We start from the raw sequence: 72,089 nt of genomic DNA, 5'->3' as shown, positions 1-72,089 counted from the left end.
TTTTTGTTTAGCTCTGCATCCCATTTTTAATAGGGTTATTTGATTGTCTGGAGTCTAACTTCTTGAATTCTTTGTATATATTGGATATTAGCCCTCTACCAGATGTAGGATTAGTAAAGATCTTTTCCCAATCTGTTGGTTGCTGTTTTGTCCTAATGACAGTATCCTTTGCCTTCTAGAAGCTTTGCAATTTTATGAGGTTCCTCTTCTCAACTTTTGATCTTAGAGCATAAGCCATTAATGTTCTGTTCAGGAAAATTTTTGCCAGTGCCCATGTGTTCAAGGCTCTTCCCTACTTTTTCTTCTCTTAGTTTGAGTGTATCTGGTTTTGATGAGTATATTGTGAACACAATTTTTCTCCATAGTTCAGACTTATCTTCACCAATTGAGATAACAACAAAATATTATCCCGCTGGTCTAGATTTCTGTGTGGTTACTTTTCTGTTGCTATAGTAAAACACCTGAAGCAAAGGTAATTTAAGTAAAAGAGAGTTCATTTTACCTTATGGTTCCAGATGGAAGAGAGGTTGTACCAGTCTGCAATCCCACCAACAGTGGAGGAGTCTTCCTCTTTCTCCACATCCTCACCAGCATCTGCTGTCACCTGAATTTTTGACCCTAGTCATTCTGACTGGTGTGAGGGGGTATCTAAGGGTTGTTTTGATTTGCATGTCCCTGATGACTAAGGATGTTGAAGACATGACAACAAAAGGCAGGTATGGGACAAGAGCAACAGCTGAGACCTCAAATTGTCATCTGCATGGACAATCAGAAGAGGCATGAAGCATTAAATTCTCATGGTCCACTCCCAGTGACAATCTTTTGCCAGAAAGCTTGCACCTTTCCATGACCTCTCCAAATACAGCCACCAACTGGGAAAAATACATTCAAAAGCCTGAGTCTGTGGGACATGTTTCTCATTCAAAACATCACGACATGGCACCATGGTTTTAGCTAACCTTTCCTGCGTGTCAGTTTCAACAAAAATGACATAGTAGCAACTCAAAGTGTTTTCCTGTCAGTAAATGAAATAAATACACGGGCCAAAAAATGCAGCTCAGTCACTCCTGACATTCACTTAGCTCACAGTATGTGTTTGAGTTTACTAGTTATCGCCTGAAATCGTCCCAATGAGTCCTCTCCTAGAGTCCACTTCTGCCTCCCAACTGTGTTCCCTTCCCTGAGCCATATGACGCAGCCACTGATGTTTCTGCTTTAAGCCTTCAGGCTTTCTCTAGAGCCAGTGAAGGCAGAGCAGTGTTGCATAGCCCAGAAATATGTACAAGACATTGTCTATAGTGACTTTGAACAAACAGGATACATAAGTAAAGGAATATGATACTCAGTCTCTGCCTTTTGCCTGTTAGAAAAACCCGAAACACCTCTCAGCAGCCCTCTGTAATACAGAACCAGTGGTGACAATGGGTTAATTTGCCTTCTAGCATTTCCCTCTCCTCTTCTTTTCAACTCTTTTTCATTCCTGTCTCTCCTTTCACCTTCCTATCGCTGCCTGCCTTCCATTCTGTCTGTTTTGTTTCCTTCTCTGTCTTCTCCCTCTATTTTTTTCCACATCTGCCCCTCCCTCCCCATCCTCTGCCCCTCACCCTCTTTTCTTTATTCTTTATTTCCTAATATCAGTCTTTTGAAGAACGGAAATCAAAATTTGGGCTTAAGCCTAACAAAAGCATGTAGCCTGTGCCTGCCACTATGGTAAGTATTTTACATTATTAATTCATGTAATTGTTATAGCAAAATGGATATAACCAGCTAATATTTTGAATCTGATTTTACATAAAAGAAACCTAAAGCTTACATTATTTATCTAATGTCTCACACCTACTAAGTGATAGATCTAGAATTCATATCCAGTATGTCCATGTAAACACTAAACTAAAGCATTACACTTGTAGTAAGTGTTCAGTATATATGAAGATGTTTCTGGTGGCTTCTTGTATTTCTTATTCATTGGTTAAGGATGTCATACAAATAAACAATGTTTTAATCAAATCCCTCCCCACTCTTTTGGCTTTTCCTATGCTTCTCTTACTACTTCTTCCTTCCAGCATTCATATTCTTCTCCAAACTACTGACCCCAATTAGTCCCTTCAGTAAGTGCATGGGTATAATACACTACACCACTGGCCACTTGGAAAATCTATCAGGAACCACATCTCTAAAGAAAACTGCCTCTCCCTCCTTTAGTGGCTACCAACTACCAACAACTTTAGACGTGTTTGGTTCATTGTTTATTTTAATTGAAATTTCTACAAATAAGACATTGACAGTGAAGACTAAGATTGGAGTTTTAAAACAGGTTCCCAGGCGATTTCTATGGATACTAAATGTACAGAGACCAACCACCATGAGTTGTTAATACTTAGAAAGTACAGTTGAATCATACATGACATCAGATTTGTCTCACTGCATCTAAACAAAAGTTCGTGTGTGTGTGTGTGTGTGTGTGTGTGTGTGTGTGTGTGTGTGTGTGTGTGTATAACTTTAATAAGGAATTTTTCCATTGGAGCTAGAAATTTGTTTCAGCAGTTAAGTGTACCTATTGCTCTTGAAGACTACCAGGTTCAGCCCTCAACACGTATATCACACAGCTACCAGCCTCCTGTATTTACAGTTCCATAGGGATCAAAGGTCCTCTTCTAGCCTCTGCAGTCACCTACATGGACGTGGTAAACACACAGAGACTCAGGTACACACACATATAAAACACATAAATAAATCTTAGAGAAGAATATTTATTTATTAGGCCAAAATCTACACTTTATCACAAGAAAAATGGAAATACAATATAGTAAAGCAGCTAAGCCATGCAGTAATTTTATGGGGCAAAGCAAATGATCATTAGTAACAGAGAATAATGTCAAATCGACATTTGATTGTACATCAACTTGAAATCACCATGACCAACCAGGGAGAGAGGAGGAGGAAGGAATGCTAACCAGCAGACATGTTGGAGTAAATGATACTGTAAAGAGTAATCTGGAAAGTTCTCCAACGTAAAGCCACTATTTCATCCCCTATTACTCTGCAATAAATATCGATTCACTGTAACCTCCTCTAAACCAGTCAATATCCAAACCACTAGTTACTGGAATTACTGGAAACCCAGTCTAGAGTAGAGAGATAAAATTCTATTATTCAGATGTAACTTCCTTTTAAATTTAGTAATGAGAAGTTCAATTTCTCTTGGTTGAGGTTTGGAAATGGAGAAAGTTTAAACCTAACTCTGTCCTGCTGTAATTTTAGCTAATGAATCTTATTTATTTCAGAAAATATTCTTATCAAGTCTAGAAAATAGTCTAAATCCTATGTTGAAGAATAGTAAAATTAGATAATAAATAAGCAATGGATAATATTACAATGTATGGTACAACTTTAACTTGCCTTCACTTCCTTGATTAAAAATGAAAAGGCATGTTTTCCTTTTCCTGCTGTCCCTTCAGAACAATTGTCAGTTAACGTTTTTTAAAGAATGTTCTTTGTTGGTTGCTAGGATGACATCTTTATTGGTTCCCGTCTACCTCTCAAGATGTTCTATGCCCCTTTCAAGCTTCTTGTCCCACCCTACACCTCCAGGTCCAGTAATGCTATTCATTGAGAATGATCTATAATTAGCATTTATGCCTCAAATCACCAGATTCGGTAATAAATTCCAATGTCTACTGATATCTTCTTTACAGTGTTTCGATGGCTGCTCAATCTCATCTGTCCCAAACCACAGAACTTACCTATTAAGACTGATCTTCTACTTGTCCCACTTCAAGTGTATGCCACCTACTTACCAATCTATCTAGCTCTATCAACGAAAAAAGGGCAGGGGCAGGCATTCTCCATTTCTCTACCTTTCAGTCCAGATTTATCAAAATCTCTTGGAACTGTATTGTTTTCAGAGTAACACACATTTCCCCTTTGAACAATGTCTCTTAACAGATTCACTTCCCCATACTGTACCCAAACATAATGCTCAAAAGACAAATTTGGTCATTTTCTTATCCCCACACCACTTCTCTCAAAGCAAAACCCTTCTTTAATACAACGTCATATCATTGCACAAATATCTCTCTGGATCCATTCATGGACTTTTAATATGGGTCATATGTTCACACAAAGTAACATTGCTTCATGAATTGTGCAAGTGTATGTTTTTGTTGGGTAGACATTGATTTATATTTTATTTGTATTTGTAAGTATAAGATGCACTTAATGTGCTCCAGTTCATATTATCTACAGTACTTCCAAATAGAAGGATACCATCTAATTGACTTTTTAATTTTATTTAATTTTTTTACACTCCAGATTTTATTTCCCTCCTAGTCCACTCTCTAACTCTTCCCCATCCAATACCTCCTCCTCCCCTACATGAGGATGTCCCCATCAGAGCCCCTGACCCCAACAGACCTCTCCACTCCCTCGGGTCTCCAGTCTCTTGAGGGTTAGGTGCATCTTCTTGACTGAACCCAGCCCCGGGAGTCCTCTGTTGTATATGTGTTGAGGGCCTCATCTCAGCTGGTGGATGCTTCCTGGTTGGTGGTCCAGTGTCTGAGAGATCTCAGGGGTCCAGGTTAGTTGAGACTGCTGATCCTCCTACAGGGTTGCGCTCCTCCTCAGCTTCTTCCAGCTTTTCCCTAATTCAACCACAAGGGTCAGCAGCTTCTGTCCATTGGTTGGGTGTAAATATCTACATCTAACTCTCTCAGCTGCTTGTTGGGCCTTTCGGAAGGCAGTCATGATAGGTCCCTTTTTTATGAGCACTCCATAGCCTCAGTAATGATGTCAGGCCTTGAGGCCTCCCTTTGAGCTGGATCCCACTTTGGACCTGTCGCTGGAACTCCTGTTCCTAAGGCTCCTCCCCATTATTTAGGATAATGGGATATTGTTTTGTATGAGAGTGATATGTATGTGAAGGCAGAGATTCGCTCTGACATTGCATATAATTGAATTCACAGCACAGTACCTGGTATACTTCATGCCTAATAAATCTTTGGACAGCACTGACTAAGAATCACATTGATGACAGGTCACTGATCACCTTAAATCTCAAAAAATGCAGAACAGCATATATGCTTGTTTGTCTTTGACCCGGGTATGCTGAAAACCTCTGCTAGGTATCATCAGAAAATAACAATGTCCGTATGACAGATTTTCCCAGATGCCCTCTCAACAAAAGACACATTAATCAGTTAGCTATTTGAAATGGTTTTGTCTAAAACCCATTAAAATGCAGGTATCCCTTTGTTTCCAACATTCAGAAGGCAGAGAGAGGAAGATCTTTATAAAATGTTCTTCCTAGAAAATTCCTGGACAGCTAAGGTTAGAGTGAGACCTTCTTTTTAAAAGCTGCAAAACATTACATACTTACAAAACAGCAGAAAATGTATAGAAAAATACAACTTCACCCCTCGTGGGATTGGTACTCTATAATTTTATGAACCTGTACGTCTGTTTCCTCTCCTGAAGGAGAATCCCCATCCCATCACTGCTCTCTTTCTCTCCTTAAGACATAACCATTGTTCAGATGTGATCAAGATACTTTTGTTTTACAATATCTTTCCTCTAGCCCATGCAATTTTCTTAGTTACTTAATTAATCTGTTAGCCACTGCTCATCTATAATATGGTTTAACCTTGGGTAAATGAGTAAATTATGTTTTTGTCAGACCCAAACACACCCGCAACACACATACACAGAGAGAAAGGGAGGAGTCAAAGAGAGACAGACGTTTTCCTTTGTGCCTACCGCTAAATTTAGAGTCAGTGTAATCAATTATACAACACATTTATACAACTAAAATTTCCAGATGCTGAGAAGACACGAACTTCCATAATCTACAGGATGCAGCTAACTACGATAGCTATCCGCGGTGCTGGTATATTGAAATTTCAGTGTAAGGCCAGGAAGCAGTCGACGTGATGCTTGCCAATTCAACCTTCCCTGCATAGTAATTAATGAGACTTTCCAGGCTGTTTTATTGCTAGGGTCTCACAGAGGGAGAAATGTGTGCTGGCTTCTCTATAAAGCATACGGCCCAAAGCCTCTCAGTCTCTGCTGCCTGGTTAGAAAAAAAGAATGGTTTGAGGCCAATAGGTTTGTATTTTCTTTCAAAATCACTCAGTGAGTAAATAGATTCTGGGACCTTATCTTCACAGGCAAACAGTGCTCTATTGAGGGCTGTGCTTGCTGTGAACGGGCGTTACCTCTAATACCTGAACTCGGTGGTGCTTTTGGCCCTAGTCACTATGCCTATGTTGAGTCGTGATTAATCTTTACTTGGTGGAACTTTAAACAGTTAGAAATGTGCCCTATATGTGTGTTTTAATTATGGTAATCACTGTGCCCTGACATTCAGTCAAAGAAGGCATTCTCCGTTCCCAGGAAGCACAAATGGTGTCAGACCAGCACGCCCTTACTTGGCTACTTTCTTAATAGTACATTTGCCTCTGTCACAGTCTCCGGTGTCCTGTGCCCATGTGGTCTGACTAATCTACTGGTCCTACAATTATTCTGTCACTGTGACGGCTGAGGGTGATCTACGAAAGGCATGATAGGTCCCCCCCCCTTTTTCACATTGAGAGTTCTGTCTGGCAAAGTCTACAGAGTAGTGGCAGATATTCTAATTTTTATATACCCGGTGCCAAATCTGAAAAGGAAAATTGCAGGCGAGTCAGGAGCAAAAGGGACAAGCTGTAGAAGCAATGTGAGTAGCGGCCACTGTTTGTTATACCGACATGGCTGAAAACAGGGAAGGAAGACAGTTATAATGTGTAGATGTGAGGTTTAAAGAAGAATGCACATCCAGTGTGTCCAAACAAATGCCATTTGGAAAAAACAGGTCAATACTTTGTGTTATGTTGATAAAGAAATGAATTTTTTCCTTTTAAAAGTGTAAAAGGTACCCTTGGGAATGAGATAGTCTGAACCACCAACCTAAGAACATACATAGGCTGAACCTAGACCTTCTTACACATGTGTAGCAGATGTGAGGCTTGGTCTTCATGTGGGTATTAAGTAACTGGAGTGAGGGCTCTCCCAAAAGCAGTTGCCTGGGCATGGGATATGTTCTTCAAGCTGGGCTGTCTTGCCTGGCTTCAGTGGAAGAGGAGGTGCCTAGTCGCCCACATATGCCAGGGTGGGGAAATACCCAGGGGAGTCCCCACTCAGTCAGAGGAGACTGGGAGGAGAGTGGCTAGGGAAGGGTTGTGGGAGGGGATGAATGGAGCAGGGCAGCGAGTGGGATGTAAAGTGAATAAGCAGAAACATTAAGTCAAATTTAAAAAATGAAAACTATCCTGTCAACGAACATTTAATCTTCAGTTTTTAAGAATGAATTTTGGCAACACATTAAACCTCCCTTATGATATAAACCCTAAAAAAAATGTAAAGGGTATTCAACAGAATTATTATAACCAAGATGTCTGTAATTCCTCACGCAACTAGCAAGCTCATTTTTTCTATGGGGAAAAAGTCAGGAATATGTTTCAATGCAAGGTAACAATATACCGTAAAGGTGCCTTCTAGAAACACGCTAACGTAATTCTGGTAATATGGTGATTCTCTACTTATGCAACTGTACTAGAGCTTTGATATTGTTGCTGCTGAGATTGTACAGGAGCCAAACTAATCCCAGGAAAGTGCCCTGTGTGCAAACGAACCGTGGAAAATGCACAGGGCAACAATCCCACTCACCTTACTCTACAGTATCTGACGCGATTTGTTTTCTTCTCATCAGCTTTTTACATATGAGATTGCATCACCTACCTGAGGATGAATGTTCCACTAAATCAAACTTTAGGACACTTTCCATTACACATCTGAACACGTAAGCATTTGTAAAACTGAAAACTCATTTTATTCTTCCAGTGGCTGCAGTTTATTTTTTAAGTTGCTATTAAATGTGGTGTCCCCTGGATTACGAATTTTTATGAGGAAATGATCGGTTACCTCCATTCTCCTATCTAGTGTGGCCATGGCATCAGTTAGAACATTCAAGGCCACTCAGAATAGTCTTCATGAGATAAGAATGCATGTTTGAAATCACAGTCAACAACTAAGGCTGGCACGACACTAAAATGTGATTAATACAAAATTAAAGCTAAATTACTTTTTCTTTTTATCATCTAGGTTTCATTGCAATAAGCCAGAAAAGTGAGTTTCGTTTCGTTTCAGTGAACTGTTCATTTCCAGAAATAATAATAGATTCCGAACTCTTTCTTGAAAATGTTTGGTCTATTTTCTTCATAAATTATGTTAAGTAAAACATTTTTGCTTAGAAAAAAAATATGAAGAAACTATAAAATAAGACTATTTTAATCTGGCATGGCGATAGAGGCCTTTCACCCGGTTCTCAGGGACTCAGAGGCAGAAGGGAAGGATCTTCAGTTACAGGCGAACCGCAGTACTAAGCTTTGACTCTCTCTGTCTCCCTCTTTCCCTCCCTCCCTTCATCCCTCCCTCTTCCTCTCTTCTCTCTTTGTGTTGTGTTTGTATACTTTAATTCAGTAATTAGCAATTGAGGGTTTTTTTTCAAAAAGGATGAATGAATGACAAATATAACTAACCTTCATGAGAAGGTAGTCATACTAGTACATTTTTCTTCTGAAGCATAATTCATATACCTAAATATCTACACGGATACACCCATTCAAATTTGTCTAATATTAAGCAGGCATAGAAAACATAACAGAATCCTAGATCAAGCAGACCCCTGTAAACCTTGAACAGACACAGTTCTAGGACATACTCAAATACCTTGAGATTAGAAAAATCCCTGTTTATTGGAAGAAAATTTCTCTTATAAGTAGTTACGGAACATAGCTTTCTGTTATGTATCTTTCGGGTGCCAGTGAAAAGGAGATTTGGTGCAAGAGTGTTCAATGCACATCCTATTGTCAAGTGTTACACTGACCCACTAAGTAAAATTGAACACTAAAATAGAGAGGACTGAGGAAAGGCTCTGCCTTCCTGTGTCTTCCAATTCTCTCTTGGCTGGTCAGACACAGGAACTTTGTCACAATGTTCATTTCCCATATCTGTTTCTTCATTGTTTTGGCATTTCAAGTACTTTTATTTTTTGTTTGTTACCTCCAAGGAATTATTAAAGTAATAGTCACTCTTTTGTTTTTTTATTAACTTGAGTATTTCTTATATACCTTTCGAGTGTTATTCCCTTTCCCGGTTTCCGGGCAAACATCCCCCTCCCCCCTCCCCTTCCTTATGGGTGTTCCCCTCCCAACCCTCCCCCCATTGCCACCCTCCCCCCCATAGTCTAGTTAACTGGGGGTTCAGTCTTAGCAGGACCCAGGGCTTCCCCTTCCACTGGTGCTCTTACTAGGATATTCATTGCTACCTATGGGGTCAGAGTCCAGGGTCAGTCCATGTATAGTCTTTAGGTAGTGGCTTAGTCCCTGGAAGCTCTGGTTGCTTGACATTGTTGTACATATGGGGTCTCGAGCCCCTTCAAGCTCTTCCAGTTCTTTCTCTGATTCCTTCAACGGGGGACCTATTCTCAGTTCAGTGGTTTGCTGCTGGCATTCGCCTCTGTATTTGCTGTATTCTGGCTGTGTCTCTCAGGAGCGATCTACATCCAGCTCCTGTCGGTCTGCACTTCTTTGCTTCATCCATCTTGTCTAATTGGGTGGCTGTATATGTATGGGCCACATGTGGGGCAGGCTCTGAATGGGTGTTCCTTCAGTCTCTGTTTTAATCTTTGCCTCTCCCTTCCCTGCCAAGGGTATTCTTTTTCCTCATTTAAAGAAGGAGTGAAGCATTCACATTTTGATCCTCCGTCTTGAGTTTCGTTTATTCTAGGGATCTGGGGTAATTCAAGCATTTGGGCTAATAGCCACTTATCAATGAGTGCATACCATGTATGTCTTTCTGTGATTGGGTTAGCTCACTCAGGATGATATTTTCCAGTTCCAACCATTTGCCTACGAATTTCATAAACTCGTTGTTTTTGATAGCTGAGTAATATTCCGTTGTGTAGATGTACCACATTTTCTGTATCCATTCCTCTGTTGAAGGGCATCTGGGTTCTTTCCAGTTTCTGGCTATTATAAATAAGGCTGCAATGAACATAGTGGAAGACGTGTCTCTTTTATATGTTGAGGCATCTTTTGGGTATATGCCCAAGAGAGGTATAGCTGGATCCTCAGGCAGTTCAATGTCCAATTTTCTGAGGAACCTCCAGACTGATTTCCAGAATGGTTGTACCAGTCTGCAATCCCACCAACAATGGAGGAGTGTTCCTCTTTCTCCACATCCTCGCCAGCATCTGCTGTCACCTGAGTTTTTGATCTTAGCCATTCTCACTGGTGTGAGGTGAAATCTCAGGGTTGTTTTGATTTGCATTTCCCTTATGACTAAAGATGTTGAACATTTCTTTAGGTGTTTCTCAGCCATTCGGCATTCCTCAGCTGTGAATTCTTTGTTTAGCTCTGAACCCCATTTTTAATAGGGTTATTTGTTTCCCTGCGGTCTAACTTCTTGAGTTCTTTGTATATTTTGGATATAAGGCCTCTATCTGTTGTAGGATTGGTAAAGATCTTTTCCCAATCTGTTGGTTGCCGTTTTGTCCTAACCACAGTGTCCTTTGCCTTACAGAAGCTTTGCAGTTTTATGAGATCCCATTTGTCGATTCTTGATCTTAGGGCATAAGCCATTGGTGTTTTGATCAGGAAATTTTTTCCAGTGCCCATGTGTTCCAGATGCTTCCCTAGTTTTCCTTCTATTAGTTTGAGTGTGTCTGGTTTGATGTGGAGGTCCTTGATCCACTTGGACTTAAGCTTTGTACAGGGTGATAAGCATGGATCGATCTGCATTCTTCTACATGTTGACCTCCAGTTGAACCAGCACCATTTGCTGAAAATGCTATCTTTTTTCCATTGGATGGTTATGGCTCCTTTGTCAAAAATCAAGTGACCATAGGTGTGTGGGTTCATTTCTGGGTCTTCAATTCTATTCCATTGGTCTGTCTCTGTACCAATACCATGCAGTTTTTATCACTATTGCTCTGTAATACTGCTTGAGTCCAGGGATAGTGATTCCCCCTGAAGTCCTTTTATTGTTGAGGATAGCTTTAGCTATCCTGGGCTTTTTGTTATTCCAGATGAATTTGCAAATTGTTCTGTCTAACTCTTTGAAGAATTGGATTGGTATTTTGATGGGGATTGCATTGAATCTGTAGATTGCTTTTGGTAAAATGGCCATTTTTACTACATTAATCCTGCCAATCCATCTTCTGAGGTCTTCTTCAATTTCTTTCCTCAGTGTCTTGAAGTTCTTATTGTACAGATCTTTACTTGCTTGGTTAAAGTCACACCGAGGTACTTTATATTATTTGGGTCTATTATGAACGGTGTCGTTTCCCTAATTTCTTTCTCGGCTTGTTTCTCTTTTGTATAGAGGAAGGCAACTGATTTATTTGAGTTAATTTTATACCCAGCTACTTTGCTGAAGTTGTTTATCAGCTTTAGTAGTTCTCTGGTGGAACTTTTGGGATCACTTAAATATACTATCATATCATCTGCAAATAGTGATATTTTGACCTCTTCTTTTCCGATCTGTATCCCCTTGATCTCCTTTTGTTGTCTGATTGCTCTGGCTGGAACTTCAAGAACTATATTGAATAAGTAGGGAGAGAGTGGGCAGCCTTGTCTAGTCCTGATTTTAGTGGGATTGCTTCAAGTTTCTCTCCATTTAGTTTAATGTTAGCAACTGGTTTGCTGTATATGGCTTTTACTATGTTTAGGTATGGGCCTTGAATTCCTATTCTTTCCAGGACTTTTATCATGAAGGGGTGTTGAATTTTGTCAAATGCTTTCTCAGCATCTAATGAAATGATCATGTGGTTCTGTTCTTTCAGTTTGTTGATATAATGGATCACGCTGATGGTTTTCCATATATTAAACCATCCCTGCATGCCTGGGATGAAGCCTACTTGATCATGGTGGATGATTGTTTTGATGTGCTCTTGAATTCGGTTTCCCAGAATTTTGTTGACTATTTTTGCGTCGATATTCATAAGGGAAATTGGTCTGAAGTTCTCTTTCTTTGTTGTGTCTTTGTGTGGTTTAGGTATAAGAGTAATTGTGGCTTCGTAGAAGGAATTCGGTAGTGCTCCATCTGTTTCAATTTTGTGGAATAGTTTGGATAATATTGGTATGAGGTCTTCTATGAAGGTCTGATAGAATTCTGCACTAAACCCGTCTGGACCTGGGCTCTTTTTGGTTGGGAGACCTTTAATGACTGCTTCTATTTCCTTAGGAGGTATGGGGTTGTTTAACTGGTTTATCTGTTCCTGATTTAACTTTGATACCTGGTATCTGTCTAGGAAATTGTCCATTTCCTGAAGATTTTCAAGTTTTGTTGAATATAGGTTTTTATAGTAAGATCTGATGATTTTTTGAATTTCCTCTGAATCTGTAGTTATGTCTCCCTTTTCATTTCTGATTTTGTTAATTTGGACGCACTCTCTGTGTCCTCTCGTTAGTCTGGCTAAGGGTTTATCTATCTTGTTGATTTTCTCAAAGAACCAACTTTAGGTTCTGTTGATTCTTTCTATGGTCCTTTTTGTTTCTCCTTGGTTGATTTCAGCTCTGAGTTTGATTATTTCCTGCCTTCTACTTCTCCTGGGTGTATTTGCTTCTTTTTGTTCTAGAGCTTTTAGGTGTGCTGTCAAGCTGCTGACATATGCTCTTTCCTGTTTCTTTCTGCAGGCACTCAGCGCTATGAGTTTTCCTCTTAGCACAGCTTTCATTGTGTCCCATAAGTTTGGGTATGTTGTACCTTCATTTTCATTAAATTCTAAAAAGTTTTTAATTTCTTTCTTTATTTCTTCCTTGACCAGGTTATCATTGAGTAGAGCATTGTTCAATTTCCACGTATATGTGGGCATTCTTCCCTTATTGTTATTGAAGACCAGTTTTAGGCCGTGGTGTTCTGATAGCACGCATGGGATTATTTCTATCTTTCTGTACCTGTTGAGGCCCGTTTTTTGACCAATTATATGGTCAATTTTGGAGAAAGTACCATGAGGAGCTGAGAAGAAGGTATATCCTTTTGCTTTAGGATAGAATGTTCTTAAATATCCGTTAAGTCCATTTGGCTCATGACTTCTCTTAGTCTGTCGACATCACTGTTTAATTTCTGTTTCCATGATCTGTCCATTGATGAGAGTGGGGTGTTGAAATCTCCCACTATTATTGTGTGAGGTGCAATGTGTGTTTTGAGCTTTAGTAAGGTTTCTTTTACATATGTAGGTGCCCTTGTATTTGGGGCATAGATATTTAGGATTGAGAGTTCATCTTGGTGGATTTTTCCTTTGATGAATATGAAGTGTCCTTCCTTATCTTTTTTGATGACTTTTGGTTGAAAATTGATTTTATTTGATATTAGAATGGCTACTCCAGCTTGCTTCTTCTGACCATTTGCTTGGAAAGTTGTTTTCCAGCCTTTCACTCTGAGGTAGTGTCTGTCTTTGTCTCTGAGGTGTGTTTCCTACAGGCAGCAGAATGCAGGGTCCTCGTTGCGTATCCAGTGTGTTAATCTATTTCTTTTTATTGGGGAGTTGAGGCCATTGATGTTGAGAGATATTAAGGAATAGTGATTATTGCTTCCCGTTATATTCATATTTGGATGTGAGGTTATGTTTGTGTGCTTTCACTCTCTTTGTTTTGTTGCAAAGATGATTAGTTTCTTGCTTCTTTTAGGGTATAGCTTGCCTCCTTCTGTTGGGCTTTACCATTTATTATCCTTTGTAGTGCTGGATTTGTAGAAAGATATTATGTAAATTTGGTTTTGTCATGGAATATCTTGGTTTCTCCATCTATGTTAATTGAGAGTTTTGCAGGATACGGTAACCTGGGCTGGCATTTGTGTTCTCTTAGGGTCTGTATGACATCAGTCCAGGATCTTCTGGCCTTCATAGTTTCTGGCAAGAAGTCTGGTGTGATTCTGATAGGTCTGCCTTTATATGTTACTTGACCATTTTCCTTTACTGCTTTTAATATTCTTTCTTTATTTTGTGCGTTTGGTGTTTTGACAATTATGTGACGGGAGGTGTTTCTTTTCTGGTCCAATCTATTTGGAGTTCTGTAGGCTTCTTGTATGTCTATGGGTATCTCTTTTTTTAGGTTAGGGAAGTTTTCTTCTATGATTTTGTTGAAGATATTTGAGCTGGGAGTCTTCACTCTCTTCTATACCTATTATCCTTAGGTTTGATCTTCTCATTGAGTCCTGGATTTCCTGTATGTTTTGGACCAGTAGCTTTTTCCACTTTACATTATCTTTGACAGTTGAGTCAATTATTTCTATGGAATCTTCTGCTCCTGAGATTCTCTCTTCCATCTCTTGTATTCTGTTGGTGAAGCTTGTATCTACAGCTCCTTGTCTCTTCTTTTGGTTTTCTTTATCCAGGGTTGTTTCCGTGTGTTCTTTCTTGATTGCTTCTATTTCCATTTTTTATTCCTTCAACTGTTTGATTGTGTTTTCCTGGAATTCTTTCAGGGATTTTTGCGATTCTTTCAGGGATTTTTGCGATTCCTCTCTGTAGGCTTCTACTTGTTTATTAATGTTTTCCTGTGTTTCCCTAAGGGAGTTCTTCACGTCTTTCTTGAAGTCCTCCAGCATCATGATCAAATATGACTTTGAAACTAGATCTTGCTTTTCTGGTGTGTTTGGATATTCCATGTTTATTTTGGTGGGAGAATTGGGCTCCAATGATGCCATGTAGTCTTGGTTTCTGTTGCTTGTGTTCCTGTGCTTGCCTCTCGCCATCAGATTATCTCTAGTGTTACTTTGTTCTGCTATTTCTGACAGTGGCTAGACTGTCCTATAAGCCTGTGTGTCAGGAGTGCTGTAGACCTGTTTTCCTCGCTTTCAGTCAGTTATGGGGACAGAGTGTTCTGCTTTCGGGCGTGTAGTTTTTCCTCTCTACAGGTCTTCAGCTGTTCCTGTGGGCCTGTGTCTTGAGTTCACCAGGCAGCTTTCTTGCAGCAGAAAAGTTGGTCTTACCTGTGGTCCCGAGGCTCAAGTTCGCTCGCGGGGTGCTGCCCACGGGCTCTTTGCGGCGGCAGCAACCAGGAAGACCTGTGCCGCCCTTCCGGGAGCTTATGCAGCCTCAGGAGTGCCCACCTGACCAGGCGGTGAGGTCTCTTTCCCACGGGGTCTGGGAGCAGAGAGCTGCTGCGGGCCGGGATCCGCGTGTGTGGGACTTCCGGTAAACACAGGACGTGCCTGGTCCTAAATGAACTCTGCCTCTGTGTGTCCCGATCTCACCAGGCAGCTCTCTTGCAGCAGAAAAGTTGGTCTTACCTGTGGTCCCGAGCCTCAAGTTTGCTCGTGGGGTGCTGCCCACGGGCTCTCTGCGCTGGCAGCAACCAGGAAGACCTGTGCCGCCCCTTCCGGGAGCTTCAGTGCACCAGGGTTCCAGATGGCCTTTGGTGTTTTCCTCTGGCGTCCGAGATGTATGTACAGAGTGCAGTCTCTTCTGGTTTCCCAGGCTTGTCTGCCTCTCTGAAGGTTTAGCTCTCCCTCCCACGGGATTTGGGTGCAGAGAACTGTTTATCTGGTCTGTTTCCTTCAGGTTCTGGCGGTGTCTCAGGCAGGGGTCCTGCCGCTCCTGGGCCCTCCCCCACGGGAGCCCAGAGGCCTTATACAGTTTCCTCTTGGGCCAGGGATATGGGCAGGGGTGGGCAGTGTTGGTGGTCTCTTCCGCTCTGCAGCCTCAGGAGTGCCCACCTGACCAGGCGGTCGGGTCAATAGTCACTCTTTAGACCAATAAAAAAGTCAGTCAGCTACCTTATTCAACTCCTCACCTAACAATGTCATTATTATTCTCCATCATGTATCTGTCAAGAATCTTGCCGATCAACATTTCCCCTTTCATCTAGGAAACACAATACTATAAATAAGAGATTCTATTCATGACTCACATAACCCTGTGTGCCATTTTTCTTTTGAGAGGCATGTATGCATTCGTGGTGTGGGGACCGGCTATCTGACTTAAGGGCACCGACTCTAAATCTGACCTAGATGGCAAAAGGACCTTCCAGAAATTTGAAATTTACCAAGTCGCTGCAGCAAATGAAACCTGAGTATTTGGGGCAAAGCATACCAAAGCACTTTTATGTTTTAAAAAATTATGAGCAGAAGGATGTCGGTTCTGAAATAATATTTATTTCAAGATAATAGAATTCTATGATAAGTGCAAGTGATAATTTTAAAGACTGGATTCGAACAACATTAATATTAGTTAAAAACTATTTGAGTACCATGGAAAGATGGGGATTCAGACATTCACATTTAAGAAGCCCAAACAGCAAGCCACACCCCCTCAAGCTATGTAATCTGGACAATTCCCTTGGTTGATAATTCTTTTCTTCTTTCATTTACTTCTCACACAATGCATATGTATCGGTGTGGCTGACTTATAGCTTTTCAGGCTCGTACATCAGCTTTCTATAATTACGTTGTAATATAAATGGCTGAAAAGACTTTGCATGAGTCAATTGGTGACCTTGATTTATTTTTCCAGGTCATAGAGAACCGTCTTTGAACCTCATCAAAAATTCCAACTTAAGAGCAGGTGTCAGCTCTTTAATGTCCCTTTGCTTGTCACAGGAAGCTCTATCAGAATACAGTTCGATAGAAATGAAACAAATGTAATCAAAATTTTCTTTTTATATCTTTGTATTACTTTATGACTAATCAGAAAAAGTGACTTGCATAATGAAAGTAGGCGAGGAAAGAGAGCAACATGCTAGAGAAAAAATTCATATCATTTCCTTTTCTGTTGGAAGATGACTAAAAGGTTCACTTCTTTGTGGATTTTGAACAGAGCAGCAACAGCCTTCCTTTTCTGTTTTACCTTTCTGAGGAGAGCACAGAACAGTACTTAAAACTGCATGTGTTCAAGAACGATACAACCCCTCTTAGTGCAGAGCAAACCTTTCAAATGCTATTATATTTAAAGCCATAGAGTATGTCCAAGAACTGTCAGTTTAGAGGAATCCTACACTAGCCACCCGTTCTGTAAAAGCATGTGATCAAATTTAAGCCCAGGTTGTAGTGTCAACATTTCTAAGTCAAAGCTGATTTGGAGTTGATGAAAACAAGCCAATGCTTGCTTATCAATCTGAGATAAATAAATGTTCCAGTTGGGCACACACGTTTTAAATAAGAACTTGATAGAGACCCCAGCTTGCTGAACAAATTCAGCCAAGCATTTTTAAATTGGTGTTATCTGGGGCACTTCTCTGTGATGAGCTTAGCAAGACAAAGACCTGGCATGGGGGTTGCAATAGTGAGGGGACCAGGAACCAGTGAACCCAAAACTGTAACAGCCAAATCCATTCAGGCTAGGTAATTGTATTTGCCCATTCAGAAGGGACTTCCACAGCTCTGGACACACACGCCTTTGGTACCCCAAAGGACCCAAATCATAGAATTGGAATGACCTCTTTTTACTAGGTGACTGTGAGGTTATGATTCCCCTTTGCAGTGGTTGGGAGAGAAGAACAATGGGTAAATCCCTCCTAGCTTCTTTGTACCTCACGTTCATGCTGGTGTCTTTGTTTGGAGGCAGAGCATATCACCATGGGTAACATGGAGGATTTTAAAGGAAAGTGACACTAATTTAAGATGTTGACTTGGCCAAAAGAGATTCAAAAGTCAAACATAACCAGAAGCTCGCTGGTAAAAATGACTGTAACCATCTCTCCTGAGATAGAGAAGGAGGAAACCTTAACAGGGCCAATGTTGGGGAGTCAAATTTAGTACTTACTCCGAGATTAAGGTGAGCGATTTCCAACTAGCCGTAGTTGCTTAAGGAACATTAATAAAGAGCCTGCAGGTGGGTAAATTATTTATCAGCACTCTAGAACTCTTAACACCAAAGAATTATTTGGTCTTTACATTCTTATAAAATGTATATACACAACAAAAGAAAATTTTAAAACATAGAACAAACCATGGAAAATTTTCAATTCAGCAAGAAAAATAAATATAGCGTGAATACTTTCTACTAGCTAAAAAAAAACATGTTTATAATTTTAAATGTTCATAGAGCTAAGAAAACATTGACTAAAATAAAATCTGAGCATATGTTAAAACCAATTAATAAAGAAGAAAGAAACGATTCTTCGAAAAAGACTAATATCTGAGAATGTCCAAGGGTTTATGCAATTGGAAAATCCCCATCTACCAAATAGCCTGGGTACTGAATCCAACGAAAATTGCAAACAAATAGGAAAAAAATACTTCTGTGTACTTCCTCTTACATACCACATATTTACTTCAGAAAAAAGTTCACTACATTTCTCAAATGAAAACAAAAAAAAATCACTTTAAGGAAATGGCAAAATATATTGGCATTACTAGTAATATGCCAAAATATCAGTACTGTAAAAAACAGAAATTCCTTCAGATATTAGGTACCACAGTGAATGACGTTTGTCAGTTAGTCAAAATCATATATTGAAATTAATCATGTAAAATATTATATTACAGTATTATATAGTGTATTGTTACATATTACAATACATACAAATATTGTAATACTTGTAATATTATGGTAAGTATGTTCAAATTAAATTTGTAATATTCTGAATATTCTGAATATGAACAAAATATGAAATATTACAAAACTATCAATGATCTTAACAATATTTTTGGCACGAACACTAATGCATGTTGAGATGCTCAGTAAGATGGGATGGAGTTGTGGGGTGGAGAATGACCGAAGCAGAGTTCTCAATGAAATGAGACTAAAAGGTGAGGGCTAATGGTAACAAGGACCCAGAAATAGATACACACTCCTAAGTGACATCGTTAGAAGCAGTCAGTGTTTGAAATAGTCGCTTACAATCCTGTAATGGTTGTATTATTTTAAAATCATTGCTAAACGTGATTAGTATTGGGCTGGACAGATGTCTCTGCAGGCAAGAGTACTTCCTTTTGAAGAGGGGCTGAGTTTGATTCCCAGCAAACACATGGTGGCTCTTGACTGTCTACAACTCTAGTCTCAGGGTACCCAATAGCACTTTCTGACCTGCAAGAATGCTGGTCACACATCTGCTGCACACACAGGCATGTGAACAAAACACTCATGAATAAACAAATCTGAATTTTATCTTGTTGACTGTTCAAATATCTATGTGTTTAGCATGTACTCACCCCCATATTTAAGATTTAAGGGTCCAGTAAGGCTCTCTGTTTCTCCATATTTCTGTCTCTCTGTCTCTGTGTCTGTCTATCTGTCTCTCTCTCACTCTCTCACTCTCAGTCGCTCGCTCTTTGTGTGTATGTGTGTGTGTTTGTGTGTTGGTGTGTGTGTGTTTATGTGTGTGTTTGTGTGTGCATAGTAGTGTATGTATGTGTTTGTGTGTTTGTGTATGTGTGCTTGTATGTGTTTGTGTGTGTATGTGTTTATGTGTGTTTGTGTGTGTGTAGTAGTGTGGGTGTATGTGTGTTTGTGTGTGTTTGTGTGTGTGCAGTAGTGTGGGTGTATGTGTGTGTATGTGTGTTTGTTATGTGTGTGCTTGTATGTGTTTATATGTGTGTATGTGTATGTGTATAATATTTACTTATAAATAGACTAGGATCTAGACCCCATTATCTCTTATAAATGTATAAACAATGTATGAGGAAATGAAAAGAGATACAAAAGTAGAAACTTCGTAAACTAATTTATCATATATAATATTCAATGAATCTAAATGAAGACTGATATCGAATCTTAATCCTATTTTCCAACTCTCCTGTTAGGTTGCAGATAAGTGAAATAAATGTGTTTTAAGGACATATGCTGTTACACTTCTTAACATTTCTATTTTCTAGGTCATATATATCCGTGGCAAGTTAGCCAATTTTACAGACAATGGAAGCTAAGGAAACGTTCTGATCCTTGGGGAAGTCACAATGCCTTGAAGACAAAATTAAACACGAGTTTAATGTTGCAAAATAAGAAGGCAAAGACTCAGTTAAGTCGGTAGAATGTTTGAGAAAAAGGCAGGATGTCTGTGTAGCAGAACAGCTCTTGGTCTGGTTTCTGAATGCTGTGCAGAAGGTCATGTGGGTAAGTGGAAAGCAATTCAGCCACGAGCACAAGAGAATGGAGTACAACGGTAGAAGGACAGTGGCTTTACCAGTATCACAGTCTTTGCAATCAGATAGACATTTGTTTGGATTTTATTCCTCCCACTTATCAGCTACATGTTAATGCTGAATTATGTGATCTCCCTAGGCCTCAAGGCCCTTCATTATGAATGAAGAATGGCTTGCATTTACTACATTTTAAGAATGGGACGAGATAATATACAAGGCTCATGACACAAAGTATACTTCTGCTGGTGTTCCTGCTCGTGATATTATATGTGAATCCCATGTACATACAAGACTGAAATAGGAACAAACACAGAGCTGAAAATATGAAAAGCTTACCTCAGTTATCAGTGGACTATTTTAAGGTGTGCTAATCAATCAAAACCATGCATCCAAGACTATCAATAGTTAACATAGATGTCCATTTGTACATTTGTAACACAATAATGCTAAATACTTTCATTAGCTACCATATATAGTCCCTGTCTAAGGAGCTATGATGCTCATACGGAGGCAGGTGTATGTGTGTTTGATGTGCTGGATTTGTTGTTTTAATACACTGGGTGATATTTTTATTACTAGCAGAATAGTACATTTCCCCCTGATTTTCACAATGTAAATGAGAAAGACTGTGACATTGCCTTGACCAGAGCTTGCACATAAATACATCTGTGTAGTGAGGGAGAAAAGGGAAGAAGAAGACAAGGACACAAAATCTAGGTTTGTATGAGCTCTGATTGGCAAGCTGCAAGTGTCTTTCTTACTCCTCTTTTTGTGAATAATTTGGCGACCTTGACTCCAAAGCAGCTCAACAAATCTTTACTCCAGACTGCAGAGCAACTACAGTGAATGTTGGAAGGAATATATCTTTGTGGCCGAGACCTTGGTCTTCAAAGTCAGATTAGATTTAGACTGCCTGTGCTTCTTTCCAACACCCTGACCTCGGTCCATTTATTTCATTCCATGCCCAAATCTCTGACATTGGATAAAAGGAGGAATAAGAAACATGGAACTACCTCCCATTGAATTTTTGAAAAATAAATGAAAATAGTCAAAGTTCTTTTATACGAGTAGACACCCACACGTGTGTGCGTGTGTGTGTGTGATTATATATGTGTGAAATCATGCAGATTGTTGATGTTGCAATAGATTTTCAATTTAAAAATTTACACATCATGTAAACTCCCATGGCTTTTTTTATAGGTAATGGTTTTTAAACACCAGTGATAGATAATGGCATCTAGTACTGCAAGGTTCAAATAAATTTTAATTATTAAAAGATACAGAAAAATAAGGCAAACTTGTTCTATGAACTGTGAATAATTATGTAACACATAAGGAAACATGCAGGAAAATTTGGAACACAAGAGTTACTGAAATTAATTAGTTAATTAATTGATATATTAATATTGGTAAAGTTTTAGACACAAAACTGAACAGTTTTTTTTAAGAAAAAAACATTAACAGACATTGTAACATTACAAAATATCAAAATGAAAGTGACTTAATAGAACCAAGATTTGAAAGCTCATGGTTGAAGAAGAAAATGGTTGATTGATCCTCAGTCAGATAATCCTTAATCAGAAGGAAAACAAATACCTCTTATTTTAAACTCCTGAGGAAAATTATACCAGATGTGTCGACTTTCCTCAAAGAAAGCCTGGTTTTACTCAACATGGAGATCCATATTCCGTTTCAAAGAGAAAAAGCCAATCATACAATATTGGTCTCTTTCAACATCATATTGAAGAGAACTCAGTTTCCTACTTGACCATCACCATTAACTACACTAAAACTGAAAGGCGCACCCTCCTGGGCCCTGCTCCCAAATTGTCCTTGGCCTATTACCCAATTCCTCTCCACCACAAGTTATTCTGAAGAGCTGCCAGGTTTGGTTTTTTGGTTTGTTTGTTGTGCTTTGTTTTGTTGTTGTTTGCTTGTTTGGTGTGTGTGTGTGTGTGTGTGTGTGTGTGTGTGTGTGTGTGTGTGTGTTTAAGATTTACTTATTTTTGTGTGAATTGATGATGTTTGTCTGCCTAAAGGCCTCTAGGAAGGTGCCAGCTCTTTGAACTGGAATTAAGGACAATGGTGAGCTGCCTTTTGAGTGCTGGGAATTAAATGAGTCCTCAGAAGAGAAGCCAGAACACTTAAGCAATCAGTCATCTCTATATCCCTGAACCACCAGGTTTGTAAACCTTTTCACCATTACTTTTCCTCATGATCCTTTGGAAACAAGACCCTTAAGTTAAATCTTAAAAATTGTCTATGACAAAGCTGGGGTTAAATTCACATCTTGGATACAGAACTTCTCCTTATAAACTGTGGAAAATGTCTGTATTATAGTCTCAACTTCCCCCAAATATTAATGATGGTAATTAATGAAATTACAATGAAAATCACTTTCATGAATAGTAGCAAACCTTTTCCTTGAGAATATCAAAATAGAACACGTGGGATAGTTCCTTTAAGTGGGGATTCTTGGGCGATTTGTAATATGCATATGTTGCATATGAATTACTTACCCCAAACAGTTAATATTCCCCTCTGCAGATAGTTGCCTGCATGTTTTTAAGGCATCAAATGTGCACAGGAAAAAAAAAACAAATTTCAGGTTGACTTTCAAGACAATCCAACTTCATGCATTATCCCTCAGCATTAATTGTATCACATTACTCTTTTACTGATGCCAATCCTTCAGAGATGCACACATAATGCATGCTGAGCCCTTACTTATTCATTTCTCTGAGAAGCTGATCATTGGTCAATTTAGAGACAAGGCAATCAAAATCAGATACACAGCTGATGTACTATTAGCATCTCAAAGATCATAGAGGTCACTTTTGCAAAATAAATCAAGATGACTCACTCTTTACAGTAAGAAGAGGACACTAAAGATAGAATGGAAAATAGATGTAAATATTTTATACACCCAGAGAAAAACAAATCTTTCTCTTATAGATGGCTCTTGCTGCTGGACTGATGGCTATTCCCATTTGCATGGATTAGTTGAGATAGATTTCGGTTCCTTGCAATCAAACAATCCTTGGCAAAGACAGATACCCAGGGATTCACTTTAATCCAGGTGGAGGATGAGCATATCATAGAATGGGCTGACTTTGAAAATGGCCTGTTGACTATATGTCTTATGTAACATACTTACATTTGGAAAAAGAAAGAGAAAAGTTAAAAGGAGAACTTCACACTCAGAATTTGGAGAAAGGATCTGCAAGTTGTAAAGAAAAGATGGTGGCAATGTCAAAATCTGCCTCCTTTCATAATTTAAACACATAATATCCATGAGCAGTGAGAGTCCCTTGTAAGTACATCCATGTAGTATCAAGTCTCTACAGTGAATTAGGAGATGCTTTGTTTCAATCCATTGTAGAGATTAGCTTATTTCTTTTAACTAGTTGTCATTGCATAACTACATTATGGCTGTATTTCCCCATTTTAATGTAGTAAACCTTAATAAACGATCTGAAATACAAAAATGCTTATTGCGAAGGCCCCAAAGTCACACATGTGCAACAAATGTACACACTGTACAACAACAGTGGAGCCTCCTACACCATTAATGAGCACATGAAATCAGCATTTTCTCTTTAGGGTCCTTTCTTGTTTAAATATTCCCCAATAATAGGGCCAATTAACACCCTTCCAAAGAGCATGCAAGGTCTGTAATTCTAACCATAAAAGACACCCAGTAATCCATGCTCTCACCTGCTCATGGAAACCAGAAGTCAGTGTTCATCTGTTTCAACTTCAAGGCCCTTCCTTAAACGCATAAATGAAGTCACAATAAAATGATTCTTTTAGGCTCAGTCATAAGTTCTGTATCCCTAAAAGAACAAAAAAGCTGTCTTTATGTCTAAATTCTACCATACTCAGAAAGAATGAAGAACCACCCTCCAATAAAGAAATATTTATTATTTGGCTACCATCAAGTAGTTAATTTATCAATAAAATCCACAAAGTTGGAATAAAACTCTAAATCTAGCTCTTTTGTTCCTTTGATATCAAATCCTTCTACATTGTCAATTAGAAAACCATCCTTTAATTCAGAGCTGTGCAGAAGTCAAGGTGATGAGTCTGACCCTGATTTAAAAATCCCTTGGAAAATGTAAAGCCTACAGAGACAGAGTCATGACAGTGTCACCGAAAAGGATGCTTAGCTACATGTCCTTAAATTGAAGGGACATTTTCATGACACTGAAAGAAATGGAAGTCATACTTATTTTCACTTTTATTCCTATTCTTAGTTTCATTAGAAACAGGGAATCTTAGTAGCTTAGGGTATACAATTAAATAGTGACAGGAAATCTACCAGTATTTTTGTGACGGTAAATGCCCATGTTTATATGTGGCTTTTGATCAAACTAAATAAAAATGCCATATAACAGGACTATATAAGATTTGCACACACAGAAGTTGTCATCTGAAAATATTGGTGAAAGCCTATTTTTATAACCAAATCTAACTTGAATGCATAATTTAGCACTTATTTTCAAAACAAGTAGCCTGGAAAAATTTCATGCACAATTGATGATAATTTGCGTGTGCAACTCATGGCTGGAGCTCATTAACATATTCATTGCATCCAAGGTCTGTGTGCAAATTTAAATTGTAGTCTTCCACAGAAATCTCATAACAAACCCAATCCATCAAACGAACCATTCTTTTACCAATGGAAGAGCTCAAAGATTTCCACAAGGTAGATGTTTGAATATGATTGCCAACTCAATGTAGGTTCATCTTCCAAATATAATTTGTATATAAATTGTATAATAAAAACTAATATATTGTGAGTCTCATCTCTGTGTCTCTCTGTCTCTCTGTCTCTCTTTCTCTGTCTCTCTCTGCATGTGTACATATTTGTGTTATGGAATTCTTAGTTACACCTCCTAAACTACTTGTTTATTCTTTTTTTCAGATAGAATTCTGTAGCCCTGATAAGGCACGCTTTTGTATACCATAAAATAGTGAGAGATTTAATATATTCTCACCTCAAAATAAGGACACATGTACGAGGTAATGCATATGTCGAATAGCTGGGGAAATCTATTCTCTGATGCACATATGTATCAAAGAATACCATACATCGTAGATAGCAATAATTTTATGTTTGAATGACTTAAAAAGGGGGAACTTGGAGAATAAAAACATGATTTAAAATATTGTATATTTTTTGTACAATAACAGGATTCTTTTAAAATACAGGATTGTGTTCTGTTAAAGATTTTCTGTACAAACTATAACTCTCAAAGCTGTGTTAAATTCTATTTTATTGGCCCTCCACTTTTTCTAAGTTAATTATATAATAGAATGCTCCATTCATATTTAATTATTGTTCTGGAATTTAATACTTTAAACTAGGAGAAAGGTATTTTAAAAATAATATGAACATTTTAGATATGGTGTTCAAAATATAAATAAAATCTAATGAATTACTTTATAGCAGACCTATATTTTCTGCGTACATTTTAGATATAGTTTTCATTGAAATGTATATACTGAGTGTTTTTCAAAATTTTTAATAGTTTCCATATTGAAAATTGATGATACATGATACAATCAATAAAAAGGACCATGTCTTTATTAATTACCCACCTATGGATTCAGTGAAACTTCTGTAGGAAAGCAATATCTACACACCAGGGTTATATATTCCATAGTACAATTTACAGTTTTGCAAAAGTAGGCCTTCAAACACCGGTGTGCTACATAAGAAGATTTGACAAGGTTAGAATTTGTGTTACTAATGGAAATTATTTTTTCAAGAATTAACCTTTAGGCTACAAAGAATGACAGATATTCAAATATACTCAAATGAGTATTTAAATTGGAATTTTCTATTCATTCCTGCCCCCAACAGAACTTCTAGTCTGGATTCCAGCGTGTCACACATACAATTGAATTCTTAACAGCTGCCATTCAAAAGAACTGCAGAGGACCATTTGAAAGTAATATTTTGCTCTGTGTGACATCTCATTTTTCCCCCTCAGAAATCATAATTTTTTTTACACACTTCGTAGTCTTCCTAACAGGAAACCAGCTCTGTCTGTCATTTTGATTGGGGAGAAACCTTGTTTTCCAGGTCACTGGCTTGAATCCCGGAGACAGGATATTCATGGGGGACCTGCATGGGGATTTACTTCTCCTAGCAGAGTTTTCCTCTCCATTTGCCAGCATGCCAGGTCAGTGAGCCGCTCTGTCAAAGGCAAGATAATGGCTGCTGTATTGCACCCCACTTATTACACACTCAGTGCTTCTGACCTTCCTGGGAGACCCCCAAAGCATTCTGATCTGGGGTGTCCCTTTCTCTCCAATATTTCTCACACGAAGGTACTCCATGCATTTGCAGGAAGCCAGATTCTTCTCTCTCTTCCAACTTCTTGACTATGCAAGAAAGAGTGGATAAAAAAAGAGTAGAATTCCTAGGATAAAAAAAAGAAAAAGAAAAAGAAAACTCACGACCAGTGCTTCCAATGCAGTTAAAATAAAATCAATATTACCATGGAGACAGGGGGTGGGGATAACAACTCATAATTTGACAATATATTTAAAAGTAGACTAGTCACCCTTCTAACACATAACATTTTTACAACAAAAGAGCAAAATATATTTTTGGAGAAATTAAGGAAATATTTTTTTTGTTTGGACACAGTGTTTTCACAAGGACTTCATCAAACTGGAAATGAATCCTCTTACTATTCTCACACCTTAATATGATTCCTCCTTGTGATGAGATGGACATTTCAGGATGCAGAGAAAGGCTGACAGAGGCTTAAATTATATGTGTGCCCTTTCTGACCAGTCCACGCACTCAAATACCATAGGAAGTAATTGTGTTCTCCAAGCGATTTACAAAAGTTCTCTTAGCATTGAGACACTGGAGGCCCCTGGCTGATTATTTCAGTTTTAGAGCTGATGGAGAGGAATGTACACAGGATTTATAGCAAAATGGCCAAACCTCATGCTAGTGAAGAGGGCAGCGATGCAAAGAAAGAGGATGAGATCCAGTCATGATTTTCTTACCATGAGTGGTCAATCCATGGTGGAGAACAAAAGGCAAGAATAATCCTTAGGCAACAGAGACTCAAGAACTTGCAATGTCTCATCCTTCTTTTTCTTATTCTAACTCATGTATACTCAGTAAAAGGTGTCTGCATTCTTCCACAAGACATTTTTAAGAAATCCTATAGATACAAAATTTCATTTTTTTTCAAAATTGACAATTATATGTTGATTATAATGGGGCTCCCAAAGGCTCAGAGTAAATATGATTTTTACATCTTTAAGTGTAAAACTTGAAACTTGATATTACTTGAAACCTGATATTGCTAATACTCTACAAAAGTAACTCTGTGGTCATTTCTGATAGTTATTTGCAATGTGGACTCTATAGCTATAAAAGTGGCTGTTCTGTATTGTTATCAAGAGTTTTATGTCAATTTTTCATGTTGAATGAGTGTTTTACTTACCACTGCATGATTCTGTGGTATCCTGAACCCATCATTTAGAAAATTTGAGGACAGCGAGTTATAGAAATGTTCAAAAAGTTGACAATTTTATTTCTAAAATTTTTTAAAGGTTTGTTTTCATCTTTTCTGTATATGGGTGCTTGAGTATATGTGTGTGTGTCCTGTTTGTGTAGAAGGCCATACAGGTAAGAAGATGGCATTGAGTCTTCTGGAGGTGAAATGGCAGGTACTTGCTAACTGCCATGCAAGAGCTGAGATAGAAACATGGCACCTTTAAAAGTGCTGCAGGCATGTTGAATAGTTGAATCAAGTCTCTACCCCCAAAGTTCTACATATTTTTTAAATTTAAGAATCACTACAAAACAAATTAGAAAAAAAATTAATCACTAAGAAAATATGAAGTCAAAAATACAGATACACATATGAACTTCTAACTTTTAGTTGAATGCTCAAGTGTCATGATTTGTAACAAACACTGTCAGGCATTCTTGATGTGGGGGTCTCACATCTTTCATTCATGGGGCAGGGGGAAGCATGTGACAAATGTTCAACTCTAGATAAATACTAGTTCATTGGTTGTTCTCTCCACAGTACATGATACTCAAGGGGGGATAACAGACTTGTCCATTTCTAACACAAAGGAGGAGCCACATAAATGATATTGAGTTATTTTCATTCTGTATTCTGTAGTACGCAGAAGCACATACATGTGCTTTTACCAAAACAAAATAAACAAACAAACAAAAAAAACAATGAACCAACCAAACAAGCCTTTGTGCTAAGTATCATTTCATGGTGTTAGGCTTTGATCTCAAGGTAGGTCTTCTTAAAAGAAGGAGAGAGACAGCTGCCTTGGCATCCACAGAAAATAAAGGTTCTATCTGGACTGAACAAGATGGCCTCTTCCAGTAGAGACAGAGCCTCGCACTGAAACCAGTTCTGACAGCACTCAGTCCTGTTCCTTATAATTTCTCAATCTTAAAATTATTTTTAAAACCTTTAGTTAGGCTATTACTAAGTCATAATTTGTCAGGAATCCCTGAGCCATGAAAACATATGCCATACATTCAAATTGCACGATGCCAATCTCTAGATCAAATCAGACTTTAAAATATTTTGTTCAATAATGAAAAAGATGAATGAATAGTTAAACATACACACATACACATAACCCCACACAAAGGCACACCCAAGCACACAGAGAGTCATGCAGGCACACACACCCACCATTTCGTCTCATTTAAAAATAATCTCTAATTGTTACTTTTATCATTGAATAAAGTTTTTAAGCATGATCAAAACTGAGAAAAATTACATTGCCAAAATCAAGTTTTGATTCCCTAACAAAGCTTAATCCAAGTGCTGATGAAGGAGGGTTTTATTTTATCAAAAATAATTTTTTCAGGCAATGTATACTGATTATAGTTTCCTCTCCTTCTATTCCCTCTGTTTCTTTCTACTTTTCCTTCCATCTGGACCCACTCTCTTTTGGTCTCTCATTAGACAGCAAACAGGCTTCCAAGAGATAATAATATTAATTTATGTAATATGGTAAAGCAAACGAATTAGAATAGGACAAAGGAAACAGAAGAAAAAATCCCAAGAAAACGAACAAGAAAAAGGATGAGAAATATTCACTTGCACATTCAGAAATCCCCTAAGAGCACAAAACTGAAAGCCATAACATATATTCCAAAAAAAAGTTAAAAAAACAAAAATGAAAACTTTTATAAAGATTAGTTTTTTGTAAAAGAAAAAAGGAAAGAACAAAAGGAAAAAGCCCTGATATCACAATATGAGACAAGGAACCTCCAAAGAGGCCCTGCACTAGGTCCTTCATTTGTATGGAGAATCCAATCTCCGTCCTATGGAGATTGGATGGAAAAGCATAGCCAGATTTTTCTGTGACAGTCAGATGAAGTCATCTAGCAAATGATGGTTTGTTTTAAGGGATACTAGAAGGGAGCAGCACAGTCATAATTTCATCAGGTATATGCCACATATACTATATGTATATACAACATATGCATCAGGAAGTATTAATTCTGTGCTCTACCATGGCCATCTCACTTATAGTTCAACGTGAGGCAGGTGAAGAAAGTTGGATATTTTCCCCCAAAGACACCAAACATGCTTATTTCAGATGACTTGAGAAGCCAAGGTGTGTGGAAATCTGTTTGTCGAGGATAACTGAGTTAGTTTAAGACTAAGCAATGATCTTGAGTTGTTTTCCTTCTCAGTGCCAACAATTTGTTGGGTACTGAGAAAACAGGGTGCATAGTAGGAAGTATTTTGACATAAATATAGGTATTTTAATCAGCTTAAATGACGGAGTCTATCTTTTATGATTAAACACTTTAAATGTTAGACCTTGGTAAGTTTTCATCTTAAAAGTGCCTGTCAAGCCTATAAAATTGAAGTTTGAACACTTCACTCTGGTGATGAGATAGTCAAGACTAAGTAGAGAATTTCCATGTGGTTTTGTATTCTTTGTCTTCTTGTCACAGATGAACATGCAGGCCTGACAGGGATGTCAATATCCTCCCACAGACAGGCCTTAAACATAGGGGAAATGGCGAGCTATCACTTAGATTAAGCTCTGTAGGCTTTTTCCCACCATTATAAATCGAAGTCGTCTGACCTTAGCAGCAGGTGCATCTTATTTCAAGACACAGAGGATCGAGTGGGTAGACTAACCCTGAATGAAATGTGCACTCTATTTTATGGCGAGCCTCTGTGCAGTGCACTCTCCAAGCTGCACAGATAGGCGCTACCTCTCTGCAAGCAGAAGCGAAAGAAAGTTTGCTTGTTAAAATTAAGCAGCCCTTGAATAAACAAGCAGTAATTGCTACGGTAACTTTGAAAAAAAATCACAGAAACAATAGGGCTTTAATTTTTATCTTTTTTTCTTTTCTTTTAATATTTGAGAATGTCGGTTCCCTGCTTCCTGTTTACTTGCAATTATTTGAAAATAACCTGGATAACTTTATAATCAAGGTATTTCCTCTTGGCTCCCCGGTATACAGCAGACTGCCTGAGGGGAGGATTGACATCCTAAGGTGTCCAAAGCATAATCAGCCTTAAGAGCTGCTGTTAAAATCATGAGTAATGGTAATCAATTTTTTTAACTCCTTGCTTTTTCAACAAGCTTACAAATACAGTCATACACACATCTACATACACTAAAATCATCGCTTTAAAAACAATTGGCAAACAATAGTATTAAATTGGATAATTATTTTTCCCCAAGGCCACATTGCAATGCTGTGTTAATATTTGGCTGGGTCTTTGTGTATATGTTATTATAACAAGTAATAACTCTAAGTTGTTTAAGATCTGACAAATAATGTTCTACCTGGTGCCATATAGTTAGCATGAGTGTAATATATGAAAAATAGGAACACAAATGAATCTTTTGTGTGTTTGTGCGCATGCACATTTGTGGATGTGTATTTGTGTTCGCATGTTTGCTTGTGTGCTTGTGCGCATGTTTGTTTTAGGAAGGAAAATTTAATGAATGAAAAAGTACTTCCTAAGTTCCTACTAGGATCCAACATTGGGGGATTTATTAACAATGACAAACTCAGGGAATTCTGCTGAATATTGTGTCAGCTATGAGACGTATTTCACGTGTCTGAGTATTGCTGAGGAACATATTTAATTATTTAGCAGACAGTAAAGCACATTAAAGTTTAGAGATCAGACAGACCTAGACTATTTTCAGACAGAGCTCTAATATCCCCAGTAGGACATCCTTTTTGCCACTGTGTGTATGTTCCCCTGCAGCTGTGCGCTACAGCTGGACACAATTTTTCTGTGGCCTCTGTTTCTGGTCACTCTAGACCATTGGTTCTTAACCTGTGGGTAACTACCACCTTAGGCATCAAGTAATCTTTTCCCAGGGGTTACCACAAACCATCAGAAAACAAAGATTCGTACATTCTAATACATAACAGTAGTAAAGTTACAGTTAGGAAGTAGCAATGAAATTAATTTTATGATGGGAGGACACCACAGCATGAGGGACTGTATTGAAGGGTTGCAGCATTAGAAAGTTGAGAACCCTGCTCTAGAGTAAAAACTGCAACATGTTGCGACAGTACTCTGTGCATGTGAATCTCTCTACTGCTCTTACTTTGCTTAATACACAGCAGGTGAGCAATAACTTTGGGTTGAACCAACAGTGATAATTTTTAAAAACTAAATAATTCATAGGTGATCTCCTTTAGTTTTTGTTTGTAGGGATAGATTATCCCCTTTCTAGTTTTTCCCTTAAGAATATATCCGTGGAGCTGGAGAGATGGCTCAGGAACTAAGAGCCCTTGTTGATCTTGCAGAGGATCCAGATTCACTTCCTTGCACCCACATGGCAACTCACAACTATCTGGCACTCTAGGGAAACTGGCTCTATCTTATGGTAACCTCATGTACCAGGCAGGTTCATTGTACACATATATGGATTAAACCAAAACACACATAAAATAAAAGTCAATAAATATATATTTTTAAATTTGTCAAGGCAGAGATCAGACTAAATGACAGAGAAAATAGTGAGGAGGCTGAAAGAAATAGCGAAGGGGCTAACTTGAAAAGAGGATGAGAAAGGAAACCATAATTGTGGTACAGGTGAGTGGAGAAAGGCTCTTCATTCTCGCAACCATTCTCTCCTTTATTGTATCAGTAATGATGTTTGGATAATCAAATGTACTGTATCTTCCATCTAGGTTATGACCACCATTCAATATTAGAGTAATACAGACAAGGTGAGGCTGGAGATAAAGAAAAACGGAAAGTTTAGATTAGAGACAGTGAACTCAGCAATAGAGTCTAAGATATAATTGACCAGGTGTTATAGCTTAAATGCTCTTGACTGTTGAAATTTTACACACCTCAATGTAATTTTCAATGTGAAAGGACTAGAATACAAGTCCTTGATGGGTATTTAGACTACAAATGGGAAACACTATGAATAGGATACCCCATTCTTCATTTCTCCCATGGAAGAATGCACACTTTTGTAGATAAGAAGACCCATAAAATAAATGAATCTCCTCATACACACCCACTTCCGGAAAGTCCGTACAACATCAGGAAATGAGCAACTAACTCTTTCAGTCAAAATAATCTGCTCTAGAATGAGTGGGTTGGAAGTCCCAGGCTCCAGATCCCAGATCTTACTTTAGTCATTCAGTCTATGGTATTTGCATATAAAAGCTTGCTTGACTGAAAAAGCATATTTACTTAATTCTGGTTTATTCTTCTCAGAGAAACAAAAAGTTCTCCCCAAAATAATAATTGACTTAAGGGTTGACAAATTCTAGTTGTCTTTTTATATGGGTATTTTACTGAGCTTCCTGCTTAATTGAGAATATCCATCAATACCCTCTTTTGGCTTCCATAAAGCTTATTTTAGTTTCTGTCACACTCTCTTATACTGATGTTTCTCTCACTCAATATTTCCATAATATATTTAAAGGTGTTCCCAGTATAGCAATGTCCAAAGTAAAGCTTTCTTCTATGGCCATGTGAAACATCTGTTTGCATGAACAGAAATGTTTGTACACAACTCTCTAAGGGGAAGAATGTCCACTGGTAATTTCTTTTTACTCATTTTTTATCATAACATTAATCCTTTTATGTAATTTCCTACCCATACATTTCCACTCTAATTCTTGTTTCCAGTTCATATCAAGTGCTCTCCACATAGGCTATCATGAGATATCTGTTACAAAAATTGTCAAGATGTTATAAAAGAAGTACTTTAAGATGTTATTGGTTCTTTATTTTTAAAGGCAGGGAGAGAGGGAAGGGAAGGAAGACAGAGGGATACTGTGCCATCTGAGACTACAGTAAGGTGTTTAAGACCAAAGTAGAGCTCTGGGTATTTAGGGTAAAAAATTTTAAACACTAGAACCACATTCTGATATCTAGTTCAGAAGCTTCGGGAAAAGGTTTAGCATAAGCATGAAGTTTGACAGAAGCTAAGCTGAGTTAGCTAGGGCACATTGACCCCAAGGTCCCTAGAATAGAGTTGGTTAATTTTCCATTGGATTCCCCATAAAGGAGATCAAAATCTAGTTAAACCTGGTTTGGGCTCAGCAAGAATATGTGATGGAGAAATGTCTGCACTGTCTTAGCCTGTCACAAAACTTTATAGTAAAGACTAGAGACTTGACCTGTCTGAGTATCATTTTTACAAGAAACAAAACATGTACAATCATGATGTGCATTTACATGGATTAAGACATGGTTTCTTGTCCACAGAGAATATTGATGCTTCAGATGCTGAAGCAGGGAGGTCTCTTTGGTAGAGTATTTTAATGGCAGGATGGAATTCAGAGCTCTGTGATTGCCAGGCAAACACTCTACCAGGCGTAGCCACAGACTCCCATAATCCCAGAACTTGGGAGGTAGGAAAAGACCATTCTGAATTTCAAGGGTATCTTCAACTATATAGGAAGTTTAGACTAACTAAAGTGCCTGCACATGCGGGGACACAAACACACACACACACACACACACACACACACACACACACACACACACACACACAAACAAGTGGTAAAGGTTAGTGAGAACAAATTAAAAAAGGAATGCATAAACAGATTCCAAGCAGAAGGAATATGGCACACAAGTCTCAAGGTCAGTGCTGATGAGCAAAGACGAAGGGGTGAGGGTGGGGCACATACGTACTCGTCAGAGAGAATCGAAAACCAGGTAAGAGCAAGTGTCGGGCCATACATGGTGGGATTTGGACTTTGTCCTAGTAGCAATACAAAGTCATGAAAATCTTTTGATTATGGAATGTTAGCTGGGAGAAGTTCTATTGACCCCTTCTAGTTATGTCTAGGAAATTAATTAAAATAGAGCAAAGATGGGTGTGAGGAGTGCAGGTATATGAAAACCTTTGTAAGTTGGCTTAATCTTGTAATATCAAAAGGTGACAGAAATCAACAAACCTGAGAACATGATTCTGAGCTTGAGTGCTCTTGTGTATTCAAGATTGTTTTCCCATCTCAAAACTAGACACCAAGGAAACTTAATTTTTATATTGCTCATTAAAAAACATTCATGTTCTTCAAAATATTTTAAAAGCCTAGGAATTCACAAGTACTCCCTACAGGAAAAAAAATTTGACATAAGGAATATACCTAGGATGCATCTATAATGGTCATGTACAAAAGAATTGACCTATACAAATTGTCATATACAAAAGAAACATCCAAATTGATGTCATGTCCTCATAATTGACACAGACATGATAGTATTATCTAGCAGTGAACAAAAAATACTTGGTTTTCCTAGTAGAACTTTATATCTGGTCATACCAGTACAATACTGGTAATTACATAAAACACTTGTAAACTGTATAGATCCTTAAATCTTAGCTCCCTGACATTGTCTGAAGGCATTAAGTTTTGAGAATAATATCCAGATTGTATTTGCTAGAAATAAGAAAATTCTGCTTGTCTTTATACAGACAGGAAATTAAAGTTTCCACTCTTTGAAAAACAACAACCCACACATGTGGAGAGAGCAGGAATAAGTGTGCAATGCTTCTTCCAAGGTGTTTGCAGCTACTGTTCCCTTCAGTCCTTTGTCACAGCAAGTAAACAAGAACAACTCTCTTACACCACTCTCAAGTGGCTTTAAAAGCTCTTTGAACTACTCAGCATATTAATGATTTGCTATTTATAAATTACACCCATTAAAAGGCTAACAATTATAAACAAATAGAAAAAATGAGATTTGTCTTTATTAGAAATTCTCATCTCCTTCATCCAAAAAGAACAAGGTTGAGGCACCTTCCAGCTCACATTAGGGTCATCAGAAGCTGAGCCATGAGACCTATAAGACCATGAGAGATGAGTCAGTTATTTTTTTTGTCCAGTATATTTTTTCTTAGCTTATAAGCTAAGAAATGATTTAATTGAAATGGAATTATTTTAAATATTTAAAATGAAGGTTTTGTCTTATGTTATAAGCCTCCTTTATCCATGATTTTAATTATAGGACAGTTCAATTACAATGTAATAATTCACATGTCAATTCTACAAATCCATACCATCTACCTTTAAGAAATTCAGCATGCAAGTTTCATTATGCTTTGTCAGAAGCATTGAGAAGCTGAGAAAATAAAACATATATTTACAGCACATTACTCTCCCATAGTTATAGATCTTCACATTAGATGTTAATTTGTATTTCTAAATAGCTTTCAAAAAGATATGAAATAGCTGACAATTTTTGTTTGGCTGTCTCCCCATCAGAATATAATCATGTAAAGAATAGTCCTGCATACTGCTATCACAGGAATAGCAACGAAGTGGAGCAAGTGGTGCTTGCACAAATGGATGCATGCACACCTATTTATTTTAAAAGCAAAATAAAAGCTTGCATTCTAAAGAATGCATTGTTGGCTGTTGTTTAAATGGTCTGTAAATACAGATTATGACAAGTATGATAAATTATAAAATTTACCAGGATTGAAAAGGTATCATTTACTACTTAAATAATAAGTGCCATGATTGACTAAAAACACTTCTTTTGAGAATGGAGATGGAATTAATCACTAGTCTGCTGTGCGGAGAGCACTGGTATCTATCTACCAGTGGTTCCGGGAGTCTATAGAGACTTAACTTCTGAGCAAATATTGCAAAATGGGGTGACAGTTTCAGGGAATGCTTCTTCTCAAAGTTATATTAACCCAAACTTAGTATCTCTTATCTAATATTCTCTCCTAATAATTTGCTAGCGAAAAAACTTGCCAAGGTTAATGAGATTATAATACCACTTCATTGTTCATTATACAGTCACATTTTTAATATCAGATAATAGAAATTAGTAAACTTTTAACTTCTTGCTGTTGGGTTACATAGTGAAGTCTTGAAGGTGATGAGGAACAGCCCATCATGAGATACTGAGGAATGTGGAACTAAGTTCTGAAAGGAAAAAGTTGAACCAACCCAATAATCGCCAACATGATTCTCGAATATGTAGGAATGCAAATGATTTGGAAGTGGACCAGAGTATATAGGAGAGAACGAGAATAATGGATAAAGGTGTCAATTCCTGAAATGCTAGATCCACACATGCTTAAGGAGAGGCTTCTTATGCGAGAAAGAACGGAGAATTCTTCAAAACTTCCAGACATCTGTTCATAAGTTAAAGGACAGAAATTCCAACTCTATTATGATCTTAATGAGAAAGAATTCAGTGAGATCACCTCAGGAGTGGGAGAAGGTCCACTCAGATTCATTTTGCTAGATCCCGGAGGCAGAGTTTTGGGAGAAAAAAACAAACATTGGTGGTCAGGAGATTGTAGAGGTGGGAGACTTTGATGATATCAGATCATCTTTCAGATGTTTATCACATAGAATAAATAATCACAAAGGTAAGAAAGCTTCTTTGTTAAATCTTCTATTTCTATTTCACGTTCAGGAATTAAACACACTCACAGAGAGAGAGAGAGAGAGAGAGAGAGAGAGAGAGAGAGAGAGAGAGACAGAGACAGAGAGAGAGACAGAGACAGAGACAGAGACAGAGACAGAGACAGAGACAGAGACAGACAGGGACACAGAAAATAACAGAGGAAGAGAATCACAAATTAACATAGGCAGAAACTTTACAAAGCTACATTTATTTCTGTAGCTAAATGTTCCATAATGTGTGTGTGTATCTGTGTGTGTGTGTCTGTGTGTGTCTGTGTGTGTCTGTGTGTGTCTGTGTGTGTGTCTGTGTGTCTCTCTGTGTGTGTGTGTGTGTGTGTGTGTGTGTTGTGGTGTATGAGTGTGTTGTGGTGTATGAGTATATGTGTTCATATGCTTATGCAGTACTTTGGGTGTCTTTGCTCCATTGTCTCAAGTCATCCACATCTATTTATCTGTGTATCTATCATCTGTCTGTCTGTCTGTCTGTCTATCATCTATCTATCATCTATCTATCTATCTATCTATCTATCTATCTATTTATCTTTCTATCTCTTCCTATGTACCAAATATCTTTTTATTTACTATCATTATCTATCTATATACTTACTATCAATCATCTATCTTTCTATCTATCATCTATCATGTACCCACCATCCATATACCCATATATCTAATATATCTGTTCACCTGCCCATCTATCTATCTTACTATGCATTCATCTTGTTAAGAATTGGGGTCTCTCACTGACCATAAGTTTGCTTGGTAGGCAGGAAGGTAAGACTTGTTGGCCAGTGATCCACAGGGATCTTCCTGGCTTCTCAACAGTCGAAATGATATTCCAAAGCTAAAATCTAGGCATAAAGATTGTTTATTAGAATGGCACTGTCACTTTATTCTATGACTTTCAGTGGACAGAAATGGAGATCTACAAATTTCGTGGGAAAATCTTGAGTTTGAACTGATCGTTTGACTTCAAATATTAGATTGTATTTATGGGACTGGGGACATATCTCAGTTAATCATGAGCTTGTACAAATCATGAAGACTTGAGTTCATTCTCTAGCACCCATGTAAAGGAGTCAGATGCAGTGTTCACATCTGCTGTGGAAGTAGACACAGAAGGATATCAGTGGCTAAAACATCAGTTTGGCAGAATCAATGAGTTCCACATTCAGTTGGAGATGTGTATCAAAAACTAAAGTGAAGAGAGATAGTAAAGAACCCATAACATCAAACTCTCATCCCCACTTGCGCATGAATATACATGCGTGCATACATATGTGCACACACACATACACAGATACACCAATAAAATGTCCTATGTTCTTAAGACATGTATACATACATATATATATATTACACTATTTCTATATAAATGTAATATTTTATAAGAATCCAAAGTTCATTATTAGCTCCTTCCAACAAAGGAGTTTACTAACAAACCGGCAGGTTAGAATATGATTGTTTGCAGGATTAGGCACCTCAACAGGACAGCATGCCCCTAATCCTGTAGAGAATTGATGTCCCATGGAAGGGGGATGGAGGGATGGGATGGGGGATCGAGTAGGTAAAAGAGAGGTGGGATGGCATGAAGAGCTCTTGGAAGGGGGACCAGGAAGAAAGGTAGTATTTGGAATGTATATAAATAAGTTTTAAAAAGGAAAAAAATAAATTTACCTGAGTCATAAGGAAAAGAATATGATTGCTTACCATATTTGTTTTATATAAGATGTTTAGTTCTAGCTATATTAAAATTACCCTATATTTTGTGTATGATATTTTCAGATCAATACCTTAAAAATAAGGATATTTAAATGGAGCTTAAAAGGTTTGAACCAACTTTATTTTCTGTTGTTTACTTCTGTCTCCCTTCATGTTACACTCGGCTATATGATTAAATATAGAAAATTGTAAATAGTCTGCAATAATTCTTTCACTTGGTAGCTTCTATAAAGATTTATTACATAACTCAATTTAGTTATTTTGATTGATTTCAATTTTGCAGGTTTCTTTTTAAATTTATTTTATTTTATAGAACATATAACAATGCCAAATCAAAAAGATAAGACTAGGAATATAGATCAGTGGTACAGAACTTGCCTAGCACGTATGAGGCCCTATGTTCAAATTTCAATACCACTCAAGATAATTCAAAGCAAAGTCAAATAGTTGGATCAATCTACATACCCAGAAGCCTTTATTTTATTTCCTCTGTTATGGATTTCTGAAGTCTTCCTATAAATGATACATTTTACTATATTTTAGCTTATTCATTCATCATTTTATTTTGGTAATATAAATGAATGCATGCACATTTTAATATTTCTTGCCATTTTACTAGTGGGATAGTGTTTTTATGTTAAAAACACATCTTGAAGTTCATTCTATACCAGTAAATAGAGATATCCCCTAGTTCTTTTGAGAATTGCTTGTGTTTCATATTGTGAATTTACCGGGGTCTCATTTTTTTCTACAAGGTCATCATTATGCCTCTGTGTATAGTTTGAGCAATAAATGGAATCTGTAATTTATGTGCCACATTTTTAAATTCAGCCAGTTGAATGCATGTAATTGTTTTCTTCTTATTAATTATATGTAGAAGGCAATTTACACATGATGATGTTTCCTAGTCCATCGTAAAGCCTAGATAGACATGAGAAAAAAAGAGAGTAAACAATAAAATAATGTAAGTAGAGAATCTACCTTGGATGATTTTGTTGCAAAAGATAGGTAAATATAACAGGTAAAATTGCTTAGCTTTAAAATTGATTAGTTGTTATGAAGAAAATAGAAAGAAAAGAAACTGAGATCGTAGATTGAATAATTGCACTGGAACAAAGTTACCAGTCAACTTAACATTGACAGAGATTCAATTAAAGGCTGTCTTGAAATAATAACTAAAGCCCTACTCTAACAAGTCACCTTCGTGCCCCTCTTCTCACGGACTGGAGAATTGTGGGTGACTAGGATAGGTAGTCTTTGACATGGCAGTGAGAAGAAAAGGGGAGATTTGCTGTACCGACGAAGCTGTCAGGAAGACATAATAGTTGGAAACAAATTATTAGTTGGTACACAAGAAGGAGATAGTAGAAAATTAGAGCATATCGGGAGCTAGTAGGTAGCAAGAATAAGGGAATGCTCCTGTCATGGGAGAATACAAAAAAGAAGATGACCTTTCCCCCACTGAGTTACAGTGACTACACTTTAGTGCTAATAAAATTCGTGAAATACTAGTAGTTGTTAGATGAGATTGATGTTTGAATTGAGGCAACTCAGTGGTATGACATGCTGGTTGTGACTCCCACATTGGATGTAGTTTCAAATTATGTGCTATGATGTTGTCAATTTAGCCATGTCTCATATGCTTCTCTACCCATTTCCCCAGACAGATGTCCCCTTAGGTCAATGCTTAGTTTTGGAAGTAAGCGACACCCCAAAATCAACTTTCCATAATCATTATTAGGAACTATAATACATTTTCATTCTTTCCCTCACCTGGTAATATCATCAGTGTTGCCTAACTATAATGAGGCGTCTTTTAAAACATTTTAATTTTTACTTATTTACATTCCAAATGTTGCCTCTTCCCAGTCACACCTTCCCCCTCTGCTTTACCACTGAGAAGGTGCTCCCCAACCCACCAACCTACCTGGGTCTCCCCCTTCCATGGAGTATCAAGTCTCTAAAGGACTAGGCCCCTCCTCTCCCACTGAAGCCAGAAAAGGCAGTCCTTTGCCATATAAGTGTTGGGAGCCATGGACCAGCCCCTATATGCTCTGGCTGCTGGTTCAGTCTCTGGGTGCTCCAGGGTTACTTGACACTGCTGGCCTTCCTATGGGGTTGCCATCCCCTTCAGCTCCTTCAATCCTTCTCCTAACTCGTCCGTAGGAGTCCCTGACCTCAGTCCAATGGTTGACTGTGTCTCCATTTGTCTCTGTCAGCTGCTGATATAAACTCTGAAGGACAGACATGCTAGGCTCCTGTCATGCATGTCATTTTCAGTCAGGGTGATAGTTTCTAGTTCTATCTATTTGCCTGCAAATTTCATGATGTCCTTCATTTTTAATAGCTGAATTGTGTAAGTGAATCATATTTTCCATATCTGTTCTTCAGGTGAGGGACATCTGGGTTGTTTCTAGCTTCTAGCTACTATGAATATGGCTACAATGAATAGTAGAGGATGTGACCTTGTGGAATGGTGCAGCATCTTTTGGGTATATGCCCAGGAGGAGTATAGCTGGGTCTCCACATAGAAATGAAGAAATTAGGGAAATAATACCCTTCACAATAACCACAAATAAGACAAAATATCTTGGTATAACTATAACAAAGCAAGGGAAAGATCTGTGTGACAAGGACTTCAAATACCTAAAGAAAGAAATTGAAGATGACCGAAAATAGGAAGATCTCCCACACTTATGGATTGGTAAGATAAACGTAGCGAAGATGGCCATCGCACCAAAAGCAATCTATAGATTCAATGCAATCTGCATCAAAATCCATCACAATTCTTCAAAGACATGGAAAGATAAATTCTCAACTTTCATGTGGAAAAACAAAACACCCAGGATAGCGAAAACAATGAAAGAACTTTCGGTGGAATCACCATCCCTGACTTCAAGTTGTACTAAAGAGCAATAGTGATAAAAATTGCGTGGTTTTGGTACTGAAACAGACAGGTCAGTCAGTGAAGACTCAGAAATAAACCCACACACCTATGGGCACTTGATCTTTGACAAAGAAGCCAAAACCATACAGTGGAAAAAGAAAGCATCTTCAATAAGTGATGCTGGCCTAACTGCTGGTCTATATGTATGAGAATAAAAATAAATTCATTACCACCCTGCACAAAGCTCAAGCCAAAGTAGATCAAGAACCTCAACATAAAACCAGATACACTGAATCTAATAGAAGAGAAAATATCCTCCAACTCATTGACACAAGGTAAATTTCCTTGAACAGACACCAATGGCTCAGGCTTTAAGGTCAGCAATTAACAAATGGGACCTCATGAAACCGAAAAGCTTCTGTAAGGCAAGTTCACTGTCAACAGAACCAAACAGCAATCTACAGATTGGGAAAAGATCTTCACTAATAGATCTTCCTCTATCCAAAGAGGGCCAGTATCATATATATTATATAATTCAAGGTGTTAGACTCCTAAAAACCAATTGAAAAATGGGGTACAGAGATAAACAGAGAATTCGCAATAGAGGAACTCAAATGACCAAGAAACACATAAAGGATGTTGAACATCCTTAGTCATCAGGGAAATGCAAATCAGAATGACCCTGAGATCCCACCTCATACTAATCTGATGGCCAGGATCAATAACTCAAGTGACAGCACATGCTCTCAAGAATGTGGAGAAAGAGGAACACTCCTCCATTGTTGGTGGGATTACAAACTGGTACAACCACTCTGCAAATCAATCTGGTGGTTCCTAAGAAAATCGAAGATAACAATATATTTACATTTGATATTTTAATTATTTTAGGGAGAAGGGCAGTGGCACATGGGCAGAACTCAGTGGTGTGTTGGAAAGGGTGGGCTGTCAGAGTGATCAAACTCAGATCACCAAGCTTGGAGGCAGTCACCTTTACCTACCAATTCATCTCCATGGCAACTATCAATGCTTCCTTTCTCTGATTAATGCACCACATCATATTACATGCATATTACAAAACCAAAACTATGTTCTCTTTTGTATTCCTAATAATCGTAAAACAAAGATCTAGTGCTCTCTGCTCTTTTATTCTATCAGGATATAAATATCTTCTGATAGTGCTACCGACCCATGAGAGATTGGATGCTTCATTCCACTTCTCTGTCCCACCTGACTAGAGAATTTGGTTGTTTCAGATCCCTTTATTCATTTGCTCCATAAAAGTACATATGAAAAAAATTAGGCCTAATGGGTCTTATGACAAAAGAAATGCATTTCACTTGATGTCCCAATTATTTAGTTAGTCACATGGTTGAATTTCTAGGGTCTTAGTATCTACATGTATACCTGCATGGGATGGCTAAACTTGCAATCTTCAGACTGGTAAGTAAAACTCTCAGTGTTTCTCTTTTGTAAAAAAATGGTAATGTCACAGATAATAAGTTTTAAGTGTGAGATAACAATTGAGCAAAATAACCACATCCTTAAAAGATTAAAGCATTTTATTATTTTCTATTACTTTTATCAACTAATATATTTTATGGTTAAGTGAAAATTATCTGTGTGTATTTCAATAGCATGATATTTTGAACTATGTGTACACTCAGAAATTACTAGATTAAGGTAATTTAATTGGTGTATGTGTTACATCATATACTTTGTTAGTAAGAATATTTAAAATCTACCAACCACTGCTTATCATGGCTTATCATGTCAGGTGTGTGTGAGAGTGTGTATATCTGTGTATGTGTGTATGTGTGTGTGTGATATAGACCATAGCACTATAAGAATAGTAAGCAATTTGAGTTTTAGCCTCTCTTACTTTCAAACAGTTGAAGTTGCTAGAAGTAAAAATTTCAAATTTCTTTAAGTATTTAAATTGTGAATTGTGGATTCACGCTGCAGTGAATGTTTTCAAATTCTTTTTTTCTGTCAAACCTACCACATAACTTGTACAATGTACATGTCTATCTGTCTTTTGTGTATTAAAATGTCATGCTAAATTTTAGATTCCTGGATTTCAGGAAGAGATAAGATCGAGAACAGAGCTCATTTTCATTTCATTATCTGATGATGTGCATCCTGTGTGGTTATAAGAATTAAACACAATTGAGTATTACCTTATAAAAGTAAATGAGAAACTAAGACAAATTTTCTGCATTTAGAAGGCAGAAAATAAACTTGATTAGTAAATGACTAATAACTTATGCGACCTTTTGCCATGGGGAATTAGTTCAGTTCAATAACTGAGAATTATTGAGTGAATAATACACTGCGTATAAAAAGCCAACTGTGAGCAGACGCAGCAACAAAAGTTCCCTTAAACAATTTTTAATTCATCTTCATGAAAAATTCTAAATAAAAAAGAAATAAAATTATGGGCACAAACACCACTCCATTAGCCCAAAGATTTGAACAACGATGCCATGAGCATAAGATTAGAGCAAGGCCGAATACATCCAGAAGGATGTAGTATCTGCCTCTGCCCAGCTTCTCTCTACATTGCTGTTAATGCTGCCATTGGCGAGTTTATTGTATACAAGGAAATGCAGAGGCTACCTCTATGATATTGGAGCATAACTCCAATGTACTCCAGTAACGACAGTTAATAAATCTCTTTTCCCTCTATAGTTGCCAAGACGATATGTATAAAATGGAAACTAATATTATATTTTTGAGATTTCTCTAAACTGTCTATCGTAAATTCATTTAGTTAATGTAGTTCAAACTGATGGCCACTTAGTTTATTGCTCTTTGTTTGTGACATAACCTCCTACTTCAGAAGCTACGTTTATCTGTCTTGCCCTCCTCTTCACATCCCAGCTACCTACTTTATCTATGTATGTCCACTTAATTCTTTCACAGAGCTCCATATATCAAACCTAATGCCTTCTAGATGGCATCCTAGGTATCCAAAGTTCTTCAGGACACATATATGCTTGGCATTCACAGAACTTGTAGTCTCTTCCCCAACCCTTGCTGGGTCAGCAATAGATTCAGACAGTTTTAAAGAAGAGAGCATAATGACAGTACCATGAATATATGGCATAATATTCTTGCCATATACATAATCAGTGCTCTCATAAAATATTTAATTTGACTACTACTTGAATCTGCTCATGCAACAGTGCTTTTCATATTTTGGAGCTTTGAATATACAGGGTTTATCTCTGTTCACTTCCCACTTTAATTCTCATAGATAATGTCCCATATGACTCAATGCAATTATGACCTGATTCAGTAAGTATGTCCTGGCCCCTCTTGCTTGAAGATTGGCTTAAATATGTTTCTATATGCTGTCACATCATAAATTGGATGCCACATCCTTAGGCACTCCCTTCACGGGATGAATTCATCTCTAATCTGTCAAGAAAAACCTTACTACATCTACATTTAATGTTTATTTTTAAATCACCCCTTTGTATGTTTTATTTTCATTTGTTTTCAAGTAAATTATAGTCAGATTTTGCTGTAATATGATCCACAGATCAATTGTTCAATTTTTGTGACTACTATTTTAGTAACCACAAAACATACTTTTTTGTTTTTAGACTTAAGAAAAAATTATAGAAAAAACTCATTCCAAAAACGTCTAAGTTGAATTTGCTTATTAGTGTGATTGCATTGTAGAAAAATTTTTTGACTCTTTTGAATTATTTGTAATTTTGTGTGTATGTACTGTTCAACTAGTGTCTAAAACAACACTGAAATGGGTGACATGTGTGTGCCCTCTGCATTTAATGAGCACCCCGTATGGATGCTCCGTTCATATATAAAATATGAGACTATGATCATGTAATAAGAAGAATGAGTCATCCTGCTGTTTTTAAAAGAAATCTCTAGGAGTTTGAATATAAGCAAATGCATTTATGATAGATCTTGAAACATAATCTGATAGAAAATAAGTTTTCATCTATAGACCACCCAAAACAACAACTTCCTACAAATTATTGAATAATGCTCTGCACTGCCAATGAGAAAATTTGGAGATGATATTTATTGATCTATTCCTTATAAATTTGATATTAATTTACCCACTTTACTGCCTGATCTCAGTTCCCCTTCCTCCTTCCCTCCCAATCCCTCTTTATAACCCCATTTCCCCCTCCTCTTTTCTGAGGAGAGTCATTCCCCATGGGTACCCACCTACTCTGGTACATCCACTTGCAGTAGAACTAAGTGCTTCCTCTCTGACTGAGGCCCAGCAAGGCATCCCAGCTGTGGGAAATAGATCCAAATGCACACAACAGAGTCAGAGGCAGCCCCTGCTCCAGTTGTTAGGGTACACACATGAAGACCAAGCTGCACACCTGTTACAAATGTGTAAGAGCCCTGGGTCTGGCCCATGCATATTCTTTGGTTGGTGGTTCAGTCTCTGTGAGCCTCCATGGCCCCGGGTTAGTTGACTCTGCATGTCTTCTTAAGATGGTCTTGAACCCTCAGGCCCCTCATTGGTTCCCCCTACTCTTCCACAAGACTCCCAGAGCCCAACTTTGTTTGCCTGTGGATCTCTGCATTTGTATCCATCAGCTTCTGGATGAAGGCTCACAGAAGACAGTTATGCTACTTTGTGTCTTTGGATTGTAGCATGGTCATCCTGTACTTTATGGCTAATAGCCACTTAATTCCCACAAATAATTCACCATTCGAAGGAATACAGAAATTTTAATGAAGCTGTAAGTTTTCGATGTCTATTATTCTTGTCATAGAAGAAAGATTCAAAGTCTTTCAAAGTCACGAGTCATCCTCTACTGCTCTGCAAGGACTAGTTTTAATTAAAACTTCATTTGCCATGATCTTCAGAGTCCCTAGTTAAACACTAGAAGGTCCTCTAAATAAGTCAAGACTTCTTTTCAAAACAGAGCCCCATGAACCAATATCAACACAAGAGGCAAAAGTCAGGAGGGAATTTCAAGGTCCTTTGCACTACTTGCTTTTAAGGGTTTAAGCACAAGCTTGACATTTTATGAATGCAGTTCGCTGTGTTTAATTACTATCATTATTATTATTATACATCCAGTGGTAATTATCTCTTCCCACTGTCTCATTATGTTTTGATCAATTGATATAATAAAAGTTTGCTGTAAATATAAGGTTAGGTAACGTTCAAGAAAACATATAATTATGGAATATGTAATCATATACAGTCTAAACAGCTGAAAATTTCCCAACATTTCTAACAATTAAATGTTTAGAAAGTAAAGAATTAATGCTTTTAATAACATAGGCACTGTTCTGTAGGCGATGGCTACAGAAGTCTTTATTTGTTGATCTAAAATTACTTTACTTCTGTTATATTAATAACATCCATGTTTCTTAAAATCCTGCTGGCAAAAAAAAAAGTCTTGCCAGCTTTATTAATGATTCATATGGTAGTTTCTGAAGAGACAAGTCCCACAGAGAAGGAGCACTTGATTAATGACCTGGAAACACTTTTCCTTTTCAGCTGATTAAATAAAATTGACTGGATTTTTACATTTTTATAATAAAATGACCCGCAGGGCTGAGATGACACAGTGAAAGCAGCATGTTCACTCTTCAGCAGATTTTTATTTTGTCACTTGTAAAAAATGAAAGGGCTAACCACCCAAGCAGAAAAATGCACTTTATCATCGTCCAAGGCTGCCATGCTGACAAATGCTGCATACAAATATGAAGACATGGAGAAAATAGACAGTGTTGACATTCAACATGATTTTTGTCTAATGATGACTAAAATCTTATTATTTCAAGGCTAAAAGTGTTACTGTTAAATGACTATTTTTTAAATAAAAAAACCCTAGATTTAAAAAAAATTACCTTGCCCATTATCTTCACAAGAATTCAACAGAATCGTAAATAGGATGATCAGAAGCTAGCACTTTCGTCCTTCCACGTCTCTAGGTTGGTGGGATTCTCTCTATGACCTAAGTTCTGTTATTATTTTCATAGGAACATATTCATTGATACTTGAAGTCAAAACTGTAAAGTAGGAAAATGCATTTCCTTTCAATTCTCAGGGGAAAATTTTCTTTCTTTCTTTTCCTAGGTCCCTTCCAGAGCTCATGTATGAGAGTATGGGCCTCTTCCTTAGTCCTCTCTGCTGTTGGCTGACTACCCCACAGTCTTCCCTCTAAAGTGGTTCTTTTGTTATTTCCTATTTCCTCCTACTAGTTTCCAGCTGTTGCTCCAGTTCTTGCAAAGCTCTCCACCCATGCCTTGTCCATTTCCTCCTGAAGAGAAAGTCCACAGGATACCTTTGGATTAACCACCTTCTGGAGCAGAAGATATTGGGTAACACATATCGGATAGCAACATCTCTAGAAATCAATCACGTCCTGTTTGGATTAAAAAAGAAAACCTCAGAACACGTTAAGAAAAAGTCAAGCAAACACAAATTCCGGGTACTCTTGGAAACTCCAATATACTTTCAGCGTGGCAACTGACAGGGGAAAGTGACTTAGAATAGGTGAGAGCTCACCTTCTCTGTCCTACCCTTTAGAGCCAGTCATGCTATGTTGATCACATCCATTCAAATTCAAGTTCTCTCATTTCTGTTACTTGCTTAACCACAGGCCCTAGAAGGATCTGAATATGTGAATACTGAGCAATGTCGAAAATGGTATTAGTGCACATAATTTTACCTTTCCACATTTATCTGTGATCGATCTATCTGTCTGTCTGTCTGTCTATCTATCTATCTATCTATCTATCTATCATCTATCAGTCACTTTATGCCCATCAAAAATCTTTATATAAATATTTAATGAATCAAAGTGAGGAATAGAAAAATCTTTGTCATTATATCTTATATAAAATTCATAGAAAGAGTCACAATTATATATAGTATATACTGGATGTATGATATATAGTATATACAATATGTACATAATTGTACATTATATATACGATTTTTGCCATATAAGCCAATGAGGTAACTTCTCACTTGCAGAGGCTGTGGCAGCCTGAAGGGTCAATGTGGTAGCTGCGATTTGGAAGCTGACCTAAGTAATTCTATGTCTTCTTAACTAGGCTAATCAATAGTCTTGAAATTTAAGGCAATCAAGTAAATGAATCATTCTAAAATTGAATATAAGCAAACTCAGAAACTCACAAATTTATTTGTTGTTTATTTTGTGAACTTTCAGAATAATGAGTGTGCCATTTTAGTTTCACAGAAGAGAAGGGAATAATAATACCTGGGGAATACTGCCTGATGGACTCGATTTGCAGTTTTGTTCAATGACAGCAATCATGTTCTAATAGTAAATCAATAATGAGCTTCTCATAAAATATTGCTCTATGAGTTCATAAAAAGATACACTTCCATAAATTATTCCAGAGTTCTCTGACTGGAGTTGAGTAGACAAGGTATTTTCTTCTTGATTATGACCCAGAACAACTTTATAATTATATTTATAATTATTTTACTTATTGTGGCTTACGATATTAATTATTTACAACAGTTGACATAATTACTATAATACTTAATAGTTAAAATAATTAGTTTATCAATTGTAAATTCAAAAGCAACAATAACTATAATAATTCAATACAAAATATAATAACTTCATGAGTTTTCTTCCATTACTTATTATTTCCAATGCATTTTGTACATGTGTTAATTATCTTAGATTAACATGAATGAAATACAATGACTGTAGCAATCTTCAACACTAACTGTATACCTCTCCATAGAAGGACACTGACAAATATTCAACTCTCCATTGCTCCTTGTTCTTTATGCAGACAATGGCTGGAAAATTCTAATAGTCCCTAGGCAGGCAATATTTTGTTGGTTAGGATAAATTAATTTTCAATGCCTAAATAAACATTTAATGTTACATACAATGCAGTTAATCTTCCATAATTATATTTCCACTTATAAATGGTATAGCCATGCAAAGAAAAATAACAATATCTGCTCCTGGGAATTTATCATTCACATTGATAAACTTATTTTGCCTTTACTGTTTAGAAAATACTCATATTTATTTTTTTGTTTGAGGTTTTTGTTGTTATTATTTTTGTTGGATATTTTTTATTTACATTTCAAATATTATCTCCTTTACCAGTTTCCCATTCATAAGCCCCTATTCCATCCCCTCTCCCCCTTCTTCTATGAGGATGTTCCCCCTACCCAACTACCCTTCCTTCCCACCCTGACATTCCCCTACACTGAGAGGTCCAGCCTTGGCAGGACCAAGGGCTTCTCCTCCCATTGGTGCCCAGCAAGGCCATCCTCTGCTACATATGCAGCTGATGCCATGGGTCTGTCCATGTGTACTCTTTGGGTGGTGGTTTGGTCCATGGGAGTTCTGGTTGGTTGGTAATGTTAAAAAATATAAATATGGTTTCCACGCTACAGTATTTCCCAACAATACTCTATATTTGCTAGTATATATGCAACAGCTTTATATTATATAAATATACAACTGTTACATATATACTAGAAAATCATTATGTAACTCAAAACAGCTAAACTGATATTGCAATGTGCAGAAATAAAACAGCTTTAAATTACCCTGGGAAAATTAAAAACAACCCTACTTAAGATTTTTTATATAAATAAATATATATAAATACACATACATATATATACTCTATATTTGCTAGTATATCTGTAAAATTTGTATTATATAGTATATAAATATAAATATTATTTAATCTATTTATATTCATATATGTATATTATAAATATATGTATAGTTTTATATTTATTAAATATAAATTTTATATTATATACTATATAAATTGAAATGTTATTACTATATACTTGCAAAGTTAGAGTATATATATATATATATATATATATATATATGCATAAGTAGGGTATTTTTAAATTTTCCCAGGGTAACTGAAAGCTGTTTTATTTCTTCACTTGCAATATCATTTAACTGTTTTGAGTTACATAACGATTTCAGCTTTGAAGTTAAAGGTCAGTCTCAGGGCGAGGACCACTTTACTATGAAGTTGGAAACATAAAGAAGTGTGAATAAAACTGTTCATGACCCTCTGAGTCTCGGTGAAGCAGGACTTAAGCAAGTATTTGAAGGATGTCAACTGTACACTCACTCCAACAGCCTATTATAAATGCCATGCGAGTTTCCATAGCAAGCAATAAGGCTGGTGACATTGGACACATGGTGCGGTGCTCGTAGCAAAGTCATGAGATAATTGCATTTACATGGAGATCTCCAAGAAGCCCAAAGCCTTTTATGGATTTCACATGGGAGTCAGCATGAACAATTCCCCAAAGCGCTCTACCAAATTTCAAAGGGATACATTACGCACCAACTTTCACTAGCAAAATGCAAGGCTGTAGAAAAGCTAGGCATCTTACTGGAAGTGCTTAGACCTGTCCTTTTCACATCGCGTTTCGTGTCAAAGCACTTTTACTCTTCAGTCAAGAATGTAGTGCACTACATGAACACCGAGGGGGCCCGCGGAGAGCAATTTCATGCAGCTCTCTCTTCAAGTTTACAGGCTCTCAGAAAAAGGTCAGGAGTTCAGTTTGATGATGTAAGAAGTTCAAATGTTCACCACTCTGGATACAAATACCATAAATTAAAAAATGTCAAATATTTTCACCATTCACATGTTTAGTGGGCAGGGGAACAGAAAATTCAGGAAAACTTCTCCTTAGGCACACTTTCTTAATTTTTATTTAATGTGAAGTTTCCCAGGGGAAAGAGGAAACGGGGTAGAGGAATGGAGAGAGAAGGACTAAGATTAGAGGATGATTCAGTCTGACCGTCTCGAGACTGGGCTTGGAATCAAGAAAGCAGCCTTTCGGTTTTCCTTTCACTAGCAAGAAAGCCAAGTACTTCTCTCTCAAAAGGGAACAATAGTGATTTAGTGTCTAAAAGTTAAAATAAATTTTAAATCACTATAGGCACGACAGATTATAGTCTCTAGCATAAATAAACATAACTGAAAGTCAAGAGAAATGCTGGTTAATACAACTTCATACCTTTTGTATATTTATTTTTTATATTATTTTATTACATTTTGTATATTATATTTTAGTATATTATATAATTTATATTATCATAATATAAGTTACAATTATATAATTATATAATTTCTATTATAATTTTTAAATTATTAATATATACTCACACAAATATATTCTACTCAGTATATCTACATAATATATTATTTTTAATTGTAATTATTAATATATTTTTACATAAATACATACTCTTTAGGACATTTAGTATACTTATATTTTAGTATGATTTATTTTTATGTTATAGTGCTAGATGTGGAACCAAGGATCTTCAGCATACTATGCACATGTTCTACCCAAAGGCACAACCCACTCCACATTCATACTTTGCAAACAGTATAGACATCAATAAAATTCACAGTGTTAAATCTTGTGAATCTTTTTAACTAATGCAAAGTGTGCAAGATACTTCAAACAAATAAAATTCTAAATCCATGATGGTGCCATTATAACCAGTACGTAGAACATTAATGAGTATTACCTTTGACCTCAGTGTGTAAAAACAAATGCATCTCAAATTATGTAGCTACATATATCAGATGACATTTAATCAACAATCCAATCTAAGTGGTATGTAAGCTAGTTTTAATTGCCAGGGGAATGTAGTCTAGAATCACCTGAGAAGAAGAGAGTCACCCAACCACACGTCTGCATTCATCCACTGCTCTCTGCTTTAACCGTGGACAAATGTAAATGCCTGTCATTTTGTCCTCTCAGAGTGCTGGTCTGTGAGCTGGACTTTGGAAGTACATAATCCCTTTGTGGTTGTTTTTGTCTGGATATCCTTATTGCAGCAGTGGGAAAAGAAAGTAAACTAAAACTAAACTTAGTAAGCTAAGTTGCTGATTTCCAAATCTCAGACTATAACATGTCATGTATTGCCTTCATTTCTAGACCATGACAGAGAGCTACCTTATGACTGAGAAAGCAGCCACTCTGGGCTTCGTGTCTCTGACTCCATGAGGAAGGAACTAGTCAGAGAGCCAGTTATACAGGGTGTGAGATTTAGCTGTCCAGAGAGTGTCTTTACTGACATCAGGATGGGTTGGTTCTATGCATTTCATAGTACATGAAGCACTGCTCTCCCCTGTTCCTCCCGCTTTTTTTTCCTTCTCTCTCTCTCTCTCTCTCTCTCTCTCTCTCTCTCTCTCTCTCTCTCTCTCTCTCTCTCTCTGTGTGTTTGTCTGTCCGTCTGTCCCCATTAATACCAGCAAAAATCATCGTTCAAGATTTTCAAGAAATTTCATGATGAAACATAGGGACTACCAGGGCTCAGTGCTGGAACTGAGCTGAACTCCACAAGGGTGATAAAAGAAGTGCTCTGTGTTCCCTAGTCTCTGGCTGTCACTTAAGAAATTGTTTGACCTGAGGCAATTCCATTAATCTCCCCATTTCTCAATTGCTTCAAGCATGAAATAGAAATAATACCCTACACCTGCAGTTTTAGTCTCATGGGGACTATGAAAAGTATCACATGAGAACTTGTAAGAAAGGCTCCACCTTGAAGTGGTCTATAAATGCACAGCTTATGAGGCTCCGTGCCTCTTACACTTCACTGTATCCCTCTGCTTACTTTCATCCCCCTCATAAACTCAGTGAGAGGATCCAGCCCTCACAGCAGTTTTCCCATCTAATAATTAACACTGCCACCACATGCTGAAGCCTATATTTTATAACCTTTCACATTTCTGATACATGGAGGATGTCACTACCCTTGACTAAATTTCTCTGAAGTACTTTTGTCATTGACTAATGAAGCCCAAGGACTCAAAGGACAAGGGGGCTGTCACCTTGAGCTTTGCAGAGCCATTCATGTCCCTTTGATAATAGCAAGTATTACACACTTGCTTACTGAACTTGGTAGTGTGCTTGCTTGATTTACCTTACTTGTCTTTAGCTTCCTGTGCTCTGTCCTTCCTCAGCTAATTTCAAACTGTAGATCAGAAGCACCTATATAGTACACAGAGGATAAAATGGCTGCTGAGCTAGAAAATGGACTCAACCTGTATTTATATGGACAGTTTTTTTAAGAAATAAGGTGGGACTGAGGCTGGAGAGATCGCTTAAGGCTTGCTTCTCTTAGAAAGAACTGGAATTTCATTGTGAGCATCCACATTGTGTGCCATATAATCACCTGATACTCCAGCGCCAAGGACCAACTGCTTTAACTTGAGTTACATGAGCACCTGTACATACATGGTATAGACTTACACAGATACAGACATAGGTTGCATAAACATGTGAATGGATTGGTGGAGACATGGATGGATGGATGGATAGAGAGATATAGAGATTGATAGATGATAGTAAGATACAGATATACATAGACATACATAGATATTATGTTTTAAAATAATTTTCAAAAATAATAGGAACTAAAGAATATGAGGTCATTAATATGGGAGAGGGGTCATGGGAGGAGTTGGAGTAGGACATGGGAATGAAGCAGATGCCTTGCTCATGTATGACCTTCCCAACATAAAAAATGCGGGGCTGGGGATTTAGCTCAGTGGTAGAGCGCTTACCTAGGAAGCGCAAGGCCCTGGGTTCGATCCCCAGCTCCGAAAAAAAGAACCAAAAAAAAAAATACATAAAATATGCTGCAATTTCCTGAGAAAGTACAAAATTTTCTCCAGATTTTGTATGCAAGTTATTATATAATTGATACTAAAAGCATGATTATCCAGTAGAGAATAAATATCTTATGTGTCTCATTTTAACTGTATTTTAGCATCTTTTATAGCCAATTCCTCTTGTGTTTTCATTTTTCAAGGCAAAAATAACACCTTAAACTTCCAGGTTCACTTTAGATTTGTATGGATTCTTGACAGATTCTTTCATATGGTGTTTCTGTTTGAGAATAGTGTGTTTACTTTAACTTTCAAAATACCGTGGCATTCATATTCAAATTTAAATAAAAACGAACTCAAGATTGCATCAAAAATTTAAAGCTAAGAGGACAGGTATACCACTTATTTTTGATAGGTTTAATGTGGCAAAATTGGCCTACTCTGGTATATAGTATTTATGTTCTCTCCTGGGAACCTTCACTCCATTAAGAAGAAAGAAATCTAAAATTTGTATCAGACAGTAGCATTCTCTATTTTCCTAATCATTTGCTTATTGGAACCCAATTTGATTCCCTTTATTAGTGTCTACCACAGATCCATGGGAAACAATGTTCACTCTGTCTAGCAGGAATAGAGTAGCTAAAATCTGTCATGGGAGATTTTAACTGAACAAGAACATGACTCTGGAGGTTCAGAGTGTTTTGTCACTCTCCTAACCTACCAATCAGTAAATAATTTTAGCATCATCCCTTAATTTCTTCTCCTCCACTTGAACTGCCTTTGAAAAATACCCCATAGTCATATTTCTGAGACACAGATGAACAGAGATATTGTGTTTCTTATATTAAGGGTAAGAAGACTTCAAGCACTTCAGAAACAGGGCCCAGAAAGCCTGGAGCAGGTTAGGATGCAAATGCCCCTCCCTGAGGATTAGCTTTCATAGTACCGTGTAAGCTTCTAAATGAGGAAGGAAACTAACAGTCTTACCCAGGTTTGACCCCTATAAGCCACATTAATGAGTGGCATGTTATGATTACCCTGAGTATGTAGTAGTAACAACCCTATTTTGGAGGTAACCAACAACTCTTTAATTGGATGTACCCACTTGACAAGAAGGAAAACATACCTGGTACTGGAAACTTAGCTATGCTGTTTAGTGCTGTTTACTGTTATGTGCTCTTGACAGTAAATAAGAGTTATCAACTGAGAAAATGCCTCTAATATTCAGTCATAGGGCATTTTCTTAATTATTGGTGAATGCAAATGACTCAGCCCAAATGTGTGTGGTAACATCCCTAGGATGGTGGTCCTGGCTTCTATAAGAAAGCAGGTGAAGCCAGATACGGTGACCAATCCAGTAAGCAGCACCCATCCATGGCTTCTGCATCAGCTCCTACCTCCAGGTCCCAGTCCTCTTTGAGCTCCTGTCCTGACTTCCTTTGATGATGTACTGTGATTTGGAATTGTAAGCCAACCTTTCTTTCCAGCTTGCTTTAATCATAGAGTTTTATCATAGCTGCTAGGAGCTGTTGAAATCATAGTTATTGGAGAAGAATCTAAAACTATTAGTTTACTAAGGTAGCATAATGTCTACCAACAACCTATAAACATTTGTCCTTATACCCACAGACATTTGTAGTTTTCACATCTGACAAAGGAAATTTCTCTTTGCAATAGAAAAACAGTACTATAGAAAATCACAGCCAATCAAAATGCAGAGTTCAGAAGCCCAGTGCTAATAGATGAATCTGCAAAATACTCTTACACCTAGGTTCAGGGAATATTGGATAAGAGGGAGGAGAAATGTTGCAAAAGTCAGAGGATTAGGGAACTTATTGTGAGATCGTATCTTCTACTAGTATCAGAAGCTTTACTTGTAAAGTCTCATCAACATGGCTGGCTGAGTGGAAGCTGAACAAGGGTGATAACACTGAATGGGCCAAACTGAGTCTGAAAAGGCCAAAAAGCCATAACTCTACATAAAGAACTATAGGCAAGTGAGGACAACTCAGAATGGATGTGAAATCAAAGTGGTTATCTTTGCCAGAGAACAGGACACCAATTGGTTGTCCAGTGCCATATGGTCACCCCTGAAAAATATACAAGTAGAATTATATGGATCAAGTAATTCCATATATTTAGAAATATATATATATATGTATATGTGTGTGTGTGTGTGTGTGTGTGTGTGTGTGTATAACAGACTTATGAAGCTCATTGCTAATAAATCTGCAAAACATTCACATCTAAGGTTTGGGGAACATTGTAGAAGAGGGATCATATATATATATATATATATATATATGTGTGTGTGTGTGTGTGTGTGTGTCTACATATTTGAATAAGAAGATGTTATGGAAGGTTATTGGTTTTGGAGGGAGGAAAGGGAAGGGAAAATGCTGTAATTATAATATAATCTCAAAAATAAAATAAATAATATTTTTAAATTAAGAAAGAAAAATAATTCAATAAATTGTCATCTGCCACAGTATTATAGTTATAAACTATATTCAAAGATGCTTTACACTTCTAATTTGTTCATTATCTTACTTAACATGTGTGCTATTTTCAAAGAATCCATTTGTAAAATTTATCATGAATTAGTACCTTCACTTTCAGTAGAAAGAATATTCTGAAGGAAAACTATCCAACTTAAAGGTGCATTATGCCTTCCATTCTTTTTAATTTGAGAAAATACTCCAATTTGATCAGAAAATAAGGTAGAGAATAAAATCAAAGATCAAGACACAACATGAGGATATTTATGGGAGTATTCATTAACACTGACAAAGAGATCGCCACTTCTGATTATTTCTGAATTATGATGATCCAAATATGAATGAATTACTAGCTTACCACATTCCTTTTCTTACAGCCAGTGAATGAAGATATGTGTGATGCACTTTAAAGCCTTCTTTAACCCAAGAGCAAAAGACACTATTGTACTGTTGACACTTACCTCCCTGAAATTCGCTCTAGCTCTGTATCTTTCAGTACTAATGCCTTGTAAACATCTTCAAATCACACACACACACACACACACACACACACACACACACACACACACACACACTACTGTCTCTTTAACAGTGCCTTGTCTAGGGTTTTATTTTAAGTATTTCTATTGCATACTCTATCTCGTAGACTAAGAAAAATTTCAATCCCTGACTCTCAGGACCATCAGATGACAAGGTATTACAAAATATAAAAGAAAGAAAGGGAAATCTTAGCATATTTAATTGAAGTATGTGTAATAACTGGAATACTTAAACATTTCAATTGATGAAAAATATTAAAATATGTTATCAGGCAAATTTTTTCAGTTTCTACTAAGGTATGTAAGAACAATCATTATTTCAAAACCATCCAGGACCCTTTGTGTGCATAGAATATTCTAGTCATCGTATATTGTAAACTGATACTGTCCTATTTCTTTTATCTTTTTGTATTCCTCAAAATTATCTCTAAATTCCTGAAACATACAAGGTACTATCAGAAATAGCTTTTTCCATTTTTTTTATTTTGAGGGCATGATATTCAAATATTGTCTTCAACCTACTAAAGCTATGTTTGACACCCAAAGGGAACACACACACACATCTACTGTGACCTCCATTTCAAATGGGAGCAGTGCATTGTGAACAACCTTAAAAGGCTGGCAGACAGGATTGGACTTTATTCTTCCTTAAAGAACGGCCCACTTCTTTCCCTTCAAAATAGGGAGTTAGCATCAACCACGAAAGATGCATAATAATGTTTGTTGTGGAATTTATAATATAGTGAAATATATAATAAGTTTATATAAAATAATTTATAATATTGTAAAATATAAAATAATCAATAATTAAATATATAACTATGAAAAAGGGAAGAATAGACACATAATGCCATGGAAGCAAAAGGTAGTAATTTGACTTTTACAGAATGGTTAAAGGAAACATTAAAGAATTCACCATTGAGAATAGAATTGAAGACCCAGAAATGAACCCACACACCTATGGTCACTTGATTTTTGACAAAGGAGCCAAAACCATCCAATGGAAAAAAGATAGCATTTTCAGCAAATGGTGCTGGTTCAACTGGAGGGCAACATGTAGAAGAATGCAGATCGATCCATGCTTATCACCCTGTACAAAGCTTAAGTCCAAGTGGATCAAGGACCTCCACATCAAACCAGACACACTCAAACTAATAGAAGAAAAACTAGGGAAGCATCTGGAACACATGGGCACTGGAAAAAATTTCCTGAACAAAACACCAATGGCTTATGCTCTAAGATCAAGAATTGACAAATGGGATCTCATAAAACTGCAAAGCTTCTGTAAGGCAAAGGACACTGTGCTTAGGACAAAACGGCAACCAACAGATTGGGAAAAGATCTTTACCAACCCTACAACAGATAGAGGCCTTATATCCAAAATATACAAAGAACTCAAGAAGTTAGACCGCAGGGAAACAAATAACCCTATTAAAAAATGGGGTTCAGAGCTAAACAAAGAATTCACAGCTGAGGAATGCCGAATGGCTGAGAAACACCTAAAGAAATGTTCAACATCTTTAGTCATAAGGGAAATGCAAATCAAAACAACCCTGAGATTTCACCTCACACCAGTGAGAATGGCTAAGATCAAAAACTCAGGTGACAGCAGATGCTGGCGAGGTTGTGGAGAAAGAGGAACACTCCTCCATTGTTGGTGGGATTGCAGACTGGTAAAACCATTCTGGAAATCAGTCTGGAGGTTCCTCAGAAAATTGGACATTGAACTGCCTGAGGATCCAGCTATACCTCTCTTGGGCATATACCCAAAAGATGCCTCAACATATAAAAGAGACACGTGCTCCACTATGTTCATCGCAGCCTTATTTATAATAGCCAGAAAATGGAAAGAACCCAGATGCCCTTCAACAGAGGAATGGATACAGAAAATGTGGTACATCTACACAATGGAATATTACTCAGCTATCAAAAACAACGAGTTTATGAAATTCGTAGGCAAATGGTTGGAACTGGAAAATATCATCCTGAGTGAGCTAACCCAATCACAGAAAGACATACATGGTATGCACTCATTGATAAGTGGCTATTAGCCCAAATGCTTGAATTACCCTAGATCCCTAGAACAAACGAAACTCAAGACGGATGATCAAAATGTGAATGCTTCACTCCTTCTTTAAATGAGGAAAAAGAATACCCTTGGCAGGGAAGGGAGAGGCAAAGATTAAAACAGAGACTGAAGGAACACCCATTCAGAGCCTGTCCCACATTTGGCCCATACATATACAGCCACCCAATTGGACTAGATGGATGAAGCAAAGAAGTGCAGACCGACAGGAGCCGGATGTAGATCGCTCCTGAGAGACACAGCCAGAATACAGCAAATACAGAGGCGAATGCCAGCAGCAAACCACTGAACTGAGAATAGGTCCCCTATTGAAGGAATCAGAGAAAGAACTGGAAGAGCTTGAAGGGGCTCGAGACCCCAAAAGTACAACAATGCCAAGCAACCAGAGCTTCCAGGGACTAAGCCACTACCTAAAGACTATACATGGACTGACCCTGGACTCTGACCCCATAGGTAGCAATGAATATCCTAGTAAGAGCACCAGTGGAAGGGGAAGCCCTGGGTCCTGCTAAGACTGAACCCCCAGTGAACTAGTCTATGGGGGGAGGGCGGCAATGGTGGGAGGGTTGGGAGGGGAACACCCATAAGGAAGGGGAGGGGGGAGGGGGATGTTTGCCCGGAAACCGGGAAAGGGAATAACACTCGAAATGTATATAAGAAATACTCAAGTTAATAAAAAAAAAAAAAAAAAAAAAAAAAACAGAGACTGAAGGAACACCCATTCAGAGCCTGCCCCACATTTGGCCCATACATATACAGCCACCCAATTAGACAAGATGGATGAAGCAAAGAAGTGCAGACCGACAGGAGCCGGATGTAGATCGCTCCTGAGAGACACAGCCAGAATACAGCAAATACAGAGGCGAATGCCAGCAGCAAACCACTGAACTGAGAATAGGTCCCCCGTTGAAGGAATCAGGGAAAGAACTGGAAGAGCTTGAAGGGGCTCGAGACCCCAAAAGTACAACAATGTCAAGCAACCAGAGCTTCCAGGGACTAAGCCACTACCTAAAGACTATACATGGACTGACCCTGGACTCTGTCCCCATAGGTAGCAATGAATATCCTAGTAAGAGCACCAGTGGAAGGGGAAGCCCTGGGTCCTGCTAAGACTGAACCCCCAGTGAACTAGACTATGCGGGGAGGGTGGCAATGGGGGGAGGTTTGGGAGGGGAACACCCATAAGGAAGGGGAGGGGGAGGGTGATGTTTGTCCGGAAACCGGGAAAGGGAATAACACTTGAAATGTATATAAGAAATACTCAAGTTAATAAAAAAAAATAAAAAATAAAAAAAAAAGAATTCACCATTGAGACAGTATAGAACAAACAACCAATTTTCATCTAAATGAAGCAGTTGTGGGGACTTTTTCCTTTACATAGGAACTGGGAACCCAGCAAGAGCAATTGTGGATAGAATTGAAAAGGTAGATATGAATTCGAGGAGAAAAAAAGACACGGACCTTCAGTTAGTATAATGTTGGCTACGCCCTAGGAATGTTTATAGCAAGAATTATTTTTAAAAAAATTAGCTGAAAGGCTTTTAAAGCAACACAGGAAGAAAACAAAATATGGAAAAGAGGAAAAGCTGTCATGTGGTTAGGCTTTCTTGGTTAGATCTAGCTATGAGGAAGATTACGTGTGATAGTCAACAAGGGTAAACAATTAGGTATGCACTCACTGGCTGTCTTCTGTGATTCCTCAAGCAAGGGCAGTTCTAATGAGTATTATCATAGCAGTGTAAGTGGAAGAAATCAAGAGATCCTCAGGATATAGTCATATTGACAAAGTAATTGAGAGCTAGTTCACAGATTCCATGAAGAGGTCTAAAAAAGACTTGGACTTCTGTAGAAGCTGTTATATTTGAGTTCTATTTTCTGAGATTGGGGAGGAACCAAATTTGGCATGCATCACATGGGAACAAAATAAAGATAATAATAATAATAGTATTACATAAGGTTAATTAAACATATATTCAGAATCGATTGGGTATGGCAATAACATGAAAGACCCCAAAACTGAAACAGAAGATGACTGTAGTAAATGGTATGTTGGAGCAAGCAGAAAGAAAAGACTGCCTACATGTTAAAACTAATGAGAAAGCCACTTTTACAAGTTAAATTAAAATGTAGCTATGATTTCCTAAATGGAGAGAGACTTTTTAGACAAAATTTATTAGAGATTAATCCTTAGTTTCCCCCAGGACTAGAATAATCTTTGGGATTCTAAAGTGCTTTATTGGACAATAGCCAATGTAAATTTTAGAAAATTAAAATAAGAAATGTTTTAGTTTTAGAATGTGGTTGGAAGACCAGAACAGAGAAAACGTTGCCACGGTAGTTAAATCTCTCTCTGTGGCCTTAAGTTTCCTGCCCCTCTTTGTCATTCTTTCCTATTCCCCTTCCAGCATCAGCCACTTGGGGCACATGGTGGCTGTCTTACGTGAACCAGTAAGAATAGAAAAAAAAGATTAAAGCATGATAATGTAGATCTGTTGTATATTCAATCTATATAAAAGATATCACTAATATATCTATTCTTAACTTTTCATTCCTAAGAAACATGTAAGAAGGTTTTTCTCTCCAATTATTAAAAAGACCAAAAATTAAGACTGAGTTTAAAAACCATTTATCGTTCATGTGAAACAGCGACACCTGTTCAGTATGACAGTTACTCTCCAGGCACAGGGTCAGGCTCGGGGTCAATGACGGAATACGAAGCACAGCAGACGTTTGAGCTTGGAAGGAAGTGCCTGCGTGAGACAAAGTCATGACACGGAGTTTTGAAACCTGTAATGCTTCTATCAGAATTACTTTTCTGTGAGATAGTAGATCTGGTTTTGTTGTTATCTTCCTTTCTCAAAGTAGGAATAGACGTTCATACCAGTAAACTGGCTGGACGCCTCACTTTCCCTTCTTCTTAGCCCCAAGAAAGCATCATTCTGTATTCTGTATGTTAAACTATTACTATTCCTCAGACATCAATGTAAACAGTTTGAGAATTTCATAGATGAACACTGTATTTATACCCTTTCCAATCCCCTGTGGTCCCAACAACCTTGCATGTGTTCCCTTTAAGAACTCCTTCTTTCTCCTTCTCCTTCTCCTTCTCCTTCTCCTTCTCCTTCTCCTTCTCCTTCTCCTTCTCCTTCTCCTTCTCCTTCTCCTTCTCCTTCTCCTCCTCCTCCTCCTTCTCCTTCTCCTTCTCCTCCTCCTCCTCTTCCTCCTCCTCTTCCTCCTCCTCCTTCTTCTTCTTCTCCTCCTCCTCCTCCTCCTTCTTCTTCTCCTCCTTCTTCTCCTCCTCCTCCTCCTTCTCCTTCTCCTCCTCCTCCTTCTCCTCCTCCTCCTCTTCCTTCTTCTTCTTCTTCTTCTTCTTCTTCTTCTTCTTCTTCTTCTTCTTCTTCTTCTTCTTCTTCTTCTTCTTCTTCTTCTTCTTCTCCTCCTCCTCCTCCTCCTCCTCCTCTTCCTTCTCCTCTCCTCCTCCTCCTCCTCTCCTCCTCCTCCTCCTTCTTCTCCTCCTTCTTCTCCTCCTTCTTCTTCTCCTCCTCCTCCTCCTTCTTCTCCTCCTTCTTCTCCTCCTCCTCCTCCTCCTTCTTCTTCTCTCCTTCTTCTCCTCCTCCTCCTCCTTCTTCTCCTCCTCCTCCTCCTCCTCCTCCTCCTTCTTCTCCTCCTCCTCCTTTTCCTCCTCTTCCTCCTCCTTCTCCTTCTCCTCCTCCTTCTTCAATTATTGTACAATGGACATCTATATATACATATAAAATATACACACAGCATGCTGAATCCATAGTGTAGCTTATTTTTAAGCCATTTTAGTTTGCAGTTTTCAGAAACATAATCCATGCAGGTTGGCTCTCAAAGGGGATACTCGTTATTTCCCCTCTTTTCTCTTAGTGTGATTCCTAGCAACTGACCAATATATAAATAGTAGTATAAATGGTTAAAATAAAGTCACTTCAAGATTGTGCTTTGAATCACACACAGCATTTCTTTGATTTGCAGGAGAAGAATTAAACATTTATAGAAGACATATTACAAATCCATGAATTCAGGAATTCAAAATAGCCTTTAACCACTGATGGTGAATTATAATAAAAGCATGCATTTTAATGGCACATAGGCATTTGCATATGTGTCTACATCTATATTCTCTTGAGGCACACATTATGAATTACTATTCTGAATTACAATGAATGTGTGTTTAAAATCTAGTAGTGCTACATGTCTTCTTGTAGCAGGAATAATGAAAATAGGCTTCACCACACAATAGTAGGCTTAACAAAGCATCCAGGAAAAAATGCATTAAAAAATGGCATTGAATGTGTGTTAGACTGCGAATTCAAAACTAATTAAGAACAGGAATGGCAGCACACACCTTTATTCCCAGCACTGGACAAGCAATGAACGCAGATCTCTGTAAGTTCAAGACCAGTCTAATCTGCACCTAAGTTTCAGGACAGGACTCTGAAGAAAGACCCAATCTCAAATAAATAAATGAGTGAGTAAGCAAAGAAAACTGGAATGCGAAGTGATTTAGTGATAACTAACAACTGAACACAGAGAGACACACAAATAGAAGTGGTGTAGAGGAAAGGACTCTAGATGAAACAGCAGAAAATTGAAAGTAATTTAGTCAGACTTATAAATGCAAGTCACTGCCCACTTAGAACCGTGACCATCTGCAAATCATTTTGATAGTATTAACCTTAAAGAAGTGAATCATATTATGTACCCCCCACTAGAAAACTAAGAAAATTCTTCTAGTCATGAACTATAAAATATACTAAATAACTAGTATAAAATCTCAGAATAAAGCACATTTAGGAGTATTTCTTCTGTTATATAAGCACTTATACAATAATCTTGATTTTGCTTATAGACTCACAAAGCACATAGACTGTATATAAAATTTGGCCACTCCTTTGTTTAAGTATTCTTGGAATCCACTTTGTATAGTGAATCAAGCAAGCAAGCAAATGAACAAACAAAAGCCTATTTACCTAAACTCCCTAGCCAACCAAACAAAGCCTTCTTGGTTTAAATTCTCTAGTTCCCCTATAACAGATTCTACCAGCACCCCCATTTTACCATGCTCTGTATACAGAGAAAGTAAAAAGTTTTAAGGAACCAGAGTTTAGGTACACACTACAAAGAAAAAATTATTTACACTCAAGGATGTGTTGGCTTGGATGTGAATGGTCTTCAGTCTTCATAGGTTCAAATGTGTGAATGCTTGGTCTCCAGTTGACAGAACTGATTGGAAAGGATTGGGAGCTGTGGCTTTGTTGGAGGATATGTGTCACTAGGGATGGTCGTTGTAGTCTCAAAAGCCCACTCTCTTCCCAGCGTTGCCTCTCTCTGTCTCTGGTTATCTCTCAAGATGAGTTCTCAGCTTCTGCTCCTGTGCTATACCGGGCTGCCTGCCATAGTGCACACATCTGTGAGGGTCATGAAATCACCCTCTGAAACTGTAATCATGCCCTCAATTAAATTCTTTCTCTTATAAGTTGCCTTCATCATGGTGTATCTTCAAGGCAATAGAAAAATATTACCTCTCTTGCTGTCACCCCTTACAGTGTTCTCTCCTCCTCTCATCTCCTTCCCCTTTGCCCCTGAGAGGGTGCCCCAGCCAATCCCCATTCCCTGGGGCATGAGGACTCTCCAGAATTAGATATGTCTTCTCCCACTAAGGTCAGACATGGAAGTCCTCTGTTACATATGTGCTAGGGGCCTTAGACTAGCCCATTAATGCTCTTTGGTTGGTAGCTTGGTCTCTGGGATCTCCCAGGTCTCCAGGTTAGTTGATACTCTTGGTCTTCTTACTGGCTTGCAATACCCCTCAGTTCCTTCAATCCTTCCCATAACTCTTCCATAAGGGTCCCTGACCTAAATGTACTGCTTGGCTATAAGTGTGGGTATCTGTCTCAGTCAGCTGCTGGTAGAGACTCTCAGAGATAGCCATGCTAGGCTCCTGACTACAAGCACAACATAGATAGCATCAGTAATAGTGTCAGGGTTTGGTGCCAGCCCAGGAGATGGATTCCAAGTTGGATCTATCACTAGATGGCCTTTCCTTCAGTCTCTACTCTGATTTTGTCTGTGCATTTATTTTAGTCTAGAACAATTTTGGATCAAATTTTTTGACAGCAGGTTGGTGTCCCATCCCTCCACTGGGGCCCTGTCTGTCTACTGGAGGAGGCCTTTTTAGGTTCCGTCTCCCTACTACTGGGCATTTGGGCTACAGTTTGCTCACATTGAGTCCTGGGAGCCTTCTTCATCCTGGCTCTTTGGGACGTTTTGCCCACTCTGTACCCCCAGGAGCAGCATATTTCTATTTATTCTCCTGGACCCCTGGACTTCTTTACGGTCTCCCCCAATACCTGATTCTGCCTTCCTTTTCCTTCCCCATCCCCTCTCTCACCCATGTCTCTCAACCCCTCTGTCTCCCATGATTATTTTGTTCCCCTTCTGAGTGAGATTGAAGCATTTTTACTTTGGAATTCCTTCTTGTTTTAAGTTTTTACAGTCTGTGGTGTATATCATGGGTATTCTGTACTTTTTGGCTAATATCCGCTTACCAGTGATTACATATTATCTATGTCCTTTTGAGTCTGCGTTCCTCACTCAAAATAATATTTAAACTAGCCTTATAAAAACTACTACACATTTAATGTTTTCAAATATTCCAACTTCATTCTGTTTCATTTTTGGGGAGTGATTGACTGAAATGCCATGGATAGCCAAAAATCAGGTCATCAGGTCAATTTCATCTGAAGGCTACAGAGAGGAACCATTTCCTCCTTATACTTACTCAGACTGTCAACATCCCATTCTCTCAATGTCATGTAGCTTCCTTCTGTAGTTCCTGCCTCTTTATTATAATGTGAAGATTCTTGTCACTACATTAAGTAACCTCATAGAATAATGCTCCCCCTAATATCATCCAACTTAATCACAAATGCTAAGTGTCTACCCATGACTGCCATACTTGTTCCAGTGAATGGATGTGAGCATCTGGGGAAACTTTAATTCTGCCTCCCACATAGTTTACTAAGGTAAGTCATCTCTGATGGGTAAGCTTTACAGAAAACAAAGATTCCATCCTTTTTCTTTTTTTTCTTTTTTTTTTCTTTATTAACTTGAGTATTTCTTATTTACATTTCAATTGTTACTCCCTTTCCCAGTTTCCGGGCCAACATCCCCCAACCCTTCCCCCTCCTCTTCTATATGAGTGTTCCCCTCTCCATCCTTCCCCCATTGCTGCCCTCCCCCCAACAATCATGTTCACTGGGGGTTCAGTCTTAGCAGGAATGCCAACCAACCAGAGCTTCCAGGGACTAAGCCACTACCCATCCTTTTTATTTGAAAAGACCCTTATCTTATTAGCCAAAATACCTGGATTTGACATAACTTTCAAGAATCATTACTACTTGATAAATACCAATTCACATATCTTTGTTGATGAGCCAGAAGCAGAGAACTCTGTGAATTTGGTTCTATTGTAGAAAATGCAGTAGTAACCTCAAAATATCCTGATGTGGTGTCTTAATGTTCTATTGCTTTTAAGAGACAGTATAACCACAGAAAATCTTAAAAAGACAAGCATTTAATGGAGCTTGCTTATAGTCTCAGAGGTGTACCACACCATCAACATGGCAGGAAACATGGTATCACTCAGGCAGAGTACTGAAGAAGGAGATGAGAATTCTACATCTAGATCTACAGGCAGTAGGAAGAGAGATACAATAACTGGCATGGGCTCTTAAAATACCAAAGCGACACACTCTACTCTGAAGTAGCCCATCCCCTAATGACTAAGTATCCTAGTAGATGCGTCTATGAGGGCCATTCCTATTCAAACCACCATATTCCCCTTTCTGGCTCCCATAGGCTTATAGTCATATCATAATGTGAAACAGACAAACAAAAACCAATCAATCCAACTATGAATTGGGTCCAAAATCAAAAGTCTCTTGTAAACTGTAACCCTCTAAAGCTATTTAAAATCCCAAGGTCCAAAGTCTCTTCTGAGACTCATGGCAGTCTCTTAACTGTTATCCCCGGTAAAACCAAGTAGATCCCACACTTCTAACATACAACGGCACAAAATATACATTGCCATTCAAAACGGATCGTAGTGAAAAACACAAAACCTAAAACTAGCCGAACTCCAAACTAGGCGTCTCCATGTCTGATGTCCATCAAAGCTCTCTCAGGTTCCCAAAATCCCTTTCAGTTTTCTTGACTGCAACACACTTTTTTTCTCCAGGGCTAATTCCACACCAAGTCAGCAGCTTTTCTCTGAAAGTTTCCCATAGAGAGTAAGTACATGGACTTAGAACATTACAATACTTTTGTATTCCTATTTTTAAGGTTTTTCTCTACAAAAGTTAAATGTTTCTGAAGTGTATTATTTAATCTTGACTTGCTGTCTTTTTAGTTAAAAACCAGGCTAGGCTCGTTTCCCTGACGTTGGAAGCAGACATAGTTGAAAATAACACCACACACGCTTTCAATTAAATATGGATCTTCTACAGGAATAAGGAAAACGTCGGAATTACTTCTAGTATTATGTAACAAAAAAATCTGTAGTCATGAGAAAATACCGACTTAATTAGCAATAAAGTATAAGCATTATACGAAGAAATTATCAACTGATTGGATTCAACTTTTTGAAGATTCCGTGTCATAACCTCTCAAGTTTTACTATTGGCAGTGCTAATGGTCTGTGCTCTGGAAACCTCTTTGGACATCCAGAACCTAATAACCTAGTTAGACCCATGGAAGGCAACCAGAAGTGCCAAGAAATTGACATTTTTTAAGAAACAACCTGCAACTGACTGATAACAGTTTGAGTAATATGTACCTTGAATCTCTAGTCTCTCTGAGTTACATTTGTGTGAATTATCAGAGGTCACGGCAAGATTAATGATCATTTTCACAAAAAAAGAATTGGTTTCATCTACATTTTCTTCTACATTCCCTTTTTCCTGATCTTGGAATTAAAACTTTCTATTTTTCACAGTATGATGTGAAATCTGATTTTTTTTTAATTTGGCCTTCATGATATTATGAATTTCAATACCTTTCTTCTCTTCCATATCCCCTTTCCATTTCTATTTTTCAACAAGTCTTAGGAAAAAAAATTATCTGTAGTCCTATGCGCCTCAGTGTCTATTTCTTGGAGAAGCCAACCTAAAAGGTATCATGTATTTGTTCGAGAAGGAAATCACAATTTCAAAGTTTAAAGAATGATCTTTAAATGGTCCCATTTTCAAAATAGTGACACTGTGAAAAGAGATAAAATAGAAAAAAGATTAAGGAATGGGATTAGGGTATGACAGCACTGGAGTGAAATTGAGCAAAAAATAAATTTCAGCTGAATATCAGAAAAATTGTTATGATGAGCAAAGTCCTTTAGACAAAAAAAGGGGAAAGAAAAGGAAATATTCTTGGCACAGTGGTAGAAGTCTATTGCTTGAGGCATTTAACTGTAGATGCTACAATATGTTGTAAATAAGAATGCCAAATGGCAGTGGATGGACATGATAACCTAATAGGAGTTTTCCGGCTCTAATATCTATGATTGTGTGATTCGATTCAAATACAGCCGTTTACTGTATCTCGAGTGTGTAATACACTTCAATTGTGAAGTGCTACAATTTCAATACTAATACATTTGAAGTGACAGTCATGTCACCTTAGTACTTTGTAGAGTTTGAAATGCAACAGAAAGCATATGGTCCTTTTGCAGAATGTCTTCCTAATTCTCCATTAGGCAGACAATAATAGCTATAAACAGTTGAGGTTCATTAGCAAGATAATGTCACACCCTCAAAGAGCTGAGGGATACTATTTCAGAACGAATTAAAGAACCTGCCTCCTGCTAGTTTCAGGAACAATACTGGTCTGTACTGACACTGGGCAGCACTAGACGCCGATCACAAGACATGCAGCTCGCTGCACTGTCACGGGAAGTCTGTCTCTATCAGCATCAAAACCACTGAACTGAGAAATCGACAGTGTCGAAATGATGTTGGGAGCCTCGCTCTTATGTCTCTATTTATTGATACAACATGTGGCTAACCTCGGATGTGTGCCAGACATTTTGTCAGTCCTTTTGCGAAGAGTGAGTTCCCTGGTAGTCATTCCTCTGGTCCAGGGCATGTGCCGCCTTCCCATCCACTGTCAGCTATGAAATGTAATTCAGTAATTCATGACTTACTAGTTCCTGCTTCGTTACTAGTTAAAACACATGGGCATAAGGGGAAAGTTGCAAGTACTTTTTCTTTTGGAAATCCTTTAAAAAAATACACATCTGCTTATTTATCTGCTTATTTATTGGCTGAGAGAAGGCAGTCTTTAATCCCAGCACTCAAAGACTCAAAGAAACAAATGATAGCTCTGTGAGTTTGAGGCCAACACGATCTACCTAGGACGATCTAGGACAGCCAAGTGAACATATTGAGACACACACAGACAGACAGACACATAGACACACAGATACACACACACACCCAGACACAGACTCATAGCATGCATGCATGCACATGCACGTGTGTGCACGTGCGTACACACACACACGCACACACACACACTTATACATATTATATATAAAGGTGCCTGTGCATATGTGTGTATGTGTGAGTGCCTGTGCCAGGAAAATGTATGCACAGGAGTAGTTGTGAGAATCAGTTCTTCCTTTCTACAATGTGTCCCAAATGATCAACTTAACAGCACGGCAGCAGTAGCTATTGGACCCACTGACCTGACTTTCTGACCTCAAAATATTATGAAAAATGAGACCCTTCTTTCTCTTTTTTTCTCCTCTTCCTTCTCTTATATCCTCATTTCATTCTTCCCTTTCTCTGTTATGCTTTCTTGTGTTCTGATTTGTTCTTTCTGGCTTCTTCCTTTCCCTTTTCCCCTCCAGCTTAAATCCAGGAACCCAGAAAGGCTTAATAGTGATGGATTCTTTTTTTGTTTCATTTCTACAATGTTTATGGTCAGAGGCTCTGAACAAATGAAAACTGCAGTCATCTGGAGGTTTTTTTCTTTTTTCACTGTCTTGTGTGGTATCTGTGTGAGTGTGAGCCAAGCCTTGTGTCCAGTTGGGATTGAATGGTACACGGTACGTTAAATTGTCTCTTCTTTGTCTTTATGCTCAGAGTATGGAAACCTCAAGTTGGTAAGAGTTCTTGCATAGCAGCTCTGAATTGGACTGAATGAGTAGATGCGTTAGCATTTACAAGTTAAGGCGCATGAACTTTTATAGATCTCCTGAAGTGGCCATATCATCTTCTGGCTAACAAATGTATTTATTGAGGCAGGTAAATCCCACCCCAGTTTGCTATGACAGGAAAGTTAAAGAAAAATCATAATTATGCTTTCTTTCTCATGCTTTCTTATTTTTTTCTTTAATTATTTTTACACATACTTTCAGAGGACAGTTATGTTCCTGTCTGCAACCATAAAAGAGTATCATTAATAGTGTCAGAGGATTCTTGCCCGTGCGATAGAGCGCAGGGTGGACCAGTCATTGGTTGGCCATTCCCTTTGTCTCTACTTCAATGTTTTGTATCGCCAACTAAAAGAAAATCCAATGATACTGATCTCTAGGAGCATTTACACTTACACTTACACTCACATTTCACTGCCTCATCCATTTACCAGTGTTAGGACTCCCCTGGGTCCTAGAACCTATCCAGCCATGTTGGTTTTGGCCCAGTGAATGATAACAGGCATGCAATATACTTAAGGAGTGGTCTTAAATCTTAATACCACAGGTTGTTTGTCATCTGCATATGACTCATATTAGCTATGAATAGGTGCCAACCAGATTTCTTCAAAAGTTCTGGGTTTATATTAAAATTGTATTTTATCTTAAAGGTAATTGAGAGGCTGCTGAGATAACTCAGTGTAAGAGCTTGTGCTATTCTTTCAGAGGACTAAAGTTTCATTTCCAGTACCCACATCTGGTGGCTCACAACCACCTTTTATTTTTTCCTTGTAGCAATTTTATTTTAACTATTTTATTAAATTTAGCAATTTCATTTAATTTTATCCATCAGTTGATTAACAGAATTTATTTTTCCATTATTTATTTATTCACTTTACATTCAATTCACAGCCGCCAATTCCTCCCAGTCCCCCTCCTTTACAGGGCCTCTCCCCCATCCCTTCATCTCTGAGAAGGGGGCAGTCCCTCTTGGGTACCAACCCACCCCTAGCACTTCAAGTCACTCTAGGACTAGGTACATCCACTCCCACTGATGTCAGACAAGACAACCCGGTTAGGGGAACAGTAGCCACAAGCAGGCAACAGAGTCAGAGTAAATTCCCATTTCGGTTGTTGGGGAGCCCTGTAAAAACCAAGCTTCATATCTCCTACAATGTGTGGTAGGTGGTATGGCGAGGGCTAAGGTCCAGCTCTTATATGCTCTTTGGTTGGTGGTTAAGTCTTTGGGAGTCTCAAGGGTCCAGGTTAGTTGACACTGTTGGTCTTCTTGTGGAGTCCTTATTCTAGTCAGGTTCCTCAGTCCTTCCTCCCACTCATCGACAAGAATTCCCAAGCTCTGTCTAATGTTTGTCTGTGGGTGTCTATATCTGTCTGAGTCAGCTGGGTAGAGCTTTCAGAGGACAGTTATGTTCCTGTCTGCAACCATAAAAGAGTATCATTAATAGTGTCAGAGATTGGTTCTTGCCCATGAGATGGATCTCA

Source organism: Rattus norvegicus, chromosome 2 (assembly GCF_036323735.1).
Source record: "Rattus norvegicus strain BN/NHsdMcwi chromosome 2, GRCr8, whole genome shotgun sequence".
NCBI classification, from domain to species: domain Eukaryota; kingdom Metazoa; phylum Chordata; class Mammalia; order Rodentia; family Muridae; genus Rattus; species Rattus norvegicus.
This window is presented reverse-complemented; position numbering follows the sequence as displayed.